This window comes from Lactuca serriola, chromosome 8 (assembly GCF_051521515.1).
Source record: "Lactuca serriola cultivar US96UC23 chromosome 8, Lser_US96UC23_V15, whole genome shotgun sequence".
Lineage (NCBI taxonomy): Eukaryota > Viridiplantae > Streptophyta > Magnoliopsida > Asterales > Asteraceae > Lactuca > Lactuca serriola.
In genome coordinates this window covers 59,473,659-59,545,747 of record NC_136415.1, presented here as the reverse complement: position 1 = coordinate 59,545,747, position 72,089 = coordinate 59,473,659, and the positions used below count along the sequence as shown (strand labels likewise).

Below are 72,089 nucleotides of genomic sequence, written 5' to 3'. Positions count from 1 at the left end.
GTGAAACAACGCGCAAGCGTATAAGGCCCAATAACGGCAAAGGAGGCGGTGTTTGCGCGTTAAAACGCCCAAAAACACCTCTGTGGGTGTGGGCGTTGCCCATACCCAACAGTCTTAATGTTTGGTTTTAATAATAGAGTTATTTTTTTTCTTAACAACAAATTGTAAAACATTCCTAAATCAACATACGTCTCAGACGAGACTTGAACCTTTGATCACAAGGAGGGAGTGATCACAAGTCGCTCATCTATCCGTCCATTTTATGGTCTGGTTTTCTTTGTCAATAAAAAAAATTTAATGTGATTGAGATAAAATTGCCAAAGTATAATTTTATAAATAAATTGTAAAAATTAATTTTGTAAAAAGATTAATCTGAAAAAAAAATAAAAAAATGTTTTAAAAAACATATAAAGTTGTAAAAACAACATATAAAAATGGTTGTAAACATTGTAAATTGTAGAAACTTGTTTAACTTGTTTTAAAAACATAAAAACAATTTGTAAAAATAATTGAGACAAAATTATAAAAGTAAGTAGAGAAATTAAATATCCTCTTATATTTTCTTCTTACTTATATTCATATCCATATGAAATGATGACAAATATCACGTTTGGATAATATTAATTATATTTTAATATGTTTGTTGTCATAAATAGAAAGAAAAATATAAAGAAAAATATGAAAATATTTAATTTCTCTAGTAAGTTTTTAAATTTTAAAGCTAAAATTAATTTGGGTCCAAATTTTGGTAAATTTTTAATCTGCTATAGAAGTCACAAAACAACAATTTAATGGGGACAATGTTTTTGGTTGATAACCTTAACTTAGTGTTTCAAAACATTAATCGATATTTCTTCAGTTCTTCCGGTTTAAAAAAAGACTAGTTCTGTGACCCATGTATTACATGGGCTAATATATATATATATATATATATATATATATATATATATATATATATATATATATATATATATATATATATAAAGGTCAAAGCATTTGAGTACTTTGAATTTATAAGAAAAAAAATAAAGAATTTATTATAATGGAAATGTTTATTTTATATTTTAAATTTAAATAAATATAGAAAAAACTAATGAGCTTTATATTTGGGAATTTTGAAATTTAAAGGTAAATTCATTAATGAAATTGATATTTATTTATTACAACATTTGTTGCAATTATTACATTAAAATATTATTTGAAATTTAATAAAATAGAAAGCTTTCATAAATGACATGTGGAAAAAAATAATTCAAAATAACCACAAAATGACATTTGGAAAATAGAATTATAGTGTGACAAGTGGCAAAAAAATAAATTTCATGTATTAGAGTGGTTTTGGAAAATACATAATAATTAAATTATTTTAACTTCTACTTAAACTACTATCACTCAAAGTGGATGAAAGACTTAAAATCATGTGATTAAATCATTTTGTTCACTACAAATGTATATAATGATGACATACACTTAATTCTTAGCTGGACTTAGATGGAATTAATACAATAATTAACATAAAAAAATCAATATAAAAACATTATTCTAATTATTCTTAGCTGGCAAAAATGGCTTATAGATAATTCATAAAAAGAGTAATTTGAAAAAAAAAAGTTAATTTAAAAAACATATAAAATTGTAAAAACAACACATAAAAATGGTTGTAAACATTGTAAATAATAGAAACCTGTTTAAATTGTTTTTAAAATGTAAAAACAGTTGTAAAACTAATTGAGACAAAATTATAATAGTAAGTAGAGAAATTAAATACCCTCTTATCTTTTCATCTTACTTATATTCATTTCCATATGAAATGATGATAAATATCAAATTTGAATAATATTAATTATATTTTAATACGTTTGTTGTCGTAAATAGAAAGAAAAATATGAGAATATTTAATTTCTCTAGTAAGTTTTGCAATTTCAAAGCTAAAACTAATTTGGTTCTAAATTATGGTAAACAAAATGTTTTATTTGCTACAGAAGTTACGAAACATCAATCTAATCGGAAAAAAGTTTTTGGTTGATAACCTTAACTTAGTATTTCAAAACACTAATAGATATTTCTTTAGTTCTTCTACTTTAAAAAAATAGTAGTTGTGAGATTTATGCATCACATGGACTGATATATATATATATATATATATATATATATATATATATATATATATATATATATATATATATATATATATATATATATATATATATATATATATATATATATATATAGGTCAAAATATTTGAGTACTTTGAATTTATAAGAAAATAACAAAAAATGATTTATTATAATGGAAATGTTTTTTTCATCCTTTAAACTTAAATAAATATAAAAACTAATGAGCTTTAGTTTTGGTAATTTTAAAATTTAAAGGTAAGTTCATTAATAAAATTAATATTCGTTTATTACAACATTTATTGCAATTATTACATTAAAATATTATGTGAAATTTAATAAAATAGAAAAACTCATAAATGACATATGGAGAAAATAATTCAAAATAACCACAAAATGACATTTGGAAAATTGAATTATAGTGGGACATGTGGCAAAAAAATCATTTATTAGACATGATTTGGAAAATATACAATAAAGAAATTATTTTAACTGCTACTTAAACTATACAATAATGAAATTATTAGACAGGATTTGGAAAAAATTCATTTATTAGACAACATTTGGAAAATAGACAAGTTTTAGTTTCCAACTTCAAGCTCTTATTCTTATTTGGTTATGATGAGAATGTTCCATATTTTATACTTTTAGAAATACCAAGAACATCAAAAGAGTATCACGAAACCAACCTTGATACCGCAAAAGAAAAGGCAAGTAGAGAGTTATGCTTAAAAAAGATATAGGCAATCGACCCCAAATAATGATTATGAATCCATCCCTCACTCCAGTAACATCCAGCCACCATTGACGCTTAATTTTATAGGAATGTCTTACATGACTACAGACAACATCAAGGCTTGACTGCAAGTAGCTCCTAAATTACTAGTATCACAACCAAAAACCACCATTAATAACTCTTATAGTGATCAATCGACAGATCAAAGTTTTTGTCATACTTCATTGGGTGAAACAAGCAAGATCATTACTTTTGGAATAGTTGAAAGTTGTAACAGTGTTATCGGTCAAAGAAATGATGTTAAAATGACAAGAAATAGTTATTAAAGTACAACGGGGCCACTAAAGGATGGTGAAACTATGGCAATGACCCCGATGGATTTTGGTGAAGCTGTGGCTCCTGTAGAAGCAACTAGTTCACTGACACCACTAAATTATATAGATGCAACTAGTTCACTGACACCACTAAATTATACAAGAATTTCAATAGAGAAATCGGTCTCTAGAATGGCACCTTTGTATTAGAGGGTTTTGCACTTGGTGGAGAAAACTATGATCTTGAGATGCGCGAGATACAAAATGTGTTTGGGAAGACCTATTCCGATGGTGGTCACACTTCAACTTCTTCAAATCATAATTATCTTATTCACTCTCAAGATTTCCAAGGAAACAAAGAGATTTTATCTCCAACATTTCTACATGCACCAACTGATCATGATGATGTGGAGCATTCCACAAAACCGACCTTTTCTAATTCAAATTTATTTCCATTTGGAGTTGGAAGTGTTGGTTATTCTAATCCTCATTTTCTCAGTGAAGAAAATGATTGGCAAGCACAAACAATGCCATCTTTCAACTCTCTTGGATTGGTGGATGGGATTGCACGTACAGTCATGGAAAGTGATATGTTTGTGGACGAAACCCAGTATCTTCTTGGTATGACCGTGAATCTTCTTGATGAACTTGATGATGATTTAATAAATGGACCATGGTAGTTTTCATCATCTATTACCTCTTCTATAGTAACAGGCAAGCACAAACATGGCCATCTTTCAACTCTCTTGGATTGATGGATGGGATTGAACGTACAGTCATGGAAAGTGATATGTTTGTGGACGAAACCCAGTATCTTCTTGGTATGACCGTGAATCTTCTTGATAAACTTGATGATGATTTAATAAATTGACCATGGTAGTTTTCATCATCTATTACCTCTTCTATAGCCTAGTCACATGTTCATCACTTCATATGTCAATGTGATGGAACGTATCGTTTTAATAACCTTCTAATAAGTTTATGTAAAATTAATATGTCCTTTTGATGTACTACGATAAAGATGGGATTGTTGTTGGTTGTATGTTATAATTATGTAGAAGACTTATTTTGATGTGGGCTTATGTGTTTGATGGAAAATTATGTCATGATATTTGAATAGAAGGTTTTACATAATCTTAAAACAAGAATTCATGTGATTACAAAATTATTTTCTTTCTTATATAACAAACTTAAAAAAGAAACATTTTATTTCATCAAAACAAATATACAAGAGCATTAAATGTAATTTAACCCAAATATTTGGGCAGAGAGTAGTACACACATATTTACATACACGCCACAAGTTAAATTCCTACGTACAACAGAAATTATCAAGGAAAATCATATCTGAAATTTCTACGTAGCAGGGACAAATTTTTGACACGAAAAAACCCTATTGCGACCAATTTGTTTTAGTCGTTAACATGTAATTAATTTACCGACCGGACAATTTTATGCGTAATTCTATCATTAAACTACTTACGAATTACCAACGAAATTGATATTTTCTTAAAAAAAAATGTTTCCGTAGAAAACTTATTTATTTTTAAGTGGCCTATTATTATTATTATTATTATTATTATTATTATTATCTTTCATAATATTTTTTATTGTTATCTTTTTTTTATCTGACAATTTTATTTAACACACCGTAGCAAGTGACTAGGGATAGGAAAAGAAAACATATAATGGAAAATACAATGTAAGATCAAAAAGGGCAACTCCAACACATCCAATTGTACTTTCCGAATTCACCCCTATGTTTAAACTACTCATACACCATTGAAATTATATTGGTTGCCGTCTTTTTCGAGGTAGAAATGAATTGTTAAACATCTTGTCATTTCTCACATTCCAAATACTCCAAATTGTTTCATATATAATAGTTAGCAATATCTTCTTTTTCTTCGAGTAGTGCCCCCGACTAGTTGCAAAATTAATGTAATCGCATATATTTGATCGTCTTTGAATACAACACCATTTGAATATCCTGATACTTCCTGCGCGAATGAACAATTTGCAAGAAGATGATTGTTATTTTCAATCTCACAAGAGCAAAATGGGCAAACTTGTGAAGAGATATTTTCACTTCTGCAACTCAAAGCTAAGTAACTACATATACGGTCCAAGCATAATCTCCACACAAAAACAGAAACTTTGTTTGTACAGTAGTAATCCATACTATTAGGGTGATCAATGGGATGTTTAGCTGAGAGTCTATCAAGTTCGTCATTACATTAACATAAAAACTACCATCCAACGACTGGTTGAATTTTATGGCGTCGATTTCATGAGAATGAATAAAACAGCCGATGACAGAACGGAGATTTGATAGTTTCAAAAGCTTCACTGTTAAACTTAGTAATTTTTCCAATTTCTAATGAAACCATTTGTGTTGAATCTATCAACAATGAGTGATGACTTATGTTTATCCATATTGTACAAACCTGAGAACTGAGTCTCCAGTATACCCGATTCCAACCAGTTGTCTTTCCAAGAAAGAGTGTTCTCTCCTAAATTGACTAAACAGGAGAACAAATTTTCAAACTCCAAATCGAGACTATCAAGATCGTCTCTTACCTTGACTATATCGCTACACATGACTGAAAAAGTTTTCTTTGCATACATACTCATCGTTTTGCGATCTAGATTATGTATTCCATCGATCGCGCGACTCCACAAATCATCTTTATCTCTAATCAGTCCCCAGATCCAGTTAGTCAAGATAGCTATATCGAGAACTCTAAGAGAACCAATTTTGAGACCCCCTCTCTCCTTTGAAGCAAGTACTTTGGGACATGCTACCAAGTTTTTGTTTTCTTCCTTTAGTTACTATCCCATCACAATCTTCTTCTAAGTTTCCAAAGGGTTTTAATGATACAAATCGATGCTTTAAAATCAAGAAATAATAAAATGGAAGGCTGCCTGTAACGCCCGCGGATTCGGGCTAGTCAATTTAGAGACAATAAGCATCAAAAATGAGTTTTTGATGGAAAACTATTTAGAAGGATTAATCTTAACCAAGTTGTATATGTTACAAGGGTTCTGTACATATAAAGAACGCTGAAGTCCGAGTTATAACGAAAACGTTATGGCTCATCGAAGTTTCGCGACAAAACCGGCACGACGCTGTGAGATGTAAATAATGAATCCACGATAGAGGAATTTTTAGCCTTATCAATCTAAACCAAAGTCGTAGTATACCCTAAACCTAGATCGTGCATAAAACAACACCCAAATCTGACTTCATATGAGGAAGTTATGATTTTTCTAAGATTTGGCTTAGCAGTGCACAGTCCGAAATTCAAATTTTAGATTGAGTTGTTTTTGGCCAACGCAACGTAAATGAGAGTTGAATATCTCATTAATAGGAGCTCAACGGTAAAAAGAGAGACGAAAACGGAGTCCGTATGTAGAAGTTATGAATTTTAAGCGGTCATTTAACAATATAATCTCCTTTTACTGTTAAATTTAATATCAGTCTATAATTAGCTAATAGAGTCAAAAGGAAAGTTGTAGATCTTATTTTTACCTACGTGTGGATATAAAAAACGTCGAAAATAGAGCTTGTATACGAAAGTTATGAATTTTTGAAAATCGGTTGTTTTACCCCGTGTGCGATGCCACTTGTCATCAGCACCAGGCTTTGCCTTGGTTCCCAAGCTAGCTCACGACGTGAGCACTACTTCCTCACGACATAAGAGTGCTTCTGGAGGCCTATAAATAAGATGTGAAGCCATCCTCCATTCCTCACCAATTCACTACTTCTTTCCCTATCTAAACCCTCTCTCTAGCCCCCTAAACCCCCCAAAAAGCCTAGGGAATTCCTCTAGCACGAGGCGGAAGCCGCAGAGCGCCCAACGGCTCCGGAAACAAGAACCTTCTGCTAAAAACTCTGCTTCGGTGGAGTCCGGTTTTAATAAAAAAAACCCGTTGTAAGTGAGATACGTCTACCATACTTTAAATATAGTATATATATAAATATAATATCGTTATTATGAACCTATAAATAAGATTTATTAGTGATTCAAAGTCGTTATACTGATTGATCTACTTACAAGAATGATGTCTAGGCTGTGATTTAGTGAGGTGTTTAAAGTGGGATTTCCAAACAGTATACTTCCTATACCAAACGGACCCTACCTCCGATATGATCCTACCTGGTTGTTCCTTACTTGATAGATCATGAAGAAGACTTTGAGTTAATGATGAGTCTAGACTAATAATTAGTCACAATAAAGATTAGACTAAAACTTAGCGATAATAATGCAGAGTTTTGTCGAAGGAAAATAGAATCGTTAGAAGCGGAGCACTATCCGAGTTTGGAATCATCACTTTAACTAGTAAGTGCATAGTTACTTTCATCTTACACATTGATATGAAGTATTTTATATAAATTACATGCTATGTGTGCATATCATTTGTATACTTGCTATCTATGTTGGATGAAGGATTTTATTCATGTTTTAAATGATTTAAATTGTATACGTATTTTATATCTACAAATTATGTAGGGTAAAACATGGGTAGATGAAATATGAGTTGGATGATGAGATGAGAGGTTATATAGACCATGAGATAAGGGCGAGAGGTGAACAATGAGAGAAGCCTTTTTCCCAAGCGTTGGAACCGTCATCTAGTAGAGTATAGATAACAATCACGAACTATTCTAGATAGTCCAGTGGAACACTAGCAGACTCGCAACATGTAGGTGTTGTGAACGATGTGTTCACCCGGTGTACTCTAAACCCTGGCGGCTATGCGACTTAGTGTCCGCTGTATAAACCCTGGTGACTATGCGACTTAGTGCCCACTGTATAAACCTTGGCGACGATGCGACTTAGTGCCTGTTGTATAAACCCTGGCGACTATGGGACTTAGTGCCTAAACCATGGCGACTATGCGACTTAATGCTCGCTGTATAAACCCTGGCGACTATGCGACTTAGTGTATGTTGTATAAACCCTGGCGACTATGAGATTAGTGCCTAAGCCCTGACGACTATGCAACTTAGTGTCTGTTGTATAAACCCTGGCGACTATGAGACTTAGTGCCTAAACCCTGGTGACTATGCGACTTAGTGCCTGTTGAGTAAACCATGGCAACGATGGATTTCGTGTCGATTCCTTAGGATGATCCTTAGGAATGAATGAACGAGGAATAGCTAATTCTTAGGGTAGATCCTTAAGAATAAAGAAGATAATGGGGGATGGGTAATTGGGTTGATTGTTTGATGTTTAAACATAATAATTATATTATTTTGGGTTAAAACCCTACGTACTCACCAGGTTTCCCAACCTGAATCACTCAAGCTTATTTGAATCACAGGTGCCGATACGAAGTTATATTACATTGAGAGATTAAAGAGGTGTAGATCACTAGTGTAAATGAATGTAAGTTCTGTTTATGCTTATGTTTCTGTATTGACAATGACATCCCAAATGTTTTAAAATGAATAAAAATTAGAGATGCACACAAAAACCGGTTTCACTATTCAAAACCGGATCCAATCCGAAACTGGATGGGGTCAAATCTGGTTTTGAACAAACCAGATCGGATCGGATTTTGTCACACCCCAAAACCATGAACGGCGGAAACGTTCTGGGGCGGAGGACATCATGTACAGTATCACAACAATGAATAGTAGTAAACAAGCAACAACATCATCCATTGCATTAATAATATAATTTTAATACAATTGTTCTGACATGTTTAATAAACACTAAATTATGAATCAAAAATGAAAGATGAGTCTTGAACGAGCTCCATCTTCTCTAAACCTTGCATCTAGTACTATAAGAGTGTGTATTTTCCCAAATATAACTATCATTAACCAAAAATATAGTATTTACATTACCGTGCATCGTGTGAATGTTCACAAAGTGAATGTAATGGGGAAATAATAATGTACTGTAGTTTTATAATAAGTTACTACTGATGTACTAACTACCTTAAACCAAATGAAATTTAAAGTAACATGTGATCGGCCTGTATCCTGCTACCGACTCAATAGTAAAACGACGATGTAAGACGCCGTAAGAAATGACATTTGGCACCCGTAGACTTGCAAGTCCCACTGTAGCGAGCAGCAAGGTGTAGGATAGTCAATCCAGTATAGATCTATACGCAAACTCATACTCTCCCCAATTAAGGAGACTCTGGACACAAAAACGGTCATGGCAGACTACATTACATATACATTACATTCAGTTATGTGAGCTATTAAACGGGTCATGGCAGGTAGTGCCATGACCCGTTTAATGGCTCACATAACTGAATGTAATGTATATGTATTGTATGTGCTAGCTGTATTGTGTGTTCTTCCTCTGTCTAGCATGTATGTTTGTTTCTCATCACTATGTATTATGTTTGTTTCTCATCACTATGTATTATGTTTGTTTCTCATCTCTATGTATTATGTTTGTTTCTCTTCACTATGTATTATGTTTGTTTCTCATCAATATGTATTATGTTTGTTTCTCATCACTATGTATTATGACTCATGTATGAACTGACTCTTTGTATGATTCATTGTTCTAGTATTAGTATTAGTAAAACCCTAAACTACGCCTATTGTAGTTTACTAGTAATATAACTTGTACGTATGAACCTGGAAGTATACCCTTGCTACCCAAGGGTATTGAATTGACTAAGAGAACCTTTATGACTATATATGTACACATGATATATAACTAATAGTTAAACGACCTTCGGACGGATACCCGATACCCTACCAGACCACATCCCAACGGGGAAAAGGAAATAAAGCGGGTTAGCCTTCCTAAGCTCTTCAAACATTACTTATATAACTATACATATCTAGGCATGCAATTGACAATATAAAAGTATAAAAGAAGTTTTGTAAAACCTTTGAAGAGTTTAAGAACTAAGAAAAGGTGACTTGATGTCAGTTTGTAAAACAATTTATTTGATAAGAACAGTTTAAAGTATAATGAATCCTTTGTTTTGGAAACACAATTGTAACAAAGTTTTGAAAAGAAACATTAAGTATGTAAGACAGTTTGATAAAGAGTTGTAAACTAGTAAAAATGTTTTGGAAAGTCATTTGAAGTAATCTGTTTGGTAAAACCGCTAAAAGTGTTGTAAATCTATTTGCATGCTAGTTATTAATCACATGTGATTGATATAATAATTAGCATGATTCAACTTGTATCCCCCCAATAAAGCATTTAAAAACATTTAAAAAGGTTAATTAAGGGGTATGAACTCACCTGCAGTGAGCGGATCGGAAGGAAGTGTCGGACAAGTGCTTGGTGTCAAGTGAAGACTTAAACACACACAATGATCCTAATTACATTTGAAGACATATGTATATAAACAATTAGTGATTATAACACTAATTAATCATGTAGAAACATCGTATTGCGAGGAAAATACTTTGGTCAAGTGCTAGGAGGCTATCGGGTTGCAACAAAGGAGTATGAGGCCTCATACGGGAGTTTATGGTCCAAAGACCATGAGTGTTGGAGTTTACGGCCCAGGGGAGTAAACTCCTGGCTGTAAACTCTCAATTGGTCACCAAAAGTGGCTTATAACTCTAAGGGCTTAAGTGGTTAAGTGTTCCAAAGCTTTAACCAAGTGTTTGGGTGGGTTTAAGGTCCTAAAATGACCTAGTATGGTGTTCACGGCCCTGGGACCACTCCCCCATGAGTTTACGGCCGTAAACTCATGGTAAGGAGTACCATTTCGTGTATTGGAGTCCCTAGTTCAATGGTGTAAGGTTCTATGCTAATATCCAAGGCTTACTAGGGTGTTAGGGTGTCATTTGCACCCTTAAAAGGGGTTTACGGCCCAAGAACATGCCTTGGCCGTAAACTCCTTGAATCCCTTGATTTCTTATGTTTTCTAAGTCCTAAACATGATAAACCTAGTGTACAACAAGTTGGATCAAGAGTACTTACGATCTACGAGCTCGAATGGTCGGTTTTGGCCAAGAACACGAGTGTGTGTTCTTGGTGAAACTTGAAAATCTACAAAATGGAATGATTTCACAGATGAAATCATGTGAGATTACTAGTTTATGCAAGATATCAACTAGTTAAGACAATAAGATTACAAGTTTTGAAGATCGAGGACGAAGATCGGGATGATACTTGAGAGGATTTGGGCCAAATAGAAGGAAGGAATGAACAAATGGCCACCATTTCACCATATAGGCAAGAGTTTACGGCCTACATGGAGTTTACGGCCGTAAAATCCCATGTGTTGGCCGTGAACTCCTTGCATGAGTGCTTAGGGTCATTTCTTTGTGCTAAAACTTCAGCCGATTAACCCCGACACTTATTCCTTAAGCGTACAGGGCTCAAAATGCTCAAATAAACTTCTAATTGTGCTAAAAGATAACAGCAACGAGTTTGACTTTCAAAGAAGTGTTAGGCTGAACTGGATGGAAAATTTCGGGTTGTCACAGATTTAAAACCGGATTTTCAACCGGATCGTAATCTTATTTTCCAAATCGGACATGATACCGGATCGTAAACCGGATTCGCTAAAAACTGGATCTAAATCCGCCTCAAAATCTGCTTAAAACCCACTAAAAATCGGTTTAAACTGGTTTCAAATCGGATTAGAATCGGATTCGGATTTTGGTTGGAACCGGATCGGATTTTGACCAGATCTGAATCGGATTTTGAATGAATCGGATTTTTGATGACGTAAGCGAAACCAGATCGGATTCGGGTTTTGTACATCTCTAAAAAATACATTTCTTCGAAAATGCTTTGTTAACGTATTTATCATGTTTTACTGGGAACAAATTCCGCAACATTTTTATTAAAAGAAGTACTCTGATTTTTATGAAGCATAAACAAAATCGGTCTTCTCTGGCCATGAAAATGGGGTTGTCACACTGCCAAATATGGATATAACTAACATGAGACGTCCCTAACCGATAGAATTTTTGCTTTCTATGAGGAGATTTTGCCTTATACATGTTCGACTATTGGCAATTCTATTTTAAACCCATGTCTGCATAAATTGGCACCCCTACGTAGTTAAAAGTAAGATTTGAGTTATCACACCCAAGAATTCTAATGCTAGTTTGTTGTTATGGGATTGATCAACTCACTCAAAAAGCTCAAAAATGGTCAAAATGCGTTCGGGTTTGCAAGGGGGGACGATATGAGGGATGAAGGAGGATAAGAGGAATGGTTTTGGGGCTATAAGGGTGTTTTAATAGTGCAAAACCCCTAAATATTAGGGTGTGGTCCAAGCCACATACGCCCTACGCTCAGCGTACTCGCACGAGACCAGGTATGCCCAACGTACCAACATGTACTCCCAGCATACCCATGCTGATAGGCTTGGCAACCGTGTCATGTTCGGGTTGGCGTGTCGCGGGTTGGCGGGTCAAAATATGCCAACCCAAACACGAACCATTTAAATATACAGGTCACGGGTTGGCGGGTCACATGTTGGCGGGTCACATGTTGGCGGGTTTGGAACATAAACCCATATATGACCCGTCAACCCATTTATTTATACGGGTTCACGGGTTGGCTGGTTTGTGGGTCAGATTTGGGTTTGTGGGTCCGAATTTTAGACATTTAAGTCTTAAACATCCAAATGAAAATTATAAACATTCATAGAAACATGTAACAGACTTAGCCTTATAGGTTACGACTTACGACCTTAGACCATTCACCACGAGTCAAAATGTCAAAACAGTCAAATAGTCTATGAATCAATGGTATATATTATATAATACTTATTAAATATTCATACTTGATACATAAATACATTTAAAAATAAAATAATTTTTTTTTGTTAAGAATATAAATGGGTTGGCGGGTCAACCCGTTTATTTTTTGAGAAACTCATATATGACCCGTCTAATAAACAGGTTGGCGTGTTGACGGGTTAGCGGTTTGGCGGGTTGAAAAACTCAACCCCAACCCATTAATTTCGTGTCGTGTCGCGGGTCGTGTCGCATGTCGTGTCGAGAATTGCCAGCCCTACATGCTAACCCCTAAAATATGAAAATGCCATAAAGGGTCACTTTGCAAATAATCATATATTAAGGGGAAAAGGGGTAAATACCTAGAAGAACAAGATGTTACTGTCACTACACCAGACCATCCCTAGGTGTACTAACACCCATATGCTCCTAAGAGCTACAACTAACTTCCTAGGCGCTCCTCCTAGGATTCTCCTCAATCAGGATTCTGCCCTGCTATTTGCTTTGTGCAAGCTTGTTGTACACAATACATGATCATATAGACTATCGAATAAATGACTCTAACCTAATCCCACAACCAAACAAGGAATATAAAATAAGGCCACATAAATTATTCTAAGGCTATTTAATCCTAACTATATGGAACTATACAACACACACTTAGCAATCCATATAATGAAATAGCATATAATAAGAAATTCCTTAGGCCAATGCATCATAGAAATCAGGTAATACTATCATATAGTTCCTAAAGGAATCCTTGGCCTATCCACTAGCATGCATTTCTAACAATTCATATGTCAACAAGTTCAAATTCAATATATATAAAAGTATTTGTACTTTAGGAATCACTTTCCTATTCGGTCTCTCACTGACTATACACATCGCATCTCCATGTAAAGCGAGGGTTTAGTCAAATATCCATGTTCATGATCCCAAGCCAACAATCAAACAAGAACATGACATGAGACAGAGCCCACGTCTCTAACCCAATTGTCTTATTAAAATTTCTTTTTCAAAAACGTTTGTGAAAATCCTTGAATCCTAGTTTGAGTTTGGATTCACACAAGCTTTCCTCCAAATCCATTAAACAAGGGCTCCAATACCAACTTGTAACTTCCCATTTTGACAATAAAAATTTTCATTTTTTATTATCGTAAAACATCATGCTCATAAAATCCAAGTTAAGAAAATAATTTGTCCCAAAATACATTTGTTTAAAATCAGAGTAATATGAACATCCTAGAATATCTAGAGTTGTTGATGAATGTGTATAGTCACGTTTTCTACTTCCCACGATCACTACGGGTACCTAAAACACATTAAATCCACAACTATAAGTCAAAGCATAATAAGTTCTCCCAATATACCGCGCATCATAATATTCATATGATGCATGAACATCAGGCCCCAAACACGAAGACTGGATTGTCCCGAGCCCAGAAGTTGACTAAATTGCCCCCGACCCACAACATAAGAGTGGATTGCTCCCAAGCCTAGAGCTTATGACTGGATTGGCCGGTCCCACAACATAAGACTAGATTGCTCCCGGGTTTAATGGCCTACAACATAAAGCAGTATCGCCTCAACCCAACCACACTACAATATGTTGAAATATAAAATAAGCAAGCAATCAAGCAAACACATAAGCACCGACAACTATCTACCATAGTCTAATTATCCACCAGCTCACTATCGCACACCAGGCCTCATACCACACGTTACCCCGTAACCAAAACATTTCCAAGGACTTTATAGCTATATGTTACCAGATGTGAGATAGACGTCCGAAGAACTGATAGCCACAACCAAAAAAGGAATAAGCAAGAAATCCTAGATCAATAACTCTTAGACAATCCTATGTGACTACATATAGTCCTAGGGCACTCCACTAAACGGTCACAAACCTACTAGCACCAAACCAAAGTAGAACCTTAATCAATAACCCAACTCCTTCTAGTTTGACCCAAAGTCAAACTAGTAATAAATTCAACGGTTATAGGTCTACAAAGTTAACGGTCAACAGCCAACGACTCCCTATGACATAGCAAGCTCTTGGTTATGTTGTGGCCAGCTAAGGACAAAACATTCGATCATCATAGTACTGTCACAACGTGGCAAGCCCTTTACCACGTCGTGAGGTCTAGTAAAATGCCAACGTTTCCTTTAAGTGCTTAATCCTTTCATATCAAAGCCCAAAACTTCCAATCTGGTCTTTCTTGATGACTTAATGGATAAAGTTTCCAACTATATCCATTAGAACTCCATACCAAGGGTAGATCGAAAATCCTAAGTCCATTAAGTCCTTAATGAAGCTAAAACTTGAGCATGAACACAAGATACACCAAACATCGTCATTTTTCTCATTCTGCATAAACCTAATGCCAGAAAAGCCATCACAAGATCTGGAGTTCTTCAAACTTCAAGAGCATCCAAGGAAGGGACCAAAATCTTACAAAAAGGACTTAAACTTGCACCAATAAGAACATAAGACAAGATGAGAGCTTTATAGCTCTAATCACTTAGAAATCTGAAGTAGATGGTGGATCCAAACTAGTTCTTTGCTTCCTTGCACCAAGATGATCTCCTTCTTTCCTCAAGCTCCACTAAAGACTAAGAACTAAACTTCAAACTAAAGGAAGAATCTCTCAAAGCTTCAAGGAGGATAGGGTTTCATTGAGAGAGATTGGAGGCTAAGAAAGACACCCTAGGTCATGAGTTAATGGCTTTACATATGGAAGAAACCCTATAAATCGTGGTTTTTGGCTACAACTTTTCTCACGTCGTGACACACCCTTCGTCACGTCGTGACAAATTTTTTGAACATGCAATTTTAATCCTCATGCCACATCGTGACACCCTTCATGTCAAGTCGTGGCATACAGTTTCCCTCAAAAACCATGTTTTTTTCTCATTTATACCATCTACTGATCCAATCTGGAAAATGAGTGTTACATCCTTCTACATAATCATGTGTCTTTTTATTAGATCCTATTTATGGTTCACAATTTCATTTAATGCAGGTATTGGTTATGATCGATTTGATAAAAAATATCGAATAGTATGTATCTTTATTTGGGAATTTCCTAGAAAAAATCGATGGCTCTTCCTCCGATTTCTCATAAAATATATTCATTCTATCATAATAGAAGTGAAAGCAGGTATTTATGCTAGTCATGTCTTTAAATGGAGATTAGATTCCACTGACTTGTAATGATGATAATTTTATTCCACGGGAAATGGAACAAAAAGTTGTTGGATTAGACTATTTTTGTGTATACCAATTGATGTATTTTAAGAAATGAGTCGCAATGCTTTCTCCGTAGGAGGGCAAATATGAAAGAATGCTCTTTTTCCATAACATAACTTAATTTTTGTTTCTTTAAAACATTCATTGGATTCAAAGCGGGCATATATAGAACAAGTATCGAAAAAACTATTTTGGGGATATTTCAGATGTATCAAAATATGCACAACTGAATTCAATAAAAAAATATAAGAAACATATCGAAATATCTCATAATCAACCATTTAGAAATAAGAAAAATTTCATCCTTTTTAACTTGTTGAAATTGAGACTATAGAGATCATATCTTGTAATTTTTTCGAAGTTTCTTTTTATATTTTTTGTGCTCCTTAATGGTCAAAATTTTGAGTTTTCTCGTTGCTAACTTTTTATAAATATACATTTTGATGTTAGTCAATTAAAAAAATTTAAAGTAATTGAGATAAAATTTCCAAAATATAATTTTATAAATAAATTGCAAAAATTAATTGTGTAAAAAGAGTAATTTGAAAAAAATAAAAAAAATGTATTAAAAAACATATAAGTTCTAAAAACAACACATAAAAATTGTTGTAAACATTGTAAATTATAGGAACTTGTTTAAATTGTTTAAAAATTTTAAAAAACAATTTGTAAAAATAATTGAGACAGAGTTATAATAGTGAGTAGAGAAATTAGATATCCTCTTATCTTTTGTTCTTACTTATATTCATATCCATATGACATGATGACAAATATCACATTTGGATAATATTAATTATATTTTAATATATTTGTTGTCATAAATAGAAAGAAAAATATGATAATATTTAATTTCTCTAGTAAGTTTTGCAAATTAAAAGCTAAAATTAATTTGGGTCCAAATTATGGTAAAAAATGTTTTATTTACTACAGAGGTCACAAGACATCAATTTAATCTGGACAATGTTTTTAGTTGATAACCTTAACTTACTTAATATTTCAAAACACTAATCGATATTTCTTCAGTTCTTCGAGTTTAAAAAAATACTAGTTGTGAGACTCATGAATTACTATTACATGGGCTAAAATTAAAACAATAAAAAAATTCAGTATAAAGGTAAAAATATTTGAATACTTCGAATTTTAAGAAAATAAAAAAAAATAATGAATTATTATAATGAAAACGTTTTTTATATTTTAAATTTAAATAAATAGAAAAAACTAATGAGCTTAAATTTTGGGAATTTTGAATTTTAAAGGTAAGTTAATTAATGAAATTGATATTCGTTTATTACAACATTAATTGCAATTATTACATTAAAATATTATAAGAAATTTAATAAAATATAAAAACTTATAAATGACATGTGGAAAAAAATAATTCAGAATAACCACAAAATGACATTTGGCTAATTGAATTAGAGTGTGACAAGTGGAAAACAAAAACTTTCATCTATTAGTTAGGATTTGGAAAATATATAATAATGAAATTATTTTAACTGTTACACAAACTACTATCACTCAAAGTGAATGAAAGACTTAAAATTATGCGATTAAATCGTTTTGTTCACTATAAATATATATAATGATGAAATACACTTAATTCTTAGTTGGACATAGCTAATTAATACAACAATTAACATAAATAAATCAATATAAAAACATAATTCTAAGTACTATTAGCTGGCAAAAATGGCTTACAGATAATTTATATTTACATAGATTTGAATTAATTCTACGTTGCAATCATATTCGTCAATTTTTTAGATCAACCCAAATATAAGTCATGTCTCACACCCAATCTGCTACCATAAATAAAGGCTTGTTGTAATATGGCTAATCTCATTTCCTGCACCTCATTCGTTCATCTATCCGTCCATTTTATGGTTTGTCTTTCTTTGACAATAAAAAAAATTAATATACTTGAGATAAAATGCCAAAGTATAATTTTATAAAAAAATTATAAAAATTAATTTTGTAAAAAGACTAATTTGAAAAAAAAATAAAAAAATCTTTTAAAAAACATAGAAAGTTGTAAAAACAACACATAAAAATGGTTGTAAAACTTGTAAATAATAGAAACTAGTTTAAATTGTTTTGAAAATGTAAAAACAATTTGTAAAAATAATTGAGACAAAATTATAATAGTAAGTAGAGAAACTAAATATCCTGTTATCTTTTCTTCCTACTTTAATTCGTATCCATATGAAATGATGATAAATATCACATTTGGATAATATTAATTATATTTTAATATGTTTGTTGTTATAAATAGAAAGAAAAATATAAAGAAAAATATGAGAATATTTAATTTCTCTAGTAAGTTTGCAATTTCAAAGCTAAAACTAATTTAGGTCCAAATGATGGTAAAAAAATGTTTTCTCTGCTGCAGAAGTCAAAAAACATCAATTTAATCATGAAAATGTTTTTGGTTGATAATCTTAGCTTAGTATTTCAAAACACTAATCGATATTTCTTTAGTTCTTCTGGTTTTAAAAAAACTAGTTGAGGGACCTATGCATTACATAGGCTAATATATATATATATATATATATATATATATATATATATATATATAGTTAAATATAAAGATCAAAATATTTGAGTACTTTGAATTTATAAGAAAATAACAAAAAAATGAATTATTATAATGAAAATGTTTTTTATCCTTTAAATTTAAATAAACAGAAAAACTAATGAGATTTAATTTTGGGAATTTTGGAATTTAAAGGTAAGTTCATTAATGAAAATAATATTCATTTATTACAACATTTATTGTAATTATTCCATTAAAATATTATGTGAAATATATTCACTCTAAATATATATAATGATGACATATAGTTAATTCTTAGGTTGATATAGATGGAATTAATCCAACAATAAACATAAATAAGTCAATATAAAAACATATGTCTAAATATTATTAGTTGGCAAAAATGGTTTATAGATAATTTATATTTACTTAGATGTGACTCAATTCTAAGTTGTCATCTTATTCGTCTAATTTTTTTGATCAACCCAAATATAATTCATGTCTCACACCCAATCTGCCACCATAAATACAGGCTTGCTGTAATATCCCTAATCTCATTTCTTGTACCTCATTTGTTCATCTATCCGTCCATTTTATGGTTAGGCTTTGTTTTACAATAAAAAAATTAATGTAATTGAGATATATTTGTCAAAGTATAATTTTATAAATAGATTGTAAAAGTTAATTTTGTAAAAAGAGTAATTTGAAAAATATAAAATAAAAAAAATTGTTTTAAAAACATATAAAGTTGTAAAGACAACACATAAAAATGTAAATGGTAGAAACTTGTTTAAATTGTTTTAAAAAGTAAAAAAAAAAATTGTAAAAATAATTGAGACAAAATTATAATAGTAAGAAGAGAAATTAAATATGCTCTTATCTTTTCTTCTTAATAATATTCGTATCCATATGAAATGTTGACAAAATATCACATGTGGATAATATTAATTATATGTTAATATGTTTGTTGTCATAAATAGAAAGAAAAATATAAAAAAATATATATATGAGAGTATTTAATTTCTCTAGTAACTTTTGCAATTTCAAAGCTATAACTAATTAGGGTCCAAATTATGGTAAAAAAATCTTTAATTTACTACAAAAGTCACAGAACATCAATTTAATCGGGACAAGGTTTTTGGTTGATAACGTTCACTTCGTATTTTAAAACAATATCGATATTTGTTCAGTTCTTCCGGTTTAAAAAAATACTAGTTGTGAGACCTATGTATTACATGAGCTAAAATAAAAACAATAATAAAAAATCAATATAAAGGTGAAAATATTTGAGTACTTCGAATTTATAAGAAAATAAAAAAATAATGAATTATTATAATGGAAATGTTTTTTATATTTTATATTTAAATAAATAGAAAAAACTAAAAAGCTTTAACTTTTGGAATTTTGAAATTTAAAGGTAAGTTAATTAATGAAATTGATATTCATTTATTACAACATTAATTGCAATTATTATAAGAAATTTAATAAAATAAAAAAAACTCATAAATAACATGTGGAAAAAAAATAATTCAAAAAATCCACAAAATGACATTTGACAAATTGAATTAGAATGTTACAAGTAGAAAAAAAACTTTCATCTATTAGTGAGGATTTGGAAAATATATAATAATGAAATTATTTTAACTGTTATCATTCAAAATGGATGAAAGGCTTAAAATCATGTGATTAAATCGTTTTGCTCACTATAAATATATATAATGATGACATACACTTAATTCTTAGTTGGACGTAGATGGAATTAATACAACAATTAATATAAATAAATCAATATAAAACATAATTCTAAGTATTATTAGCCGGCAAAAATTGGCTTATAAATAATTTATATTTATTTAGATTTGACTCAATTCTAAGTTGCAATCACATTCGTCAATTTTTTAGATCAACCCAAATGTAAGTTATGTCTCCCACCCAATCCGTCACCATAAATAAAGGCATGATGTAATATGGCTAATCTCATTCCTGCACCTCATTTGTTCATCCATCCGTCCATTTTATGGTTTGTCTTTCTTTGACAATAAATTTTTTTTATTGTACTTGAGATAAAAATGCCAAAGTATAATTTTATAAAAAAATTTTAAAAATTAATTTTATCAAAACAGTAATTTGAAAAAAAAATTAAAAAAAATTGTTTTAAAAAACATATAAAGTTGTAAAAACAACACATAAAATTGGTTGTCAACATTGTAAATAATAGAAACTAGTTTAAATTGTTTTGAAAATGTAAAAACAGTTTGTAAAAATAATTGAGAGAAAATTATAATAGTAAGTAGAGAAATTAAATATCCTCTTATCTTTTCTTCTTACTTATTTTCATATCCATATGAAATGATGACAAATATCACATTAGAATAATGTTAATTATATTTTAATATGTTTGTTGTCATAAATAGAAAGAAAAATAAAAAAGAAAAATATGAGAATATTTAATATCTCTACTAAGTTTTGCAATTTCAAAGCTAAAACTAATTTGGGTCCAAATTATGGTAAAAAAAATGTTTTATCTGCTACAGAAGTCACAAAACATCAATTTAATTGGGATAATGTTTTTGGTTGATAACCTCAACTTAGTAGTTCAAAACACTAATCGATATTCAGTTCTTTGGTTTAAAAAAAATACTAATTGTGAGACCTATGTATTACATGGGCAAATAAGAAAAAAAAATTAAATTACTAAAATGGAAATGTTTTTTATCTTTAAATTTAAATAAATAGAAAAACTAATGAACTTTAATTTTGGGAATTTTGAATTTTAAAGGCAAGTTCATTGATGAAATTGATATTCATTTATTACAACATTTATTGCAATTATTATATTAAAATATTATGTGAAATTTAATAAAATAGAAAAACTCATAAATGACATGTGGAAAAAAAAAATTATTCAAAATAACCAAAAAATGACATTTGGCAAATTGAATTAGAGTGGGACAAGTGGCAAAAAAAACTTTCATTTATTAGACAAGATTTGTAAAATATACAATAATGAAATTATTTTATCTTCTACTTAAACTACTATCACTAAAAGAGGATGAAAGGTTAAAAATCTTATGATTAAATCCTTCTGTTCACTATAAATGTATATAATGATGACATACACTTAATTCATAGTTGGACATAGATGGAATTAATACAACAATTAACATAAATAAATCAATATAAAAACATAATTCTAAGTATTATTATTTAGCAAATATGGCTTGTAGATAATTTATATTTACTTAGATTTGACTCAATTCTTAAGTTGCAATCCTATTCGCCAATTTTTTAGATCAACCCAAATGTAAGTCATGTCACGCACCCAATCCGTCACCATAAATATAGGCTTGCTGTAATATCCCTAGTCCCATTACCTGCACCTCATTCGTTCATCTATCCGTCCATTTTATGGTATGTCTTTCTTTGTTAATAAAAAAAATTAAAGTAATTGAGATAAAATTGTCAAAGTATAATTTTATAAATAAATTGTAAAATTTAATTCTGTAAAAAGATTAATTTGAAAAAAAGTAAAAAAAATGTTTTAAAAACATATACAGTTGTAAAAGCAACCTATAAAAATGGTTGTAAACATTGTAAATTGTAGAAACTTGTTTAAATTATTTTAAAATCGTAAAAACAATTTGTAAAAATAATTGAGACAAAATTATAATAGTAAGTAGAGAAATTAAATATCCACTTATCTTTTTATTCTTACTTAGAGTCATATCCATATGAAATGATGACAAAATACTAGTTGTGAGAATCATGTATTAAATGAGTTAGATAAAAAAAATTTAATATAAATGTCAAAATATTTGAAAACTTCGAATTTATAAGAAAAAAAAAAGAATTATTATAATGAAAATGTTTTTTATTTTTTAAATTTATACAAATAATTTAAATAAATAGAAAAAAGCTAATGAGCTTTAATTTTGGAAATTTTTAAATATAAAGGTAAGTTCATTAATGAAGTTGATATTCATTTATTACAACATTTATTGCAATTATTAAATTAAAATATTATGTGAAATTTAATAAAATAGAAAAACTATAATTGACATGCGGGAAAAAAAATTAAAATAACCACAAAATTACATTTGGCAAATAGAATTACAGTGTGATAAGTGGCAAAAAAAAACTTTTATTTATTAAAGATGATTTAGAAAATATATAGTAATGATATTATTTTAACTGTTACTTAAATTACTATCACTCAAAGTGGATGAAAGGCTTAAAATCATGTGATTAAATCGTTTTGTTCACTATAAATGTACATAATGATGCCATACACTTAATTATTAGTTGGACACAGATGAAATTAATACAACAATTAACATAAATAAATCAATATAAAAACATAATTCTAAGTATTATTAGGTGGCAAAAATGGGTTATAGATAATTTATATTTACTTATATTTGACTCAATTCTAAGTTGCAATCCTATTTGTCAAAATTTTAGATCAGACCAAATGTAAGTCATGTCACGCAGTCTAGCCGCCACCATAAATATAGGCTTGCTGGTAAGTCTTTCTTTATCAAAATGACAATCACTACTTTTGATGTCACAGTTCCAAAAAGATTTCGTGACCTTCGAGTGTTGTTGATAGAATCTGAAAAAAGTTCACTCGAGCACCATGCATACATGCTTTCACATAATTCTTATCGGGGTAAACTCTCTCTCTCTCTCTCTCTCTCACATACACACACACACCCTAACACCCATTAACAGGCACACCTCTCTCTCTTTAGTATTTGTGACAATTTTTGAGTTGAACGATTTAGTTTGATGAATCAATTTTTTTAAAATGAAAGTTTTGTTTATAATTCCATCGTAAAAGAAACCATTAACTTATAGATTGGCATTAGGTTTACATTTTACAAGCTTTCACTTTGTTAGAAAAGAGAGTGAAAGTCTTTTTTTGAATAAGATTGTTGCAAACTTTTGTTCTGAATAAGTTAAAGGAGTTCAAGTTGTTCAATATTAATGTTCCCAACCAAAATCCAATTACTCAAAAAGAAATGGAAATATATTGAAACTTGTTAGATCTAAACTAATTGATGAATGTCTAGCAATTTGAAATTAATCTATCATGCATCTTGTTCTCCAAAGAAACAATTAAGGGGTTTAGGGTCTTGTTTGTAACTATACACCTACCAAGGGAGGAGCTACCATATAGGTACCAAGATTTGTCTACCCACCATACTTTTTAATTTATTTAGTATTTATATAAGAAATATCTTGAAAACATAATGATTTTTTTATATTATTAGAGAAAATAAAAAACAAATAATAAAAGAAATTGTTGAGAGTTTATAATTAAATTTGCAAAGAAAAATGGTTAATGTTTATTAAGTTCCTTTCCTACAAGGAATATTAAGATAAATAGATGTGGTTATTTGATGTTATAAAAATAAATTGTAAATGGACATAAGAATTGTCCATATGACATGTAGAATTAGATAATTATGGAAAATGTCTAATACTAGGTTTCAACAAATATAATTCAAGGATTTTAGTTTTGAAGGTTGCCTCAAAACTATATTAGATATTTTATATCTCCATTATGAATTAATATATATTTGGCTTCAGTTTTTGGATAAATTTAGTTATTTAGATTTTTTAATGTTGATGGCTATTTAATTTTATTTTTTCTTCTTCTTAGTGTCATATATTGTCATATATGAGTTCGTGTTTTCTAAGCATTTTCAAATTGTATTAAGGTTTGGATATAAGAGTAGAAATATGAATTTATGGTAATTGTTTCATTCAATACTATTTTTTTGAAATAACTTTTTTTTTCATGTTTTTTAGACCATAGTCTTTTCATGTTTTATAAAAGGTCAAATTTTATTTGCAAGTTTACTTTTTTAGAACTTTTTACATACTGTTTCGTAATGTTCTCTTTTATATATTTTTTTAATGCATGCTTTTTTTTCATTTTCAAAACTTAGAAGTTTTTTTTTTTTTACAAATTCATTACTAACTTTATTTAGATAGTCATTTTGATGACTCCTTGGGTCCTCAATCTCTCGCATGCTTCACAATTTATGTCGTCGTAGAAATACATTCAACAAATGTTCTAGTTGCTTCATATAGAGAGCTTTGTCCGATTTTAGTATATGTAAATCGGATTCCACATAAGCATTGAACTCCAATGTTACAAAAAGAAAAAGAATCATGTACTTTCCAAGTTGATATATGAAAAATTATCGATCTTAATTAATTTATGAAAAAGAATTCAAATATTTTATATAGTAATACCTAAAAATATATAGTGAACCCTTCGATTATCGAAATTCTGGTCTCCACAAAAATATCGCTTGCCTTGTAGCTAATGTATTTAGGCGGTACTATGTATAGTGGTTCACTTTATGATCCATAAAGAACATACTAAACCTATTTTTTAGGGCCTCACTAGTTCTCTTGCTCCAAATTTATACCTTGTCCACATTGCTCGAAATGATGATTCATAGCTTAGAGCTCATTGCACATATACCAAAAAGATTTTGTGGTCTTCGAGTGTTTTTGGTTGAACCTAAAAAAAAGTTCTTTCTAGTATCATGGATACATTCTTTCCTAATACTCTAATCAATTATCATGGTAGCTAGTTTGAGTTTCTTTCTCCATCCATCTCACTCTATTGTCTTTCTTCACTCAACTGGTAGGTTGATTAATCGATCCAGTCTTAGGGCCTTTTGAATATCAAGACATTATATGTGTCACTAGCATTTCCGATAGATGATAGATTTACAAGATTTAGATTTAGATAAATAGCTTATTGGAAAAATGTATGGCATGATCCAGTTGCTTACAAGAAATGGTAACAAATCAAAACTGTCATATCTTAGTTTTGATGGATTTTAATCCCAATGTATGTTTTTCAAATCTATTTCGGACGTACAAATATTTTCTTTAAAATTAAAAAGTTTGTTTTATAACCTTTTATCTATGGAAAATATTATTTTACTAGTTTCATATACGGGGATTAATAGTTTTTTTTTTCAAGTTTTTTTACATTATTAAAAAACATCTCATTTTTTTATTTGTCTTTCGATTTTGATGAAAGTGAATTAATCATTTTGTTGATTTTGCATATATATATATGAAATGAAGAAAAAAAAAAACTATTCATAAATTCTAGAAATAGAAAAAAAAAAAACGGATCATTCTGCAATTTTTCACATCCTAAATGCATAAATGATATTTTTCACAAATCCAAGAAAAAAAATAAGCTATCCTTTGATTAATATAAAAAGCAACCGCTTATGGGTGTAAAAAATGTGTTTATAAATGGGTTGTGAACTAATTGTCCGAAATAAGAGCATTAAATATATGAATTTTTCAAAACATTTTAGCGTTAAATAAGCTTAGTTAAGTTAAATGACTTATTAAGAACATTTTCAATTTCAAAATCTTTTTCAATTCAAGATCCTTAGCTACTAAAAGCTAATTTGGGACAAGCTCACTTGATAGAGGTGGAAACCTCTTAGATTTGTGGTCCTGGTTTATGTGAATTAACTAATTTAATGAATTTAACTTTTAACCACTAAACAACCATTAAAAAAATTTGCTACGTACCTTCAATAAGGTTGGTTTGCATAAAAAAACTTAGTGAGAGAGATTTATAATTGTTCTACATGCTCTACATAGGTGTAGATTTTCCTTAGGATGGACATGTTTGTAAATTAAAATATCACAACCTTACTCAACTAAAAGTGACTGCTCATAATAATTAATGAACAAAGAACAATAAAAACTTTACTAAATATTGGCAAAACTAGGGTTTATCCGGATCGATTCAAATGATTCAGTTGACCTGATAATTTCATAATAATATTTCAAATCAAAGGTTATCACTAATATATAACGAGAATTAACAATAATAAGTATAACACTAACAATTAGAGATAAAACACTGAGATTTACGTGGAAAAACCAAATCGGGAAACCCAAGGACGAAGGACTACAAAGAGATGCACTAGGGATAATAATATTTACCATGCAAGGAAATAGTATAAATACAAGTGGATAGGTATAAATGTGGAGGAAATGGGAGAAAATTGAAGGAGTGATTTTGTAGGGTTTTATCACACTCTCTCTTAACTCAAATGAGTAAAAAAATGATGTTTTTAATCATCAAGCGCTCAAAGTTGTATTGTCGATTTCTCATGATGTTGAGTTCAAGTCACCTAGATCCATCAATGTTTCCCCATGATACCTCCAAGTTTTTCGGTTCCTTTCTCACTAGAATTAGTCCAGTTGTTTGAACCATAGTTCAAAAAGTTATCTCTAGATGCCTCTCCAGGCAGTTTTGCCTATAGTTCACATGAATTTTAATGAAATCACAAATTTTTTAGGTCAATTTTTAACAACTAAGATTTCTATTGGCATAGAACACAATACCCATGTTTGGCTGGATTTGTTTGTTTCGAAATGCTCGGTTAACATACAAGAATTCGAAAGGAGATGCATTGAAAAAATGCCAGGGCTATCCCGCTATTTGGATAGACGACTTCTCAATATTGGAAAAGCATCTATGAAGGGTTAGAGTTTTAATGGGTCGAAACAACCGGTAGAGAAGTGCTACTATAAAGGTTGGGGCTAATATAAAACAGTGATAAGAAATTATTAAATTATAACCAAAATGTTCATTTAGCAATGTTGGTCTTTCCTCTCTAATGATATGTCTATTAAAGAATATAATTTTATAGAAAACAAGACTAGTTCCACTAAGTAACTTTCTAAAACTATTTAGTGTATCATAACTTAACATGCTTGTAATGCCTTTTCAGACTGTATATTAAAACTATCATGTGTTTTTTTTACAGTTACAACCACATCTGAAGTGGCTACAGGATTGTTAAAGATACTGAATGGAGAATTGTATGACTGTGTCTTGATAGATTCCGACATAAGTGAAATGGATATGGTGTATTTTCTCCATCAAACTTTTAAGCATCAACCTCATTTATCTATAATTAGTAAGAGTTAAATTTATACTTTGATTAGTTGGAAATTTGACATACACACGACATCTTAATCCATAAATATTTCAATTCTCGCTAACATATATTTTCTTTAACTCATTAAAACCGTATGTAGTGATGGCTTCCCATAATACTCACATGCGACTCCTTAAGGAAATTGTAGAAAATGAGGCGGTTTTATATCTCCCAAAACCATGTGGTCATAAGGAGATTTGCAATATTTGGAAACATGTTTGTAGAAAGATAATATCATTTGAAGGATGTAACTACTCAAATGGAGAATCACCTGAAGAAAACCAAGAGCCCAACATCTACAAGAGGGTTGATCAGATAGTTAAGCAATCAACAAATCTCAACCCCAAATTTATCTATAACAACTTATCATCAGAAGATGTCACTCAAGAAGGACTAAACATTAACTCACCGGAGTATAATGCCATTTTTAAGCCAGTTACATATGAGGAAGTACGAGACAATGATCATGATAAAGAACATATTCATGAGCATAAGAGAACAAATGATCAACTTGTTGAATATGACAAATATTATAAAAATATATTTGATACCAAGAAGCGGATTTCATGGACGAGTGTTCTTCACAAAAAGTTTGTTGAGGCAGTCAATACACTTGGGAAACAAAGTATAGTATATACACATCCTCTTGAGTATTTCATTTAACTAATTTTGAAGTCAATATATAGTATCTTTTTACATTTTTGTTATTTTGGAACTATTTATTTTACTTGTTATTAATTGTTCTATTTCACATGATTTAATGTTTACAGAAGCTTATCCTTCTGCAATTCTAGAAGCGATGAATGTTCCGGGACTCACACGTAGTCAGATCGCGAGCCACCTACAGGTAATTTACTTATATGTTCATCTCCATATTTCTACTGCTTTTCCTTTACTATTCCAAGTTTTTTAGTTTCCAACCTCAGGCTCTTATTCTTATTTGGTTATATATGATGGGAATGTTCCATATTTTGTACTTTCAGAAATACCAAGAACATCAAAAGAGTATCAAGAAACCAACCTTGATACCACAAAAGAAAAAGCAAGTAGAGAGCTATGCTTACAACAAATGTGGGCAATCGACCCCAACTAATGACTTTGAATCCATCCCTCAATCCAGTAACATCCAGCCACCATTGACGCTTAATTCTATAGGAATGTCTTACATGACCATAAACAACATCAAGGCTCGACTGCAAAGAGCTCCTCCATTACCTGTACCACAACCAAAAACCACCATTAATAACTCTTACAGTGATCAATCAACAAATCATAGTTTTTGTCATACTTCATTGGGTGAAACAAGCAAGATCATTACTTTTGGATTAGTTGAAAGCTGTAACAGTATTATTGGTCGAAGAAATGAAGTTCAAATGACAAGAGATACTTATGAAAGTACAACGGGGCCACTAAAGGATCGTGAAACTATAGCAATGACCCCGATGGATTTTGCTGAAGTTGTGGCTCCAGTAGATGCCACTAGTTCACTGATACCGCTAAATTATTCAGGAACTTCAGTAGAGAAATCGGTCTGTGGAATGGCACCTTCGTATTATGGTTTAGGAACTGGGTTGCAACCATTAGAGGGTTTTGCACTTGGTGGAGAAAACTATGATCTTGAGATGCATGAGATATCAAATGTGTTTGGGATGATCAATTCCAATGGTGGTCACACTTCAGCTTCATCAAATCATAATTATCTTATTCACTCTCAAGATGTCCAAGGAAACAATGATAATTTATCTCCAACATTTCTACATACACCAACTGATCATGATGATGTGGGGCATTCCACAAACCCGAACTTTTCTAATTCAAATTTATTTCCATTTGGAGTTGGAAGTGTTGGTTATTCTAATCCTCATTTTCCCAGTGAAGAAAATAACTGGCAAGCACAAACATTGCCACCTTTCAACTCTCTTGGATTGGTGGATGGGATTGAACGTAGAGTCATGGAACGTGATATGTTTGCAGATGAAACCCAGTATCTTCTTGATATGACCGTGAATCTTCTTGATGAACTTGATGATGATTTAATAAATGGACCATGGTAGTTTTCATCATCTATTACCTCTTCTATAGCCTAGTCACATGTTCATCACTTCATATGTCGATGGAACGTATCATTTTAATAACCTTCTAATAAGTTTATGTAAAATTAATATGTCCTTTTGAAATAAAGCCAGAAAGATAGGATTGTTGGCAGTTGTATGTTGTTTTAATTATGTAGAATACTTATTTTGATGTGGGGTTATGTGTTTGATGGAAAATTATGTCGTGATATTTGAATAGAAGGTTTTACATAATCTTAAAACAAGAATTCATGTGATTACAAAAATTATTTTCTTCCTTATATAACAAACTTAAAAAAGAAACCTTCTATTTTATCAAAACAAATTTACATGGAATATACAACGTAAGATCAAAAAGGACAACTCCGACACATCAAATTGTACTTTCCGAATTTACCCATATGTTTAACATATCCACAAACCATTGAAATTATATTGGCTGCCATGTTTTTCGTTTTAGAAATTAATTATTAAGCATCTTGTCTTTTCTCACATTCCAAATACTCCAAATTGTTTCATATATAATAGTTAGCAATATCTTCTTTTTCTTTGAGCAATGACCCCAACTAGCTGCAAAATTAATGTGATCACATATATTTGATCGTCTTTGAATACAGCACCGTTTGAATATCCGTTCTAATACTTCCTGCATGAATGAAAAATTTGCAAGAAGATTATTGGTATTTTCAATCTCACAAGAGCAAAATAGGCAAACTAGTGAAGAGATATTCACACCTCTACAACTCAAAGCTAAGTAACTAGGTATATAGTCCAAGCATGATCTCCACACAAAAACAGAAACTTTGATTGGGACAATAGTAGTCCATACTATCGGGGGATCAATGGGATGTTTAGCTTAGAGTCTATAAAGTTGCTCATTACATTAACATAAAAACTATATCAAACGATTGATTGAATATTATGGTGTCGAATCCATAAGAAGGAACAAAACTGATGATAACTGTAAGTCCCCAAAATTGCTTATGTATCAATCAGATCCAATTGATGGTGCGGAATCCCAATCAATTGGATGATGTCAGATCAAAATAGAAGAGAATGAGAAGAAGAATAACTTGAATCTAATGTATTGATGATATGATTGATGTTCCTTACAATAGATTATCTCTCACACACACTTCTTCTCTCTAACTTTCTCTCTCTTCTCTAGCCTATTCTAACCGTACACTCCCACATGCACTCCTCTATTTATATGGACCTCCAGCCATACACATGTGTACAGCCGCACACCCTGTGTACGGCCGTACACAGGGTGTGTGACCGTACACACGTGTATGGTCGTACACACAAACCGCAAACACATACAACATTACATAAAAATATATTTTCCTAGAAAAGCAAAGTATAAACCATATTTTTGACCCAACAATCTCCCCCTTGGTTTATAGCTTTCTTTTCTAAATGACCCAACAAGCTCCTCCTAAAAAGTAGCTGGCTTTTCTTGTCAATCTTCAATGGGAGCTTTGGCTTCAGCTTTAATCTTTGATTTCTTCACAGCTTCAAGATGAACTTGATGAATCTTCATGAATGACTTCATCTCGAGCGGTTGGGCTTTTCTTCAAGATTTGACTCTAAACACACATTGGGTAAGGAGGCTTAATGAAAAGATTCTTGTAAGACAGCTCTTTCAGCTTGTGAATCTTCAGAGAGAACAATGAAGAGAAATAATCTACTGGATCACTTCAGCAGGTTTAAGATAGCAGCAGATTGATTGAAGAGGCTTCAATGCAATCTGTCACATAATCTTCAATTTCAGCTTCACCTTGCTTCTGGGGTTGACAAATTAAATGTTGAAAGAATAATCTTCATTTCTTTTTCCTTCGAATGAGAATTCTTCGATGCTCACGGATGAAGCATTGGCTCAGAAGATCTTCAATACAGTCTCCACGAGTCTCATCTACGCCTGAAATCACTTTTCAAGACAAAACAAAACTAAAAGAAAAATTAGCACACAAAAAAATATATTTTTGGATTTTTTTTTTATATTTTCTGGAAAAATAAAAACAGAAACAAAAATATTTTTGGATTTTCTGAACAAGAAATAACACTATTTTTGGATTTTTAATTTTCTGATTTTTGTTTGATTTTTGAATTACTTTTAATTCTCCCCCTAAAATTTGTGCATAGAGGAAAACTATGAACAAATTTAACAAAAATAAAATGATATCTAAATTTAAGAATGATTTGGGATCAAAGTTTTTAGACAACCTTTATCCGCTTGTCGACCTTCTATCTTCACGTCTTTGTCTGGTCGATCGTCGGTATTGTTGTCCACTTAAACACGAAAAATTGTGACAAAATTAGGACATACTATAAGCGACATGACAATGTGATCCTAAATTCCTAGATATTATATCTGATCCTAAGTTTCTAGATACTATATCTTAAGGACCATTCAGCTGACGACGACCAGGGATATTGTTGTCCACCTAAATTGAGCAGCGAGATATATAGACAATCTTTGAGCGTTCAATTTTAATTGTACTGGAACATGTTTTCCACTTCCAGATATGCCCCGGTAATCAAGGACTTCCAAAGTACTCCTTACATCGGATGAGCAGACCATCATTAGGGGAGAAGATAGATTCAGAGTATTATCACTTATAGTGCATATGCTGTGTACCAGGTCGGATTGTTAGTCACGCAAAGGAGATAGCATATGGCTAACAGATAAGAGGAATTTCATATATATATATATATATATATATATATATATATATATATATGTATAATATGCAGAGAAATAGAGTTGCATATGTTACAGTCCAGGTCGGATCTTTTCTAATCACGCAGAGGAGGTAACATATGACTAACAGACAGAAAGAAAGAAAATGATTTTCGACAGACCTAATTTATTGGAATTTACCAGTTGCCCCATCAATACCGGAATTAAGGACAGAATCCGCACATGGAGGAAAAGTTAAACCACGGTTCCAGATACGGGTTCATTTAATGTGACGAGTAGATTCCCATATATATCTCCCTGCTCAACCTATCCAAGCGTCGTATTGTCAGGCTAAACGGATCTAACTAGGTCAATATTTGTCAAGTCATTTGATTTCTTAAGTTCAACTCTGCCTAGTCATGTCCATTTAGAATCTTTCGTGCCTACCAACGCATCAAACCAGAGCATAGACCCTTCAACTTTGGGTACGTTACGCAGACTCAGATTGCCCGTTATCACTCACTTCCCAAAACATCTCCCTCAAGCACATTCCATAACCAACATATTATTATTTTGATTTTCTAATTTTTTTTTATATTTGTTAAAATTTTCTAATTTTTGTTTTGTTTTAATTTCTCCCCCTAAATTTGTGCATATGAACAAAAGTAAATGCGCAAATTTAAACTATCCTAAAACAAAATTTTTTCTTTAAAGCGAATCAGCATAAGATAAAATCAGGAGTATAGAGAAGAAAACTCAAACCGTAAGTCACCGATTGAATTTCCATCCAGAAGGTCTGAGAACAGCACACGTAATCTCAGAACATATCCGAAAATTCTTCATGTCGTTAAGCACAGACCCCATGTGATCCCTTCCTTTCTTCCCTTCCCGTAAAGGACACATACTCTCAAACAAATGTCTGAATGTTGTACAGTTGAGAGATGTCCCCTATCAAGTGCCAGGAACAGCCACTACCAACAAACCGAAGTATGATGATATACCTCCATAGCTGCTCCGACACAGAGCGGGATCAGTTGGTCTTTGGAACCCAGACCATTTTGAAACTAGGTCGACCTTTGTCATCTTTGCACGATACTCTCTCCCATGACATGTCCTGCTTATCACAAACAGAAGATGTAAAATATTAGAAGCGTTAGAAGATTTGGGAGAGTGAGCCTTTGGAACCCATTTGTAGTTGGGTTTAACCCATTTCTTTTCCGATCTGATGGGTGGCTCAGTACTTGTTTTTTATCTAGATGTCAGCCGTTGATATGACTTTGATTTTGAATTCATGGGAGCATCTCTTGGATTTGGCTTCTTGGCTGACATTCCCTTCTTGCCCTTGGGATTTAGATTCTTGGCCTTGTGGGTTTGATTCTTGGCCTTCTGCGCGTTCCAGTCACCATTGTCTGAACGTGAACTTGAGGGGTTTCTTTTGTAGAATTTCCCACTTTGCGCGTTTTGCCAGCCTTGTGCATTGTAGGGAACGTATGCTCGATTAGGACAATTTCTGGCAATGTGTCCAGGTGTTCCACAGTGAAAACATGTCTTTTTTTCACTATGGAGTTGTTTCTTCATGCCCCTGGTGGCGTATCCTTGCCTTGTTTCTGGTTGTTCCTACAAGCACAATTGCAACAAGTCGACCGTTTCACTTGATTTGGTGGCATGTACTTCTCAACAGCAGGTTGATCAGAAGCAACTAAGTTCGAAGCAACAAATTCAGAGTTCAAAGAGTCATTGGTGTGTTCAATAGATTTCTCCTTGTTCTCATCCTCTACTACTTTCCCGTATACCATAAATGGTTCTCGGTCAATCTCTTCCTGAGTCAAAGGTATGGATATATAGTTATGATTGAAAGGTGGAGGAACTCTATCATACCCTAGACCCTTGTTTTGATTATCTTTGAATTTTAATTGGTTTTCAAATAAGGACTCGGTTGTCTTACTTGACGCAGTGTAATTTTTGAAACTAACATCTGTTTTTCCACACTTTATTTTCAAAGCTTCAAGTTCTTCAGTTACAGCAGCAAGTTTGCGTTTAATGTGATCGTAATTTTCACACTTGTTGTTGTACTCTTCCTGAAGCTTCCTAAAGTCTTTGGTTTTTGCTTCTAGTTGTGCTTTTAACGGTTTCTGACCTTTCCTTAAAGTATAGCATTCATATTTAAGGTCCTCATTTTCCCTTTTTAGCAAATCAATTTGTTCGTGAAGAAATTTAATCGTAGCTTTACAAGATGGAGTACATGAAACTTCATTTACCGGAATTGATGTGGAACTCATTTTTTTTATTATTACTTTTTTTTATTTTATTTTTTATTTTTTTTTAATATTTTTAATTGGCCTTTGACTTAAAAACCGAGAAAGTCAACCTTAAAAGTCAAATTTAAAAAGTCAAACTCAAAAGTCAAACTTGAAAAGCCAAACTTAAAAGTCAAACCGAAAAGCCAAATTTGAAAAATTAAAAGTCAAACGAGAAAGTCAAAGGCCAAACTTGAAGGTCAAAGTCAAAAATTTAAAGTCAAAAATAAAAGTCAAAAATTAAAATCCAAAATTTTGGGTTGAAAAGGAAAGTTGAAAATATAGGAAATTAATTTTTGGGTAAAATATATCAAAAATGCGAAATTAGAATCGCTATGGAGTCTTTATGAATTAGAAAGGGAAAACATATAGCATTTAGCAAGCTAGATAAAATGGTAAGGCGTGAGGTCTCCACTCCAAAACTCCTTCGAATTTTTTCTGTTTGTTGCGAGGCTATATGTTTAATAGTAGCGAGTCCTTTAACACATTGCAGCGTAGTTCAGTTGGAAAGGTTTGTGGCTTATGAACTTGGGACCTGGGTTCGAATCCCAGCGTCCCCAATTTCTGTTTCCTTTTTTCTTTAATAAGAAGCTATGCTGCAAGGACGAGGAGGATGCGAAGCTGAGCCGTAAACGTCCGAACCGCACACGTCCGAGCCAGCCAAACACCTTCAACAGATTCGCGAAAAAACGACGTTTTTCACCCTTTTTTGCTCCAAAACTTGTTTTTATGAAAAATACAAAGAAGTAACCCCCCTTATTTTTGCGAGATCTATCCAAAAACGCTATTATCTTTTCAAATTAAGATCAAATAAGCTCCAGATCTGAAAAAAAATTTGATTGATACAACCAAGCTCTGATACCAATTGTAAGTCCCCAAAATTGCTTGTGTATCAATCAGATCCAATTGATGGTGCGGAATCCCAATCAATTGGATGATGTCAGATCAAAATAGAAGAGAATGAGAAGAAGAATAACTTGAATCTAATGTATGGATGATATGATTGATGCTCTTTACAATAGATTCTCTCACACACACACACTTCTTCTCTCTAACTTTCTCTCTTCTCTAACCTATTCTAACCGTACACTCCCACATGCACTCCTCTATTTATATGGACCTCTAGCCATACACATGTGTACAGCCGCACACCCTGTGTACGGCCGTACTCAGGGTGTGCGGCCGTACACACATGTACGGCCGTACACACAAACCGCAAACACATACAACATTACATAAAAATATATTTTCCTAGAAAAACAAAGTATAAACCATATTTTTGACCCAAAATAACATAACGGAGATTTTGATAGTTTCGAAAGCTTCATTGTTAAACTTAGTAATTTTTCCAACTTCCAATGAAACCATTTGAGTTGAATCTCTCAACAATGAGTGATGACTTATGTTTATCCATATTTTTACAATGAGTCGCCAGTATACCCGATTCCAACTAGTTGTCTTCCCTAGAAAGAGTGTTCTCTCCTGAATCAACTAAACACGAGAACAAATTGTCAAACTCTAAATCAAGACTATCAAGATCGTCTCTTACCTTGACTATATTGCTCCACATGCCTGAGAGAGTTTTCTTTGCATACATCCTCATCATTTTGCGATCTAGATTATGTATTCCTTTAATGGTGTGCCACCACAAATTATCTTTATCTTTATTCAGTCTCCAGATCCACTTAGTCAAGACAACTATATTGAGAACACTAAGAGAACCAATTTTGAGAACCCCCCCCCCCCCAACTCTCTCCTTTGAAGCATGTACTTTGGGCCATGTAACTGCTCAAATGGAGAATCACCTGAAGAAAACCAAGAGCCCGACGTCTTCAAGAGGGTTGATCAGATAATTAAGCAATCAACAAATCTCAACCCCAAATTTATCAATAACAACTTTGATGGGTTTTGAGCAAAAGAACATTCCTATATGCACATGCAAAACCCTAAAGCTTTGGATCTAGGTTTCTCTATTGTACATGCAAATTTATCCAAAGCTAGTAAACCCAAATCTAGCATACTATAAAATCGAAATCTACATCTAATACAAGTTTAGATGATTACCTTTTGATAGCAGCTAGAATCTTCAATCTTCAAGATCTTAGTATCACAAGTGTAATACCTCTAATGGCTTACAAACACCAAGGTAAGAAGATGATTGAGAAGAGAGGAGGGGGAGGCACAATTTCGGCTATAGTAACTCTAGGGTTTCACTGGTGGCCGGAATCTGTAGCCCTAGGGGTCCTTAAATAGTTGAGCTGCTGTGGTTTCAGTCAAAACCCTAATTGGATAGCTTAGGCCCTAAGCCACTCCAAGAACCTTCTGAAATAAGGCCCTTGAACGAAATTATAGTGGGCTTCCACTCTAATTTATTCTCCCTCATTTCCAAAGGGATCCATAGCCCAAATCCAATTATCTTATAATTGGCAATACCAGTCCCCTTAGTTCAATTAATCTCTTTTAATCACATAATCAATTTCCTAATTAATTCTTGATTAATATTAACTAACTAATATGATTTCTCTTTTAATATATTATTCATATAATATATTAATAATCCATAATAACCTCTCTCTCCATAAATCATCTTTTCCAGCTGCTTTGGTGAAGGCAACCCAAAAGGACTATGCACAACCGGGTCAAGTACATACCAAATATAGTTAAGGACTTAGACACTAATTCAACAGTCTCTCACTTGGATAAGTCTAATAACTATAAATGCAAGTACGACTTCAGGATCCGATTAGCAATCATAGCTCTCAAAGACGTTGTTAAACTCTGATCTTATCAGTAACTTGTCCTTTAGATAAGGGATCGTATAGTCCTCCGTTGTAGATATCATGCGGACAATTACATGGAACATGGTCATACTTATTGTCCAACAGTTTGTTTCTCGATCTCATATTTGTCTGACATAGAACTTAATTGAACATATCAATTCAGTCCTGACCGGGCCCGACGCACAAGTCAAACCAAATCATCGAGGGGCACAGATATCGCTTTTACCCTCTTAGGATAAAAGGAACAGATAAACTTCGACTTATATGCATTTACCATTCATTCATCAAATCATGCACAACAATGTGTTTTATAACATCAAGTTACTGATGCTTTTACACATTATCAATGCACAACCAACTTGCAAACAATAAACCATATATCTAGGTTTCAAGACCATATGATACAATCGTCTTGCGATCACTCGTGATAAATTCCATGAAGTGACACCAGCAAGCGTGGGTTTAATCCAATGCTTAAATCTTATTTCATAAGCACTCATGAACATTGCAGCAAACTTTTGCTATGTCTAATACACTTTTAGACAATCTACATGCCAATTCATGACAGTCTTCTTTCATACCTACTTCCAAAGTATAAGCGACTGTGGACTATTAGAATAATCTTATTATTCAAGAAGTCAAAACATGCAAAGTGAAACAATAGGTAAATAATTAACATAAAACAGTAACTTTACTCATAAAGAATACTCCTTTATTTAATCATCAAATGTTAATTACAATTTATCTATTATACATTTCGAAACTATCTAATCTAAACTAATATCGTCCTTCAGCACAATGCTCCTAGCGTGTTGCAAGTGCTTAACCCTACTCAGTCCCTTCGTATGGGGATCTGTTGGGTTCTCTTCTGACGATACCCACTTAACCATGAGGAGTCCCTCTTCTACCCGATGTCTAATAAAGTGATATTTCCTGTCGATATGTTGGGATCTACCATGATCCCTCAGTTCCGTGGTCAAGGCAACCGCTCCTTCATTATCGCAGAAAATCTCCATAGGCTCCTTTATGGCTGGCACAACTCCAAGGTCTCCGATGAATTTCTTCAACCATATCGTCTCCTTTGACGCTTCGCTCGCTGCTATGTACTATGATTCAGACATTGAATCAACTACGGTCTCTTGCTTGGAACTCTTCCAAGTCACTACTCCTCCATTCAGGGTAAAGACCTAGCCCGACTGAGAACGATAGTTGTCTCAGTCAGTCTGAAAACTGGCTTCACTATACCCTCTCACCCTTAATTCATCACTCCCACCGAGGACTAGAAACCATTCGTTGGTCCTCCGAAGGTACTTAAGAATGTTCTTGGCTGCGGTCCAATATGCTCTGCCAGGGTTCCCTTGATATCTACTTACGATGCTCAAAGCGAAGGCCACATCCGGGCGAGTACAATTCATAGCATATATGATCGAGCCAACTGCGGAAGCGTAAGGTACTCGGCTCATCTTTGCTATCTCGACTTCGGTGCTCGGGCTTTGACTTCGCATTGCTTTGGATCGGTAACTCCCTTTTCTTGGAATTCTCCATACTAAAAGGTTTTAGTAACTTTTCCAAGTAAGTATTCTGACTAAGTCCTACTAATATCTTACTCTTGTTTTTCACTATCCTTATTCCCAGAATATAGGCAGCCTCTCCGAGGTCCTTCATAGCGAAACACTTCCCAAGCCAGGACTTAACTTCCTGCAGGGTCGGGATGTCGTTTCCTTTGAGTAGTATGTCATCGACATACAATACGAGGAAGCTAACTATACTCCCATTGGCTTTGACATATACATATGACTCATCCTCGCTTCGCATGAAGCCAACTCTTTGACTTTCTCGTCGAAACAAAGATTCCACCTGCGAGATGCTTGTTTCAATCCATAAATGGAAGATGCATATATAATGGCTGCATATTTCTCAAAGCTCTTGTGTGTGACTTCGTAGAAATTAATGTTAAGATCCATTTAGCTCTTGCAGAAAATGAACTTCCCTCCATTTGAACACCCTCCATTCATTACCGAAGAGATTCAAGACTTAAGCCTCAGAGCAACAAACTTCCCTAAACTTGGCAGACTTTTCAAACTCGTTAGAGATGGTGAAAAGTTCTTTCTTCCAGCCACTTTTTTTCATCACTGCTCTTCAAAATAACTGGAAGGCACTCTATCAATGGTCCAAAACTCCAAGTTCACCACTGAAGAATCAAATGGATCGATGAAGTTAGGAAGTTCTAGTGGATCATTATTAAGTTTCTCAAACTTATAAATGAAAGGGATAGTTGCAAGGTCACTTAGGGGGAAATTGTTGATGCATGGAAGTGACCCTCGGCAACTATGAAGTGTAGTGAAGGACCGAATACTTGTTTTGTTGGTTTCGGTAGTGCTCTTGTTATTTTGATCAGTTGCAAAGAGTTGGGGAAGTTCGATACTAAAGACTTGGAATACCGTAGTGAATGATGTTAACCCGAAGGAGATTACGTTTTGTCTTTTGTACGCCAAAGTGTCAGAAAAGTAATGTTCACCTTTTCTGACATTGTGTGTTAAATGAGTTTTGTCATTCCAGGTGTGGAAAGCATGGCCGCCTGACTTAGGAGTATTCTATTATTTATCATGTATTCAGTTTTACTATAAATAGATGATAATGTTGATCGATCTATTTACCACTTCTCAGACTTTCATTGTATTACTCCTTCTTGAATACAAGTCTTCATTATCTCCATTATCTCTTTTTTATGTTGTTCATCAATTACTAACGTTTGAATGCAAACTTTCTTACGATTCAACCAAGTATTATACTTTTTATGCTTATTGATTAATCTTGTTGCTTTATTCTTCCTTATTATTCCGCATATTTCTTTATCGTTGAGCTTATTAAAAGATCCACTAAGATTAACTTACATTTTTGCATATCAATATCTCAACTTTAAGTTTTTCTTTCAACATTGTATTGTCACTCAGCTCTTGGCTTTTGGAGAGTTGCTTAGCCATGTTCATTATGTTGATCGCTTGGATAGATGGGAGTGGGAGGTTAGCCTAGTTGTTATTTTTTTTTTCTAACACTAGACGTCATATAAATAGTGTTATGTTGCAGAAACGTACTATTCATATCAGGTGGTGCAGACTTGTCCTTATCAAGCTTAAGGTCCTTATTTAGCGACTTCTTCTAGATAGTCTCCCTACTAGACACAACTTGGAGAATAGTACTACTGATGTTCCTTTGGTTCTTTTCCCTTCGTGTTCGTTATAGAGAGAGGTTGCAGCCATGTGTTTGTCAACTGTGAGGTGACTAATCAAATCTGGGTGAAAGTCATCAAGTGGTTAGATCTTCCTTTCACTTTTTTTGGGAACATTTTGGAGCTTATGAGACGGGTGGATTCGATTACCCTGAGACCAGTGAAGAGAAAGGTTCTTGAAGTAATTGTTGTGACTACGATATGGCTTTTTGGCAGTACAGTAGCAATATTGTTTTCCAGACATATAGCATGAGGAGTCCTATTGTCAAAAGTATCGTTATTCACTTCTTTTATTGGTTTACGAATAGGTTTAGCCAAATTTGGATTACTTGGATTTTGTAGTTACAAAACCAACTTTTAAATGACTCTTTATAATTGTTCCTTGTTGCTAGCTCCTTGTAACCTTGTTAATTGGTGTTCAAAAGTTATTTTTCATTTGGATTTAGATTTTCAATAAACGTACTATATTAGGAGGAAATGGAAAAAAGGATCTCATAAAAATTTAATCAATAAATATATATTATTGTTTCTTTAATCTAGCCAATATAATTTTGATATTGAAGATTACCAAAATAAAAGTATAATAGAACTTGTAATTTTTAAGCGACATTACTTACAAAACTGACAACACATGTCTTAGAACAAATAAAATGATAATAATAGGTTAACGTCTCTACAAACAACAATGCCTTTTAGTTTTCCCTCAACTACAAACACCAAATAAAATCTATACAGGAATCGGCAACTTCATAAAACAATATTACAAGTAATCAAAGGTCACACTCTTCCATATTCTACATCAACTTGCACCGAATCAGACAGCGACACCTGTCTGAACCCATTGCTACTATTTCGCCTCGAATGTTGGTTCAAATTTGCAATCTCCACATTTTGCATACCAACCCCAACCCCATTCACAGGAGCATCTCCCCTTGTACCTGAATTCGTCTCTTCCAAAGCTCGGAAATAAGCATATGGGCCCCACCCTAAAAACAATAATATAGTCATTTAGTCTGGAAATCATTTATCCATTCAACACTTTATGTAAAATTTAGAAATTACCTTCGGAGTGATATGGAGCAGGAAAAAACTGTAGATAGCACATTGTGGCAACGAATAGACCTGAAAAAAGAAAATTAGGTTTTGAAGTCGAGTTAAATAATTAAATACAAATTTGAATGATTTTCTTTTACCTAAAATACCACCAGCAAACACATCTTGCCAATGGTGCCAATAGTCATCCACCCGAGAAACTGCTACAAGAGATGCCATTAAAAGAGGAAGAAAAAGAATGCATAGTTTTGCCACGTGACCACTACGGTCAAATACTTTAATTTTTGCGGTCATGTACAATGCTAAAAACCCCAACCCCGCAAACGACCCTGTAATAGAAAAAAAAAGTCGTAAGAACATACTGTGTACTGTGTACTGTGTACTGAGAAATAACATTGACATTGACATGTCTTACATGAAGCATGGCCACTAGGGAAACTCTTATGGCCTTCTTTTATATCCTTGTCTTTACCATGACATATAACATCACCCCATGTATCATAGTTCTAAAACATATAACAAGAAAACAAGAAGAAAAAAAACACAGATTAATTTTCCAAGATATAAAAAAAAAATGTATTATTATAATTACATACATCGACTCCATCTGGAAAGCATCGCCAAAAGAAATCAGGACGTGGCCTTCCAACAGCATCTTTAATAGCATCTGTGATAACCCCCGTTATAAGCACCGCGAATAAAAGTCCTACAAAAGACATCAAAAGAATTCATTTTACATTCAAGCATTCAACAATGAGAAGCATGTGTAAAATTTTTACAAAAAAAAAAAAGGAAAGAATTAAATATTATTTACCTAGAATTGCATGATGAAGATCATGTACATCTCTTCTTCTAAAATAAAAGAAGGTAAAAACAAGGATAGGCAGCAATACCGAGTAAATCTGTCAAAAAAGAAATATGACGTAGATGTAAATCAGGTACACAGTAACATAAATGTACATCAGGTACAATGTGACATCATGTAAGATGTAAACCAGGTACAGAGTGACCTAGATGTAAATCAGATACACAGTAACATAAATGTACATTAGGTACGATGTGACATCATGTAAGATGTAAACCAGGTACAGAGTGACCTAGATGTAAATCAAATACACAGTAACATAAATGTACATCTGGTACGATGTGACATCATGTAAGATGTAAACCAGGTCCAGAGTGACCTAGATGTAAATCAGGTACACAGTAACATAAATATACATCAGGTACGATGTGACATCATATAAGATGTAAACCAGGTCCAGAGTGACCTAGGTGGAAATAAATTGTTACACTGCAGCTACTGAGACTCGAACCCTTGGGGAACAGAGATTACAACTTTTGGAAAAAAATATAAAACCGAAAGGATGGAAGAATGACTCACGGGAACGGCCCAAACGGGAACGGTGTTTTCTTTCATTGGATATTTAAGATCTGTCATCATATCTTTGCCAACAAAACGATAAAACGGGTGTATGATATTTAGGACAATTTCTATTACAGCAAGTAGAACGAGTATAAGCCAATCATGCATGTGACTTCTTGCCAATTTAGTTCCATGAGACTTAATGTAGAAGGCTCCAAGGTCAACTTCCCTTACTCTTCCTTCCTGCCTCTGTTACAATGAAGAGAGAAAAACTTTCTTCGTTAAGTCAAATATATAGTTTACTGGATGAAGTCTTGTCCCCATTAAGTCTAATCACATTTAAACATTTTATAAACTAAAAAGTCTTATATGTTAAGAAGATTTGTGGTTGCTTCAAGCAGTCGTCTTTTTAATTCTCCGAAAACAAAGTCATTCATGTTTCTTCCCTTGTAATTCAAAAAAACAAAAATAGCTAAAACTGACGATGAAAACTAGATGTCTTAATATGAAAGTTAAGTAATTAATTGGATTCGGATCTTATTCAACTTATATACAAATTAATGAATTACAAATTTACAATTAATCCTCGTGGTTTTCCAAAAATGCTTCGAAAAAATGTGTATATTTTAATATATCTAAAAAGGGAAAAAGAAAAAAGACATAACAATTGGGGAAAAAGATGCAACTTTACTGACCTGAAACATATTTCTCAAAAAGGGTAGATTCCAAGGCATAACAGTGTTCTTCAACTCCTGAAAAAACACAAAAAAGCAGACAAAAAGAGAAAAATTACCCAACTTGCTTTCAAATTCAGAAATTAAAAAGTTTAAGAACACAATCAACTAAACAACATGAAGATTAATCGCTTTGTTACTAACGATTGGGGAAAAGGTAGAGCGAATCCGATGAATCTCGCAAAGAGAAAAGGTAATACTACACAGAATTAAAACGGAGAGTAATTGTTGTCGTACCTGAAAAGATATTTTCGAAGTCAAAATCAATCGGAAAAACTATCCAATAAAGTTTGGGCGAATGTCAATCGAAAATGAAAACTCTGGTTGAATGTACGATTGTTTAATGAAGAAAATCAACAGTTAATATATGAATGTCTGTTCGTGGTGAGTTGGCAGAATGACTTGTTCGTCGGAGGGCGGTTAACGGGGGTGGCTAGATCGTCGCATAGATTATTTATGAAGGGGTCGGTCAACAATGTAACTGGTGTTTTCATTTGAAATTTCGAATGCCTATATTTCTACTTTCTAGGAATATACAATTTTGTAAAATGGGTAAAATGGACCCTGAAGAATATATGTCTTGTCAGGTTTGGTACTCGATGTTTTGTAACTCATATTTTCCGTCCATTAAGTGACTTTCTTTTTGTTTCAATAGTCATCATGCTTGAATGGAAAAGTACATGTTGCCGGAGTTAGGGAGTTAGCTTTATGTTTTAGTTATCATATTGTAAATAGCATTTTTATAAGTTAATTTGTGGTAACATATACTCATATAGGTTGTTCCTTTTCCTATGGCAATCAAATGAGGTTTCTCGATACTTATGTATATATAAGAATGTTTGTTTGAATGTATCGATACAATTCAATTAGTTTAAATGAAGTTAGATTGATTTTTTTTTCAATATAGAACTGATTAGCAATATGTAAATTAAAATCCAATCCAAATAAACCAGTTATAAATTCAGTTGAATCGGTTTTAAGATTTGATGCTAAAAGGTTCAAGAAGTAAAGGTGATTTTCATTGATGATGATACAGCGATATACACCATGTATTTATATACACACAAATACAACTAAATACTCCTAAATATATGGAATACAATTTGACTCTGAATTAGTCTAATATACGTTGCAGAGACGTTGAGAACAGGCATTTAGACACATGGTGAAGACCGGATAATATGACCGTTATTACCCCCTGCAAGCTGCAAGCTGAAAGGAGAGTCGAACTTGAAGCTTGTCTCTGAGAGTAGCTAGACGATCTTTTGATAGAGCTTTCGTGAAGATATCTGCGATTTGATCTACGGATGAAATTTCATGGACTAGAAGATCTTCGGACTCTACTTTTTCACGTATAAAGTGAACATCCAAAGAAATGTATTTTGACCTGGTGAGAATGGGTTCTTGGTCATGAATATGGCTCTGACATTGTCACAAAGAAGGAGTGGAGGCTTGGTAAATGAAACTGCAAGATCAGACAGCAGGTGTTTGAGCCATAGGAGTTCAGCAGTTGTACATGCAAGGGATCGATATTCAGCCTCAGTGCTTGGTCGAGCTACCATTCTTTGTTTGCGTGAAGTCCAGCTGATTAAGTTTGACCCGTGATAAATGGCGAAGCCATATTAACTTCGACTATCATCCGAATCAGATATCCAACCAGAATCGGAGTAAGCTAGCAAGGAAGTGGATGGTGTTGGGGAGAAGTGAAGAAAATGAAGTGTACCATTAAGATACCGAAGAATTCGCTTCACTGCTTCCCAGTGCTTGACAGTGGGATTATGTATATACTGACAAACTTGATTGACAGCATAAGTTATATCTGGACGTGTAATTGTGGTATATATATCAGGGAGCCAACAACTTGGCGATACAGTTTTGGATCAGAAAATGGCTCTCCCTCCAAAGTGAGTTTGGTTTGACAATCAGCTGGAGTAGAAATGGAAGTTGCATCTTGCATCTTTGTTTTATGTAGGATTTCTTTGATGTAGTTTGTTTGACTAAGAGAACCTTGATGATTAATTTGTATGCCAAGAAAGTAATGTAGAGTACCCAATTCTTTGAGAGAAAACACCTGGTTTAATGGCTTAATAAAATTTTGGATTAGTTTTGCATCTGTACATGTTATAATCAAATAATAAACATAAACTAACACATAGATTGTAGCTTTGTTAGATTTGTGCACAAATACTGAGGTATCGGAGTGGCAAGCTTTAAATTGTTGTTGAATGAGGTAGGATTTGAGTTTGTTGAACTAGGCACGAGGTGCTTGTTTGAGGCCGTAAATTGCCTTTTTCAAGTGACAAACATGTGTGGGATTGTGTTTGTCTTAGAATCCCTAGATCACCATTGAGGAATGCATTGTTAATATCGAGTTGGCGAATGTTCCATTTGTTGGAAATAGCAAGTGAAAGAACAAGTCGGATTGTTGTTGGCTTGATTACAGGAGTGAACGTTTCACCGTAACGTTTCCGCATATAAACATCCTCCACTAGATCACCGTTGAGGAATGCATTGTTAATATCGAGTTGGCGAATGTTCCATTTGTTGGAAATAGCAAGTGAAAGAACAAGTCAGATTGTTGTTGGCTTGATTACAGGAGTGAACGTTTCAAAGTAATCAACGCCATAAGCTTGACTGTATCCCTATGCTACAAGTCTTGCTTTGTATCTATCTATTGATCCATCCGATTTGCGCTTGATCCTATAGATCCATTTGCACCCTACAACGTTTACATTAGTAGGACATGGTACCAATTTCCAAGTATTATTTCTCATCAAAGCATCATATTCACAAGTCATTGCTTTTTGCCAACAAGGTGAGGTGTTGACCTGTTTGAAAGATGAAGGTTCAGTCAAGTTATGAGAAATTAAGGTGGTGGTAAAAGTTATAGGTTTGAAAGAGTTAGTGCGAGCACAAGTGACCATGTGATGTTGATGAGCACGGGAGTTGATGGTAGAACGTTGGTAATGTGGGCTGGGATTGGATGGGGGAAGAGGAAGAGGAAGAGGAAGTGGGTGTTAGTGTATGTGGTATGGATGGGGTAGTGGGTGGTGTAGGTATTGGTGATAGGTTTAATGTAGGTTGTGAGGCATGTTGTAACAGATATGTAGGGGAGGGATTACAAGGAATTGAAGTAGGTGCAGCAGTGGTGGAGGGTATTGGTGTCGAGTAGGGAAACACCTCCTCACTGAAGACCACGTGTTATGCAATGTAAATTCGAGATATGGGCTGATAATAACAGAGGTATCCTTTGTGTGAGGCACTTTAGCCAATAAACACACAAGGTTTGGATCGAAAATCCATCTTATGGGAATTATAGGGACGAAGGAATGGAAAACAGAGACAGCTGAAGGTTTTAAGAAAGCCATAATCGGGAATCTGATTGTAAATTTGTTGATATGGTGAGTGGTAGTTAAGGATTAGGGTAATAGTTCGATTGTGTCCATACGTAGCTGTTTTGAACACGTGTTCCCAAAATTGATCTGCGAGGGAAGAGTGAGCAAGGAGGCTGAGTCCTTTTTCGACAATGATTCTGTTCCGACGCTCCACAACATTGTTTTGCTCTTGGGTATATGGGCATGAGACCCTAAGACCAATTCCATGAGAGTGTAGATAGGGTGAGAAGGGACGGTATTTGCCACCCCAATCAGATTGTATATGTTTGATATTGGTTGAGAATTGAGTTTTGACCATGTTATGAAACTGAACAAATGCAGCGAAAGCCTGTGATTTGTGTGATAAGAAATATATCCAAACAAATTTGGTGCACCCATCAACAAATAATAAGAAATAATGATTATCATTCATCGAAATGAAAGTTGTTGGACCCCAAACATCGGAATGTATTAAATCAAATGGTTTGTTTCAAGTTACATGAGAAACAGGGAGTGGAAATCTATGGCTTTTCCCAAGTTGACAAGCATTACAAACATTGGGAAAGTTATTTGATGACAATGGAAGATTAAAAGAAGAAACTAAACGTCTTAACAGTGGAGCATGCGGATGAGCCAGGCGATTATGCCAACCATGAAGGGACGTGCGTATTCCAACAAGAGCTACTGTAGGAGAGGAAGAAGTGCTCAATTTATTGAAGGATGTAGGGAGACGGTAGAACCCATTATGAATGTCGACGTTGAGTAGGGTTCGACCCTACAAGGACTTAACAACACATCAATTAGGCCATAATTCCAAGTAGACATTGTTGTCTTTGCATAGTTTGGAGGCACTGAGTAATCGTTTAGTAATGTGCGGAACAATTAAAACAGAAGGCAATTTAAGATTGTGAAGAGATGTAGATGTAATGTGAGAAATTTAGAGATTCATACCATTACCAACTTGGAGCTTGTCGTTGCCTTGATATTCCTCTACTATGTTCATGCGTTGAAGATCAGGGGCAATATGATCAGTCGCACCGGAGTCGACATACCAAGATGGATCAGTCATGGTCGATGGGTTGTGGTATTGAGACAGATGGGCCCGACGGGCTTGTGTATCACATGGATTGGGCTTGCGACTGGGGTAATCAATGAGATTTGTTCTTTTCCAGCAATTAATAGCTTCGTGCCCTGGTTTTTGACACAATTGACATTGGGGTCGTCGGCGTTGAGTATCAGAAAGGCGATTGCCAGATGATTGAGGTGTGGACGAGCCAAATAGATGGGATTGAAATCGCGATTATCGATTGGCAGTTAACGCTACCGAAGGAGCAGCAGAGGAATCAGCAACATCAATTGACTGGCGAAGATGTTCATGCTCTAAACATGCTTCTTCTTGAAGGAGAAGCCCTACAAGATCATCAACGGAGACTATATCATCTTTCATCATGATAGCGGAGATAAACGGACCATAGGAAGCGTCAAGACCCTGAAGGATATACCTAATTTGGCCTTCTGTGGAAATTGGAGTATGATTATCAGCTAAAGAGTCAGCAATGGCACTTTTCTTCTCTATATAATCAATCATAGACATAGAACCTTTTGATAAGGTTTGAAGTTGAGTTTTCATGGCCATACGGGTAGCTCTTATTTGGGCCTGGAATGTCTTTTCAATTGTCTGCTAGGCAAGACGGGAAGAGATGCAACGTGCAACAATGGCAAGAGTCTTTTCAGCAAGTGTGGATTTCAACTAGACGAAGACATAGCGATCACGTCTCTTCCACAATTGGTACTCTGGATTGGAGGCAACGGTAGGAGCGGCACCTTCACATTCAGTGGTGATGGTTTCTGGTGGTGGTTGAGGATCAAGAATGAATGATTCAAGATCAAAGGTTTCTAGAGCTGACATAATGGTTGTATGCCAGAGACAAAAGTTGGAGGTCTCGAGCTTGATGTTCATGGGAGGGATTTGATAGGAGGAGCCAGTAGCGAGGCCTAAAATATGTTGATTGTTGTTAACCATGAAGAAAAAGTCAAGATAGCTCTGATACCATAAAAGGTTCAAGAAGTAAAGGTGATTTTCATTGATGATGATAAAACGATATACACCAGGTATTTATACACACAAATACAACCAAATACTCCTAAATATATGGAATACAATTTGACTCTGAATAAGTCTAATACACGTTGCAGAGACGTTGAGAATAGGCCTTTAGACACGTAGTGAAGACTGGATAATATGACCGTTATTAGAAGCATACCAATAGATATACATGTTTAACATTAAAGTCGGACGGAGTGTCGCGGGAAGGGGTTACGGGAGGTGTTCCCACACATTGGAACACTGCATCGTCCTGCGGGAAAGGAGGTGCAGTAAGGGAGTGGGGGATAGAGACCGCGCATTCTCTATCCTGTTTTGATTGGTTAGGCTTCTTTTTTTTCAATTTAGCATTCAAACCATGTATTGGTTGGCTATTTTTTTTATAATAAAAAAATCTAATACAATTTATTCACTTGATAACTCAAATTTTTATCCAAATAATGAACAACCTTAAAATATCTGCAACATCTTATAAGAAACCACTTTAACAAGTTTTCATGTAACATAAAGCTCCAACAACATATCTCTTCATTAATTTATATTTGTACTATCTTAGAGACCCGTGAAAACCATAGGTTTATAAGATAAACAACAAAAATATATTGATAAAATAAGAAAGTTTTAAAAATTAAATACTAAAGTATATTGATATATGATTGTTAATATAGGATGATATTGTATTATAATAAATGAGACTTTAAAAATATTGCATGAATCACCGACAATGACCATTAACACATGCTTTACCGGAAACCCAAGAACCACCACCAGTCAACCACTTCTATGAATTTGCACCAAGAAGAAAAGAAATGAATAGATGTTGCATTTCTTATGTTTTGTGTATGGCTGCAATTGATCAGAGATACAAAAAGAACGACAATTATATTTATACTAGGCAAATTCTCGCGAATTGCGCAGAAACACCTATATAGTTGAATTCTTTACAAATATATGTTTTTTTTAAATATAACAATAACGTTGCTATTAAATTTGATATACTAATTCGTATACTAAATTGATATAATATATTGATTATTTTGAATTATATGATAATATATACATATATTATAACTGTACAATCTCAACCGTTTGAATGACTTCTACTCGCGAGTTACTCATTAATAAAATTAAATATAATATATGGCTTAATGTTATTTATAGTTTTGTTATTGTTAATTAATTTTTTAAATTTTATTTTCTTAACGTTTTAATTTCTATCATTATGATTATTTAAAACATCAGACATTGTTTTTTGATTTTAAATGTAACAATATAATCATTTATATAGAGTTATTTTTAACTATTGTTATTGTAAGTTACTTTAAGCTACTTATTTGAAAACTTTTAACAATTATACAAATATCTTTAGGAAATATTTTAGTTAAATTGATATTATAATTTAGTTTTTGCATTTAGCACTACAATTTATCACTTTTAACTATTCACAAAATATTCATTGGGTATTTTAAGTGAAAATGAAATTTATATTTAAGTTGACACTGTAATGTTATATTTAAATTAACAGTTTAAATATTTTGTCCAAACTGTTCCAAAGTTGTAGCTTTAAATTGATAACTATTTACATACAACAACATATTAAATCTAATAAGTTAAGTATAATATGTTAAAATTTAAAGACATAACTTTATAAGTAGAAGTAATATATTATTTTAATATTGAAATTTAGTTTATTTATGATTACACTTTAGGTTTGATATTTATTTAACCTTATTAACCAAATTATAATCATTATTAGAAAGACACTACAATTTATCACTTTTAACAACTTACAAAATATTATTTGGGTAGTTTAAGTTAAACTAAAATTTATATTTAAGTTGGCCCTGTAATATTATATTTAAGTTTATAATTTAAATTATTTATACAAATTGTTCAAAAGTTGTAGCTTTAAAATGATAATGGTTTACATCCAACAATATAAGAAAACTAATAAATTAAATATAATATGTAAAAAAGTTAAAAAAAAAAAAAACATAACTTTATAAGTTGAAGTAAATATCTTCTTTAAATATTAAAAATTAGTTTATATATGATTACATTTTAGGTTTGATATTTATTTAATCTTATTATCCAACTTATAATCATTATTAGAAGGAAACTGAAAAGTCATGAGAGTTTCAAATGAATGTGGTGAAAGGAAAAATGCATGAGAGTTTTAAATGAATGTGGTGAAAGAAAAAAAATATTTCCTTTATAATATAGTATGATATGATATGATATGATGAAATGATGATATGATGATATAATAAGAGATAGAGTATGTAAAAGATAATGATTAATGATTTCAAATTTTAAATCATGATTTTATGATATAAAAATCCATGAAGTTCCTCGGTTGCATTTCATATCCAATTATAATACAAAATATATTGACTTTCTACCTTGTAGTCGTAAATTATTTTTTTTAACACTAAAATGGGTATAGCTGAGACACTATGGGCGTGTTCGACATGGAGCATTTGAGAGCTTCTATCTTCTAGCGTTTGACAAAACGCTCTGTTTTTTAAACAGAAAGACTCATTTGACATTACAAGCTTCTAACGTTTAGTTCAAACAAAGTGCTCCAAATCCTAGCTATTTCACGTAGCGTTTAACAAAACACTACAAGCTATAAGTTATCCACTACCCGCTACAAGCCAACCGCTATCAGCTATTTTTTACGAACACACCCTATAAAAAATAAAAAACGGTTTGTATTATATACACATCACCCTATATACGATCATACACAATTTTAACCTTACTTTTAAGGTCATAATTATCATATGATTATCATTTGAGTAACTTTTATATTTTACTTCATTATAACCTAATTATTAATTGCTTTATCATTTAATAATTATATTTTTATTACTAACTTTATTAATATTAATAATTTTAAACTAATTTTTATTAAGATAAAAAAACAATAATAATCTTGTTTTCATAATATAATAAAATAATAATATTAAAAAAATTCAAATAAATTTCATCAATTTCTTTATTTTGATTTTAGTTGTAAACCCATAAACTCATTTTATTTTTTTATTTTTTTTCATTTTCATAAATTTAATACATTTTATTTTTTGTTAGAGGTAGGCCTTTTTAGAGGTAAAGCCATCATTTTTTTTTCCATTTTCATAAACCAAATATATATATATATATATATATATATATATATATATATATATATGGCTAGGTTAAAGTGTTTTTTGCATTTATTGTGTGCTAGAATGCATCAATATGAATTTAGTAAAATTATATTATTATTAAATTAAATAATGATAGATATTAAATGGTTTCCATAATTGTATGTATATTAAATGATATCCATAATTATAATTTTCTCTTTATGGTAATTAATTAAATTCATCATTAGTGTCAGCAATAACATTCTTTCAGAATGAATTCGTATCTAGGTTTTTATGTCAGCAATAACATTATTTCAAGACGCACTCACTTAAAATACAATAAAGTTGTATGAAATATAAAGAATGAGGGTGTATTCTAGTAGAATATACTCTCGTTCTCTTAGAATACACTCTTATTATTTTATATATGAATTCATTCTGAAATAATATTATTATTGACATTAATGACAAATTAAATTAGTTTCCATAAAGAAGAATTATAAATATAGATATCATTTAATATACATTTAATGTCTACTTAATTCTTATTGGTACATTCTAGCACACAATAGATGTGAGAAACATTTGAACCTACCTCTCTCTCTCTCTCTCTCTCTCTCTATATATATATATATATATATATATATATATATATATATATATATATATATATATATATATATATATAGAGAGAGAGAGAGAGAGAGAGAGAGAGGAGGGTTCAATTGAGAAAAAAAAGGTTGAGAATGGGGGAATCATTCTCAGCCACTAATTTATTTTTGCCGCAAAAGCCTCCGTCATAACAGCAGAAATGGGAAATGAATAGACATGTGTTTTCCAACAAAACATGTTTTCTTAAACTATGCAAATCATTACCTTAATATATAGAAAAACATAGTTTTTTTGTTTTTTTAATTTTTAAGAAGCTATTTTTATCGAAAAATCATTTTAAATATACCAAAATTCATGATTTTTTATTCTCTACAAACAGACATCCATATTGATATAGTTTTAAGATAAAATAATTTTTTTTTATATTTTCAGCTATCGTTATTCATAAGTGAATAAAAATGAATTAAGTTTTTACTACAATATATTCGTTATTCAGTTATGAATAAACATATGATTAATTTTTTTTTTTTTTTACAATTTAAGTATCATTCATATATGAATATAGCATATGATAAACATAGTATATTGTTATTTAAATATTAGACGATGCATTCACTTATGAATATTACATAGTATATTCACTTGTGAATATTAGATTATATATTCATTTATGAATATTATATAATATTTTCATATGTGAATATTACATAGTATTATATGGTATATCACATGTGAATATTACATAGTATATTCATTTGTGAATATTAGATGATATATTCACTTATGAATATTACACAGTATATTCACATATGAATATTACAAGGTATTTTCACAAATATATATATATATATATATATATATATATATATATATATATATATATATATATATATATAATTTTTATATGTTATTCACATATGAATAACATACAGACTTGCATATTTGTTTTTTTTTTATTTTAATAATCATATACTGATTCAGGTGAGAAAACATATTCATATATGAATATAACGTGGTAATTTAATTTATGCATTTCATCAAACAGTTGGAGTGCAAACAATTTAACTTTTTTAAAAATGTTAAAAACATGATATTTTGACTATTTAAATCTTACAAAATAGTAGATTGATAGAGAATTATATGACATTAAAAAAAAACGATTTGATCTTTTTCTAACCTCAATTTTGAAGTTTTATTTGATAATCGATGTTGAATGAATGATATGAAGTGGATTTTTTGTTGATTATCGATGTTGATCTAATAACGCTGAGAGTATAATTTATCGTAGATGTTGAAGATCTGATCGTATTCAAGCACAATTGAAGGTTGGATTAAAAGAACCAAAAACGAATTTTTGTTGTTAACTGTTGAATCGTGTTGATAAACATGTTATTGACAAAGATTGATGATTGATTAACACTGGATGATTGTTTAATTGAAGAAATCTGGATGATTGTTGAAGGTTGGAGGAGAAATTTGGATGATGAACGATCGATTAGAAATGTGTTTGAATTGTTATCTATTTCTATACAGTACGTATTTGATATTGAAGGTTATTATCATATTTACAAGTTTGTCACCGTGTCTTTTATGCTTAGATTAAATGAGTGACTGAGAATGATTCTCCCATTGTCAACCTTTTTTATTTTCTCAATTGAACTCACCTCTCTCTCTCTCTCTCTCTCTCTCTCTCTCTCTATATATATATATATATATATATATATATATATATATATATATATATATATATATATATATTCTTATTACATCTCAAATTTATGTTTTTATTGAAAAAAAAAAAACATTGTTTGTGTTGTATATTTGATAATTGTTTAAAGTTAGGTATATGATTGTTATTGATTTCAAGGTTATGTTTTAAATTAAAACTTTTATAAAATGTTGCGTATGATGTACATTTATCTTTATATATCATATATTGATACCAAAAAATGGATTTTATGGATAAATAGAAAAAGAAATATAACAAAAGCAGGTAAAAAGATATTAGATTTCAAACTTGCTCCTACAAATTAGCCTAAGAAAATGATAATTATCTGAAAAATTAATCCAAGTCTCTGAGCATATCATAAAATTAATAAAAAGAATTACTCTAACTTTAAATTTATCAAAATTATAAAATCTTAATATTAATTTAAATAATTGAAATTTTATATTTTAAGGTTTTAATCATTTTTAATAATCTCATTAATCATTTTATAGTTATCAATATTTAATAGTAAAAGCGTCAATATCACATATTCTAAAATGCATTTGTGAAAGCTTTCGTACATTAAAAAACTAATTTTTATTATTTTATAATAAAAACTTAAATTGGATTGGATATTTATTTGATTTGATATGATTGGGTTGCATAATATTTATTTGGATGTGAATAAGGATATATGAGATGCTTTTAAAATCTTCATTATCAAAACTTTAAAATTTTACAAAAAACGAAAATGTCAAAAAACTGTAAAGACTTTGACAACATAAAAAAATTGTCAGCCGATAAGAAAAAAAGAAAAAGGTCAAAAAATAAAGAATAAGTTATATTTAAAAATTAATTGGAATGTAGCACATATACTTGGATACATGTGGCACATAAACATTTTTATTTATTAGATAGTATACATAATTTCGTCATTCATAATGAAAATAGAAAATGACGCATAACACATATACTTGGATATATTATGGCATATAGTGGTTACTAATACGGAGATCACTATTTGAAATGCTATATAAGAGGGAAAGACTCGTTAGATATTTTGTTTAAACCGTAATAAAACACACACACACACACACACATATATATATATATATATATATATATATATATATATATATATATATATAATATATGGTTTTGGTTCATGTGAGACGACCTAATTTTGTGAGACCGTGAGACGTATTTTTTTTTTAATTTTTTTTTAGTTAATTGAAGTTCCGAAAATAATATTTAAAAAAAGAATTTTTAGATTTTTCCATTTATTTTGCATTTTAAAACTATTTTTTAGAATATGTCAGTGTAATATTCTATTAGATATTTCACGTATTTTAAAAAAAAAACGGATTTTTTTAAATTTTTTTAAATTTTTTTTATTTTTTTTAGTTAATTCAAGTTCCAAAAATAATATTTAAAAAAAGAATTTTTGGATTTTTCCATTTATTTTGTATTTTTAAAATTATTTTTATATTTGGTCTCACGGTCTTACAAAATTAGAATGGTCTCAAATGAACTTGAACATATATATATATATATATATATATATATATATATATATATATATATATATATATATATATATATATATATAACTTAAATTTGGAAATTTAAGCTTTTTGAGCTATACCACTATAATTAGACGGAAGTCCACTTGGTTGTTATTATATAATTGTGTCATGTAGTTTCTTTTAAACCTAAAAATCTCATTAAGACACATTTTCTCTTTATATAATGTCTTTTTTCTATACATTTTGTAAGAATATTCCCAAAACTTTATCCATATACAATATTCTATATATTGTAGATAGATCCATATACAATATTCTATATATTGTAGATAGAGATGATCATTTGGATGAATCGATTTAATTCAATTCAATTAAGTGAATCCAAATTAATTTAAATTTTCTAAACATTAATCTGAATAGTTCAAACTAAAAGTAAATATAATCCGATCTGATCCAACCAAATTATAATTTGATTGGATCAGTTTTTATAATTCAGTTTTTCAAGAGTCGGAACATTTAAAAATTATATAATTTGAAAATTTTGTAAAATAAACAAAAAAATATTATTGAATTGTGGATTATTATTTATGAATAACTAATATGAAAAATATATTATAGTTTAATAATTTACAGATAAATAAAACTTTAAAGAATACAATTTTTTATAGGTTGAAATTTTAATCTATTTGAAAAATAATCCGGTAAATTAATAGTAAATAATTAAATATGTATTGAAAATAAATAAATAAATAAATATATTTCGGTTTTCTGAACTATTCTCTTATTTTTTAAATCAAAACCAATCCAAAATCGAAAACAACAATTCAGTTTTATTGAAAACCAATATAAAAATCCGAATATTCAAACTAAATAATCTAATACAAATTGTCCAATTAGACAATTCAGTTTTTTCATAATAATGAACAACCTTGATTGTGGACTAAATAAAAATATCGAGTAGTTGGATTTTATAATAAATATCTCTAGTTAGTATGTGGATATATTTAGTTAATCCTTGTTGTTACACAATCTATCTCTCACATGATTGAACCGGTAGAATGTATCTCTCACATGATTGAATCGGTAGAATCTATCTCTCACATGATTGAACCGGTAGAGCATGGGACAATTACTTGTATCGTTTACCATTTTTCATACTTGTAGTACAAAGTTACATCGGAAGGAACAAAAATTAACATTGCTATAATATGACCAAATTATCCTTAATACCGTGATATTTAATTTTTCATATAAAGTATAGGGTCTTGGTTTTGATTGGTCAATTTTGACCAACAAATAAATGTCATGCATAGTATATAACTATATATTAGGTGTGGTTGAAGCAATTGAAACTTTAGGGACTAAAAAATGAATCCATCTTATACTCTAAGGAGAAGTTTTTGACTTGTGTCGTTTTGAATGTATACAATTGGGATAGCCGGCTGCCAAGTGCCAAGGGGCCCGACACGCTTTGTCCCTTGAATTCAACAAAAATATATTAGTTTCATACTATAATATATTGTTTTTATTATTTAATTTTTAAACTAACTTTTAGGGTTCATACGGTATATTGGCTTCATAAGTTAGTTTAGTTATGGGTTAATATCATAATAATAAAGTAACTAATTTTTTAAAATATTAAAAAAAAAATTTGCTAGTTTCCTAACATTAATATATTTTGTCTGTCATGTAACATTCGTTTATCAGATTGGATCGATGGATGGTATAAGGAATCAATGACATGGTTTTTAAGGAAAATCATATGCTACGACGTGACATGAAGGGTGTTACGACGTGACGTGAAAATTAAAGATTGCGTGTTCGGGATGGTTGTCATAACGTGACAAATGGAGTGTCACGACTTGGTTTAAAAAAGCACGCCTGAGGCGTTCTGATGTGTTTCAGAAGACGTGTCATGTAGGTGATGCGTTGCGTTTTCATGGATGTGTATTGATTTGTTTGTGATGCGTCATGTGTCTCGAAGCGTGATGCGTGCACATTTTGCACCTGATGCTTTGTATTAGGTTTTTTAGGGTATTAGGCGTTTATTAGATCATTATAGTGGACCCATTAACAAGTAATCCTACACCCATCAGGTAGTCTTTCATATTCTACATCTTTCACTACACGCCATTATTTTCCGATCTCATGTCTCAAAAGTTGTCGATTCATATGTTCTAAATTGGTGAAGTATGAAGTTTGCTCATTAATGTTAAAATCGATTCTCCTGACCTGATAAACTAGTGAAGTATATATTCCTCAGAAATCGATTTTGGAGTTGTTGTCCAATCCCCTAAAAGTTATTCCCTTCTCTAGACTATTAAACACACTAGTCAGTATACCTAATCGTGCAATAGTATAGCAATGGTAAGAATAAGTGTCGAACACAAGGAACGGTGTTTAAATTACTTTATTTTACTATTTAACTAACTATTAATCAAATAAGAAAAGGTATATGTTTTCCTAGTTTTGCAAGACTAGATACTTAATTACCAACTAACTCAAAATTTACTTAATTAAACTAACACTAAAACTAAGCAAGTAGACAAGTATAAATGTACCAAGGTGAGAAAGAGACTTTCGTTTAGCTTCGGCTTCGTTATTATTGTAGTTGATTTATGTAAGTGTAATGGATTTAGTTTCTTTAGGTACCGATTCCTACGATGACTAAAGTAGTATTCACTAATTTAATCCTTTAGCAAACTAGCTTATTTATTCGGTGATCAGGCAAACAAACTTACCAGCTTACTAGTGTTCAGTTCGAATTGATAAGACTTATAATTAATTGACCAATTTAGTTTGTTGATTCAATTTCATATATGATTTTTCGTCATATATTAGCTCCTATACTCTTTTACCCACTTTTCTACTTAATCCTAGGTTTTATTCAAAACTCTAGTCCTACAATTTTGCAATTCACAAGATTATAAGATTTAAATCTAATTAAGAGAGATAGTCATACTAACTTAATCAAATTCAGCTATAAGTAGAGGAAAACAGTTATCAAAAGTACTTGAGGTTCTTTAATAAGCTAAATCAATAAATAACTAAATAACTAAATCCAAACCATAAAATCAACTAACAATATTCAACTCATCCTAAGCTAAACGAAAGTCATGAGTGTTTAGCTCATGATTTCAGCAAATAAAATCACAAATACTAAATTCAAGGTGTTAGACATGGCTAAATCAAAGAAAAATCGAAGTGTAAGTTCAATTGCCTTAATGCTCTTCCTTCCAATGGTTGTGATTGAAATCCTTGCTTCTAAGCTTAAATTATGGTCTTTTGCCTAAAAAAGTATCGAATTCTCCAGAGCCAAAAGTCCCCATTCGGAGATTTATGTGTTCTATTTATACTTTTCCCAAAATCAGGGTACCACGTCGTGGTAGGTTCACCACGTTGTGGTGGTCATATTTATCCCGTATTCTCCAAGTCTTCAAAGTTGATCATGATTCTTCAAGACGCCACGTCGTGGTGAGATTACCACGACGTGGTAGGTATATTTTTCTTCATTTTTAGCTTTGGTTCAAACTTCCATCTTCCAACTTCTTAAATCCGACTTCCAGCTTCCTTTTTTTACTCCATGCATGTCTTTTCATCCCTACAACATAATTCATAGCAAATTAAGTATCTGTTGTTCATATAATGGCATAAAAGTAATAAAAATATTAATGTATGTTGTATAAATATGTGTATAAATATGCACATATCAGATACTCAGTTGAGAAAAAGGAAGGAACTCATGACCCGACTATGTTAGAAACATCTAAGAAGCCTATGCGCTGCAAGTCCAAATGTTCCAGGTGCGGACGAATGGCCCATGTTAGCTAAGATTACATCATAGAGGTAGAAATATGTCATCATTGACATCAGCCTGGTCATATTTGGGAAAATTTACCACTTTTGACGATTGGAGCGACTCAGACCCCATCATCCATGGTTTTTTAGGAGGCGGAGTCAGGACCCAAAACCCCATGGGTATTTATTGTATTCTTTTCCCTCATGCTATTGTTATTTGTGCTCACGATAATGTGATTGTGTGTGTGAGATGTTATTTTTGATTTAGTTAAGTCTCCACCTTATGATCATAATTTCTTTATGTTTGTCTAGTTATTATCATTAGAGGGTTATTCATATGCCATTTTGCATACCAAGAGTCATGCTTAGAGTATATCTGGTGGGGTCAATTTTAGACTTCGACATCAGGGGGTGGGGGCAACAGCCAGTGGTAGAGTAAGCACTAAGTAGAGAAGAATTGGTGTCCTGCTTGGAGGATCAACAACCGAGCTGATTTGTTGGTTCCGGTGCATTAAGTTTGAGGAAGTTGCAGTGTTAGCATGTCAGATTTGACTGAAGGATTCGTAAGGATTATTTGTGGTTGCGAGGAAATGAAGGATTACTCAAATCGCGGGTGTAAGGTTAGTTGTTGTCAAATTCATACCTTCAACATGTGGTTGATTGCATGTTCGTGTGGTTATTGCTCTGAGTAAGTGGGTCGTTCGATTGGTTATCTATGAGTTTTCGATAGTTAGGTTGTTCATTTTTCTTCATCCGTTGATGTCTCTAAAGGATTATGAAGTTGTATTAGTGGAAGGTGCTTGGAGATATCATGTTTTCGTTGAGATAGTGAGGTGTATTCATTCAGATTTTATGATGTATGTACACTAGGTTGTATGGTCATTAAATGTTAGTTCTTGCAAGCTTAGGTTGGTGGCAGTCTTAATTAGTGACTCTGTAGATGGCTTGGAAATTAGAATGGTTACGAGGTTGACAAGGTTTATATGATGCCAAGTGGAGGAGAATCGCTTGAGATTAATTGAAATATTTCCAATGCGGGTCAACTTGGAATAACATAGCAAGAACAAGTGGATAGCCAATTCTAATTATGGAATCAGCCAAAGTAATGCATGGAATAATGTTTGTTGGGGAGTTATAATCGGAGAAGAAAATGTTAGAAGTTAGGTTGTTTCGCCTGAGGTTGTGAAGCATCAGTAGTGGCATATTTTGGTTTCGTAACTAGGTACGGGTTGAGAGATGTGTGAGGATCTATGTGCCTGTTCTTGTCTGATGAAGGCTTTAAGGTTCAAAGCATGCCCCAAATTACCGGTTGGGTTTAGCAAGTTAGGATTTTTGGCTCGTGTTGATTTTTGGCAAGGTATTCATGTGGATAGTTGGCAAGACCATGGGTTGGGCCCATGGTAGTATGGAAGTGTTGTAAGAATGTGCGGTGACATGTAACATTCACTAGGTTGGTAGGCAGTATGGAAGTGTTGTAAGACTGTGGGGTGACATGTAGCATTCACTAGATTGGTAGATAGTGTGGAAGTGTTATAAGACAGCAAGGTGGACCATAGCATTCACTAGGTTGATGATCAGTTGTGGGACTGTTGTGAATCTATGATTTGGCTCGAAGCCTTCACTAGGTGAAATTAGACCATTGTAAAAACGATTGTGAGACTGTGGGAGGTCCACAATATATATAGGATTGAGGAAGGTTGTAGGCCAACTCGCGGTCGAGTGTGTTGTATAACTACGGCAGGGCCGGTAGCATTCATCTGGAGTGAAGTGGACTAGCTAATGTTCGTGTGTTGGTTTGTTATGTTGTCTTTTGTTCAAATAGGAGGTCTGATGGAATAGTGTTAGAGAGCAGGGGAGGATAGACTTTTTTTAGTTTGTTTGGAGTCTCGTGGTACGGCTATGTGTGAGATTATCAGCATCTACAGTCGGTTGGGGATTTGGTACTACAGTTAATTGGTAGGTCAAAACAGAACCAGGGAGATATCGATTAGATAAAAAAAGAGAATTTTTGGTTAGCATGATATGATTTATATGTTGGTATGGAACCAATGGTTGAGTCTTGTGTTAGGAACTATCTTCGTATTCGAGTGCAAGGTTGTCTGCATCGACAAATGATCAGGGATATTGTTTTCCAGTATCAGTGGGATAATGGGTCAAATAGGTTTCTTTTAGTTCGGATTGCAGTGTGGAGTCATTATGGTTGTGGTTTGGAAAGTTCTTGTATGTCTGGAAGTCATAAATGGTTTAGGGTTTTTAGTTTTCAGGCAGATCAGTTGGATTTCTCTTTTGTTGTTTGAGCACAGGGTGTTAAGGTTCATTCTTTGTCAGGATATGTGATTTCTTTTAAGTCGGGGATTCAATAGCAGTGTTGGTAGGTGTTCATCGATGTGAGGCAATTTCTCAGTCCTAATTGGTATTCAGGAAGTTGTGGCAGGATCGTATGGTGTGGCAGAGTAAGCTGTAAGGAATGATTTCGAGGATGAAATCTAATTTAAGTGGGGGAGAGTTGTAACACTCGTGTTCCAGATTGGTTTAGATTTCTATTTACCAAGTACCAAGATGGAGTTTAGGAAAAAAACTTTGTGCCACGACGTGGTGCAAGGATGCCCACGACGTGGCATGGAACAAATGGAACATATGTTTTAATGAGTGCCATGATGTGGCAGTAGGTTGGCCATGACATGGTAGTTGTTTTAGACCAAGCCCGTGATTTAGGGTTTCCTCCCATATTTAAGCAACATTTTTAGAGGATTAGGTCATCCTCTTCAGCCTCCAACCCTCTACCTCAAAACCCTAGCCCCCCTTAGAGAATTTTGGTTGTGTTCTTGGTCCCTTTAAAAAGAAGAAGAAGGTGTTTTTGGTAGTTTGATCCAACAAACAAGCATCATCATTTCCATCTTGAACATATTCTGGACCCTTATGAGTATACAAGTTCCAAGCTTTCTAGTTTGTGATTCTAGATCTAGGGTTCTTGTCCTTTTTCTTTCAATTTTTGAGTAATTAAAGGAATGGATTCCATAAAGTTGGCAACTTTATGGATCCTAGAGGTCCATTTAAGGTTATCTGTTCCAGATCTGGTGTTCCTTAGTGTTTTGGGCCTCATGCACAAGTTTGAGTTCATTTTTCCCATAGCTTTGACCTATTTTTGGTGAGACATGCATTTGAGATGCATGTCCACAAAGCACATATTTTTATTGTGTATTTTGGGTTTCGACAAAGTTTAGTTGGGTGACTTGGTTGATTAAGAGCTTATTGGGTTAACTCATATCTTAAGATGTCATTAAGGACTTAGGGTTAGAAGTTTTAGCTTACTGGGCGACTTAAGGAATAAAGTTGTAAACTTTTTTCATTAAGACCTTAGGGTGTATCAAATCTAAGTTTTGGAGCTTGTAATGCCAAGTTTCAGGTATGTCCCTTTTTAAAATAATTTGAGGTTGGATTTTTGGTGGCCACAATATGGTGATGGAATCCCACGGCATGGCTGATATGTGCATATTTAGTCATATATTTTGTCTAATATTTTAATACTTTTTGGCTATTTTATCTCAAATATTGAACAAAAGGTACTTAATTATGTTAAAATTATATTTTCAGCCTAAAAGACGTGCTCGAGTTAAAAAGGAAGCGGGACTACCGATCGGAAGCTCGTGAATTAAAGTTAGGAGAAATTAAGCTAAAAAGGTGAAGAACTCGGCGAGTTGGTCCTCAACTCGACGAGTGATGAGAAGATTTGCGAACCATCAAGTGCCTTACCGTACACGGGATTTAAGTGATGGATTCGCCGAGTCGGTCTATGGACTTGACGAGTTGTCCCTGCATGGACATCTTCTTAATTGCTTGTTCCATATGATTTTTGTGAAAACAATATTATATGCCTAGTATTAGTGAATATGAACCTAGAATTAACTAGAAAATAAGTAAATTAATGTGTGAGCTTGTGTGATGAACAACCATGCAAGATGTTGATTGAATTGATAAATTTAATTAGCTAATATTACAAGTCTTACTTAACCTGAATCAAAATACTAGGAAACATGTTAGTTTAACCAATTGTCCACTATTTGAATTAATTTGTTTTCTAAGGATTAGCAATAGTGAACATGAATCTAATCACATTAATCGGTAGCCAATGATAAATTAATCCATTGCACTTGCCATAAAATCAACCATATGAACAAGTGAGTCGAACCTGAACAGAAGTCTCTTTTATTATTGAATCTAGTTACTTCCTATTTGCTTTAGTTGTTAATTGTCTTAGTTTGAGTGTTAGTTAATTGCTTAAGTTCCTAGTCTTGCAAAACTAGAGAAAACTCTTCTTTTTGTTACTTGTTTTTATTTAGATAATTCTAGTAGTTAGTTTAATTATTACCGTTCCCTATGTTCGATACCCTGCTTGCTTGAACTATACTGCTAATCGATAGGTACACTGCCTTTCATGTGTTTATTTATGTTTGAAGTAGTAGGATTAAAACTAGTGCATTCTACACACATCAAGTTTGTGGCGCCGTTGCCGGGGAACGGTTTTAAATAGTTATTTTAATTGCTAGTGTTATCGATCATTTGTGTAAGATTTATCTTGCACAAAGTTACTATTTTCGTCAATTAGTTATTGAGTTTAAGTTTTTTTTTTTTTTTTTTTTTTTTTTTTTTTTTTTTTTTTTTTCATTTTTAGCTTTCTGTTTTAGCCTTCAACTCGTCAAGTCCAGTCGAGGCAACTTGACGAGTCCATCGCGTCTTTCAGTTTTGTTTTTCTTCGTTTTGTTCTTTTTATGTGTGTTGATCTGTTTTCTTTCAAATACATCTTTGGTCCCACCTATTGATGATCCGAAATCAGCATTAAGGAAGAACAAGGATAAAACCGTCGAAGAAACTAACCTGCCAAAGAAGTCACCTTTCAAGGACCTTAAATCGGTCTTTGGAAAGAAGAAAGGAAAGAATATGGTTGATTCTAGTAGTCGAAAGAGCGAAGAGAGTAAGATAGAAAGTTTTGAACACAATCCTAATCCAAAAGAGACCGACTATGACACAAAATCCGAAGAAGAAAGCGACCTAGGAAGCGAACCGATAACACAGTAGCTTACATCACAGATATCACCATGGGCGAATACAAGAAAAGGATGCATGATGATATCGGGCCGGGACTCATGCAACCCACGATTCCAGCAACTGCCATCTTTGAGCTAAAAGGCCACATACTCGCCCAACTCAAGGACATCCCATTCTATGGGAAAGATCACGAAGACGCATACAAGCATATTGACGAGGTCAACGACATAGCCGACTACTTCAATATCCCAAATGTACCTCGCAAGACTATTTTGCTTCGTATGCTACCGGTCACATTTAAGAGTGTCGGGGAAGATTGGCTCGAATCACTCTCTCCCGGATCCATCACCACATGGGCTAAAATGTGTGAAGAATTTATTGATCAATTTTTCTCTCCCTCAAAAATAGCAAAGTTGTGTTGGAATAATGTCTAAGGCTGCAACTATATTGGCAAGTATTTGACCCGGTTGTGCATGGTCCTTTTGGGTTGCCTTCACCATAGCAACTTGACAGGATGATTTATTATGAGAGAAGAAATATTATTAATATATTATGATAATAATATAAGGAATAATAATATTATTATTTGATTAATATAAGTCATAAATTAATTGGGAATTAATTTGGTGACTTAAAGAGATTAATTAAATAAAGGGGTATAAACTGTCAATTGTATGATAGTTGTATTTTGGGCTATAAATCCCTTATGGATAATGGTGGACGATTTATAAGGCTTAGGATAGTCTTAGAATTCGTCCAAGGGCTTATCTATTAGGATATTGGATTGCTTAGGGCCTAAGTTATCCAATTTGGGTTTAAGGGTGAAACCCTAGGAGCCTTACAAGTATAAAAGGACCCCAAGGGTTAAGGAAATCGACACTTGTGCTTTAGAAAGAAACCCTGACCGATTTTCACTTCCCTCTCCTCTCTCTCAAATCATCCTATTGCTAGTTGGTGTTTGTAAGCCATTAGAGGAGTGACAATTGTCACTCTTAAGCTCCAAGGACAAGAAGATCAAGCAAGTGATTCAAGGTAAACTTCTAATTCTGATTTCTTATTGTTATTATACTTAATTAGCCATTAGAAGTCTTGGGTTCATTGCATGTTTAATTAGAGAAACCTAGATCCAAGCATTAGGGTTTACATGTGCACATAGGAATGTTCATATGGCTAAAACCCATAAAGTTGAACAAAGTTATTGACAATTTCGATCAACAAGCAGGCGAGTCCCTCTGTGAGGCGTGGGAAAGATACAAAGGCTTTTTGAGGAACAAACCCTATAATGATCTAAACATTCAACAAGAAGTCTCCATTTTCTATGATGGAGTGAACGTGACAACTAGGCAATTCCTTGACTCCCAAGGACCACTCACGAAGAAAGCACCCGCGGTCTTAAAGGAGCTAATTGAAGAATTCTCTAAGCACTCTAGAGAATATCATAACTCAAGGAATGACTTTTCTCGAGGGGCGGTGAGCTCAGTTTCCGATAACATGGCGGCAGTAATGGCTAAATTAGATAGTTTGGACCGAAGAATGACAAAGATGGATCAATCCATCCATTCAATCCGGGTGGGATGTGAGAATTGTAGCTGGCCTCACCTTACTAAAGATTGTGATATAGACGAGCATGTGAACCAAAAAGTGCAAGTATGTTACTCTAGTGGCGACATATATGATGAGGATTGGCAAAAACCGAAAAAGGAGTGGCTACCATACGATGAGTACAAGAAGGAAAATGAGGAGAAATATAGGATGAAGGCAAGAGGGTTCTATCAAAAGGAGGAGTCGGTGCAAGAAAAGAAAATGGACTTTGAAGATATGCTCACAAGATTTTCAGCCGCATCCGAGAAAAAGCACAATGAAACCGCTGTTGCAATAAGAGAACAACAAGAAATGATGAAAGAGCAATAAGCATTGATGAGAAACCAGCAAGCCTCTATCCTTAACATTGAAAAACAGCTAGGCCAACTTGCACCACAAATTAATTAAAGAGCACCAGGTGAACTTCTAAGTAATACCGAGAAAAATCCGAGAGGCGCTCAAATCAACATCGTGACGACTAGAAGTGGAAAGATAATTACCCCTCTAACCCCTATCATGAATGAATATCCAAAAGAGGTGCAGGTGGAATAGAAAGAAGACCCGAAATCATATACATTTGACGCAACTCGTCGAGTTCCAGACTTGAACTCGACGAGTCCATGGTCTGAATAGAAAAATACTCCTCCTTTAAAACCGTATCAACCTCCCTTGCCATTTCCAGGTCGAGCTAGACAAGAGAAGCATAATGAAGATTATCAAAAGTTCCTGGAATACATCAAAGCCCTCCAAATAAACATTCCTTACATAGAAGCGTTTGCACAAATGCCTAAGCACGCAAAAATCTTGAAGGAACTACTCACAAATAGGAAGAAGCTAGAAGAGGTTTCCAAGGTGGTGATTAATGAAAATTTTTCAGGCGCAATGTTGAACAAATTGCCAAAGAAATTGGGTGACCCAGGGATGTTAACTTTGCCATGCCAATTCAGGAACTTAGCTACTAGTTATGCATTGATTGATTTGGGGGCGAGTGTTAACCTTATGCCGTACTTATTCTTCAAGAAGCTGAATCTTCCAGAGCCGAGACCAATTCGTATGGCAATTCATCTACCAAACAAAATGGTAACATTTCCAAGGGGGATATGTGAGGATCTATTAGTTAAAGTTGATAAATTTGTATTCCATGCGGACTTCATAGTGCTAGACATGGAAGAGGATCACCAAGTGTCAATCATTCTTGGAAGACCTTTCCTAAACACCGCAAGCGCCATACTGGACATAAGAGAATCAAAACTTACCCTTCGAGTGGGAGACGAGCCAGTAACTTTTGGAGTTGATAAGGCCATGAAGCATTCTAAGTATAGTGATGACACGACGTTTTTGGTAGACGTATTGGGAGAGCTAATGGAAGAATGGAAAGAAGACAAGTCAAGCGAATTTACTTATAACCTTGAAGATGAATTTGATGCTGAAAGAGACCTGAAGGAGACTGAAAGAATTCTTGAAGAAACTGAATACGAAGAAATCATAAAAAGTTCCAAAAAATCAACTCGACGAGTTGAAGACGTAAAGTCGACGAGTCCGCTTGAAAATTCACGATCATATGTAAAAACTGGGCACAACTCGACGAGTCTGTTATCTGGACTCGACATGTTCAGTGTTCAGAACTCAGATTTAGAGCTGAAAACTTTGCCAACACATCTAGAATATGCATTTTTGGAAGAGGGTAACCAAAAACCTGTAATTATATCTTATAACCTCACCAAATCTGAAAAAGAGGAGTTAGTCAAAGTTTTGAAAAAAGGAAAAATGCCATCGCATGGAAAATTACCGATATTAAAGGAATAATCCCTTCTTACTGCTCTCATAAGGTCAACTTTGAAGAAGGCGCAAATCCGGTAGTGCAACATCAAAGGCGGTTAAACCCGAACATGCAAGAGGTGGTTAAGAAGGAGGTTGTCAAGCTCTTAGATGCCAAGATTATATATTCAATTTTTGATAGTCCATGGGTTAGTCCTGTCCAAGTAGTGCCAAAGAAAGGAGGAATGATCGTTGTAGTGAACGAGAAGAACGAGCTCATACCCACACGAATGGTAACCGGTTGGCGGGTGTGCATCGAGTATCGAAACCTAAACGATGCCACTTGCAAAGACCACTTACCTCTACCTTTTATTGATCAAATGCTTGAGAGATTATCGGGCCATAACTATTATTGTTTTTAGATGGGTTTTAAGGTTATTTTCAAATACATATTGACCCAATTGATCAAGAGAAGACAACTTTCACTTGCCCAAGTGGAACATTTGCCTATCGACACATGCCTTTTGGGTTATGCAATGCACTAACAACCATTTAACGATGCATGACGGTGATATTCCACGACATGGAGGAAAAGTTAATGGAAGTATTCATGGATGATTTTTCTGTTTTTGGCTCTTCTTTTCATGATTGTCGTGCTAACCTTGATTTTATGCTTGCTAGGTGTGAGAAGACTAATTTAGTTCATAATTGGGAAAAGTGTCGTTTCATGGTGAAAGAAGGCATTGTTTTAGGCCATAAAGTATCCAAAGAGGGGATTGAGGTGGATCGGGCGAAAATTGATACTATTGCTAAATTACCCCCACTAACTAATGTTAAGGGCGTTAGAAGTTTTCTAGGTCACGCGGTATTTTACCGCTGCTTTATTAAAGATTTTTCTAAAATTAATAGACCTTAAAATCAACTACTTTTGAAAGATGCACCTTTTATTTTTTCTAAAGAATGTTTAGCCTCTTTTGAAATTTAAAAAAAAAATTAACTAACACCCGGATCATTATCGCCTCGAATTGGAACTTACCATTTGAGATAATGTGCAATGCAAGCGACTATGCTTTAGGAGCTGTACTTGGCCAAAGGGTTGACAAGCACTTTCACCCCATTTACTATGCAATCAAGACCTTAAATCCAAGCCAAGAAAAATACACCACAACCGAAAAAGAGTTATTAGCCGTGGTGTATGCCTTTGACAAATTTCGTCCATACTTAATTTTGTCCAAAACTACTGTTTTTACTAACCACTCTACTATTAAGTATTTGTTTGCCAAGCAGGATTCAAATCCAAGGTTGATCTGATGGGTGCTTTTACTTCAAGAATTTGACATCGAGATCAAGGGCAAGAAAGGAATGGAAAATGTAGTTGTTGACCATCTTTCTAGATTAGAAAACCCATAAAAAGACGCGATGGATGACAAGGGAATTGAAGATAGCTTCCCGGAAGAGTACTTGATGGTGATTATGGGGGAAAAACCATGGTATGCAGACATTGCAAATTTCTTGGCCAATGACTTTCTTTAAAAAGAACTCACTCATCAACAAAAGAAGAAGATCTTCTCAAAAATTAAAAATTATTTCTGGGATGAGCCATATCTTTTTAGGAGTTGTGCAGACGGGATCATAAGAATATGCGTTTTTGGTAAGGAAATCCGAGACATACTAGAGCATTGCTATAATGGACCGGAAGGAGGACATCATGGGATACAATTCACTGCTAAGAAAGTGTTTGATGCGGGGTTATATTGGCCTACTATTTTCAAGGATGATGCTACTTATATGAGGGAGTGTGATGCTTTCCAAAGGGAAGGTAATATTTCGGCAAGGAATGAAATGCCTCAAAGGAATATTCAAGATTGTGAAATATTTGATGTGTGGGGTGTGGATTTCATGGGACCATTTCCTTCATCCAAAGGTAATAAATAAATACTTGTGGCGGTGGATTATGTGTCAAAATGGACAAAAGCGCAAGCATTACCAACAAATGATGCAAGAGTTGTGGTGAAGTTCCTAAAAAAATATTTTCTAGATTTGGAGTACCCAAGGCATTAATTAGTGATAGAGGAACCCACTTTGCTAATGACCAACTAGAAAGAGTGTTGCAAAAATTTGGTGTACGTCATAGATTTTCAACATTGTACCATCCACCAACAAATGGGCAAACCGAGGTCGCAAATAGGACACTCAAAAGAATATTGGAAAGATCGGTGGGTAGCAATAGAAAAGATTGGGTGGACAAATTGGATGATGTAATTTGGGCATTTAGGACCGCATTCAAAACACCCATTAGAACGACACCCTATAGATTGGTTTATGGTAAAAATTGTCATTTACCCGTTGAGCTTGAACATAAAGCCTATTGGGCTTTAAAAACATGCAATTTTGAGCCAAATGAGTTGCGTACTAATCGAATTTTGCAAATGAATGCTTTGGAAGAATTGAGGAACGAGTCTTAGGCCCCGTTTTTTACCTCTTAGTTGTAAAATTAAGATGCAATGTCTAAAAAAATGAGATTCACATCGTTTGTTTGGGTCTTAATTTTTACCTCTTCAAATCAAAAACACCTCTTAATTTTTCAGATATGGAACAAAGTCTGAATTAAAAAAAAAAAATGTGCATCTTGTTTTGCCCTGAACCACACGGTCGAACATAACCCGACTCCTCTTCTCCTCTTCTCGTGTTTTCCTCCTGTGTTTTCTTCCCCGGTTCGCGTCTGCTTCCCTTCGCCTGGTTCCCGTCGCCGACGCCACCGCCCAACCGATCGTCAACGTCCCAGCAGCCTCCTCTCCCCGTTTGTTTCGTCTCAGCAGCCTTCCCAACATTTTCTATGCCCTAAAGTTGAAAATCAAAAACCGAAATCGGTCTCCACCAAGCTCTGACATCGCTGGTGCCACACTCAAAAGCGCCGCCCTCTCCAGCGCTGGTTTCGCCCTCGACAACGTTGGTCTCCACTAGGCGATCTCTGATCCTCTTCATTGGTCAGGTATAAAGTTTCTAAAATCACTCCACATTCTTGAAATCGAATTGTTCTCCTGATGTGAAATCTAAAATCGATTTAATAATCAGAGTTTTTAAATGTTCATATTTTGGGTTTTCTGTGATGTTTTGAATCGATGGTTTCAAGAACATTACAAATGATGACAGGCTCCCCTTTTGACTAATATCACTATAATGTAGCTCAACAGCGACATCACCATTGTGATTCCTTGTTTGTTCTACTCTATTCTTATGCACATGCTTGCTAGAAGCTTGATTCCATTATAGCTGCAAGTTAAAGTTTTTGATCAAAGAATACAAAATTACTTCATAGTTGCAAGAAATTTAATGAACAATTGGTTTATGGTGATATAACTCTCAATAAATAGTCCATTGTAATGATGTTTGGTTACAAATTTGCATATGACATGAGATGTTCTTATGTTTATTGTTTAATTTTGTGGAATTTTCTCATGCGTTTAGTGTTGAATTTAACTTTTGGTGCCTTGTTTTTAGTTTTTGGTGAATGAATATTTTTCCCGTTACAGGGAAGAAATAAACTTTGTGAAGGCAAGAAAATACCTCCAATTGTTGAATGAACG

At 32.9% G+C, this 72,089-nt stretch overlaps 2 protein-coding genes and 1 long non-coding RNA gene across 4 annotated transcripts in view; 2 read left to right on the top strand and 1 right to left on the bottom strand.

The window, feature by feature from the left end:
• Window positions 1-41,347: 41,347 nt before the first annotated feature.
• On the bottom strand, window positions 41,348-44,353 carry LOC145068767 (lipid phosphate phosphatase 2-like). 2 transcript variants are annotated; one of them, XM_079015765.1, is made up of 9 exons: window positions 44,009-44,353; window positions 43,826-43,882; window positions 43,149-43,379; window positions 42,579-42,666; window positions 42,361-42,470; window positions 42,180-42,270; window positions 41,905-42,093; window positions 41,774-41,833; window positions 41,348-41,697 (listed from the first exon to the last, which is right to left on the bottom strand). In XM_079015765.1, the coding sequence occupies exons 2-9, from the start codon at window positions 43,862-43,864 to the stop codon at window positions 41,489-41,491; spliced, it is 1,017 nt and encodes a 338-aa protein (XP_078871891.1). In that variant the 5' UTR covers window positions 43,865-43,882; window positions 44,009-44,353; the 3' UTR covers window positions 41,348-41,488. The 2 variants fall into 2 exon arrangements, with proteins under 2 accessions (XP_078871891.1, XP_078871890.1); XM_079015764.1 differs by having other exon boundaries at window positions 44,102-44,353.
• Window positions 44,354-67,527: 23,174 nt separating this feature from the next.
• On the top strand, window positions 67,528-68,550 carry LOC145066936 (uncharacterized). Its single transcript, XM_079014173.1, has one exon. The coding sequence runs from the start codon at window positions 67,528-67,530 to the stop codon at window positions 68,548-68,550; it is 1,023 nt and encodes a 340-aa protein (XP_078870299.1).
• Window positions 68,551-71,115: 2,565 nt separating this feature from the next.
• LOC145071022 (uncharacterized) overlaps window positions 71,116-72,089 on the top strand; it is a 1,153-nt gene continuing 179 nt past the window's right edge. Inside the window, exons 1-2 of the long non-coding RNA XR_013690194.1 lie at window positions 71,116-71,494; window positions 72,036-72,089. The exon at window positions 72,036-72,089 is cut by the window's right edge and continues 179 nt beyond it. This is a non-coding gene — a long non-coding RNA (uncharacterized LOC145071022). The remainder of the gene's footprint in view (window positions 71,495-72,035) is intronic.

What these genes read in the sequence shown, in the direction of transcription:
- LOC145068767 (XM_079015765.1), bottom strand. Translation starts at nt 43,864, where the DNA reads ATGCCTTGGAATCTACCCTTTTTGAGAAATATGTTTCAG. An exon ending in TCTTCATCATGCAATTCTAG is followed by an intron (nt 42,471 to 42,578) that starts GTAAATAATATT and finishes TGTCTTTTGTAG; the next exon opens with GACTTTTATTCGCGGTGCTT. An exon ending in GCTTTCCAGATGGAGTCGAT is followed by an intron (nt 42,271 to 42,360) that starts GTATGTAATTAT and finishes TATATGTTTTAG; the next exon opens with AACTATGATACATGGGGTGA.
- LOC145066936 (XM_079014173.1), top strand. Translation starts at nt 67,528, where the DNA reads ATGCCTAAGCACGCAAAAATCTTGAAGGAACTACTCACAAATAGGAAG.